Raw genomic sequence first — 72,089 nt, forward strand, 5'->3', positions numbered from 1 at the left:
GGGCCTAATGGGAAGGTGGAATCAGAATTAGTAGGAAAATGATATTGGGAAATCTAATGGGATAACAGGCAGATAAATCCCCAGACACTGATAAACTTCATCTCAAAGTTCCTTAGGAAGTGGCTGTAGAAATAGCAGATTCACAAGTGGTTTTCCTCCAAATTCTATAGACTCAGTTTTTATGGATTGGAGGATCACTACTGTAACCCTAATATGTAAGAAGGGAGTGAGAAAGAAAACAGGCAATTTGCATAAAATTGTTGGTTGGAAAAAATACGTTCGAGTCCACTATAAAAGATGGAATAACAGAGTACTTGGAAGATAGTGTCAAGATCAGACAGAGTCAACAGAGCCTTTTTTCATGCTGTAGACTCTGTGTTGGGTGTGAATTCCCTCCATGCCACTCACCATCCTGACTTGGAAATGTATTGTTACACCTTCAGTGTTGCTGGGTCAAAATCGTAAATTCTCTCTCTGACAGCATTATGTGTCCACCTACCATTCATGGACGACAGTGGGTCATGGAGACAGATCACTGCCACCTTCTTAATGACAGTTAAACACAGCCAGCAATGCCCACAGGATGTTTTTTTTAAAAAGACTACCAAGGACAAGTGGGAATGTGGAATTGAAGCCTAAATAGATCAACTTTGACCTTTTTGAGGCTCGAGAGGCAGAATGGATAACTGATTCCTAATTTGTGTTCTCTACTCCTATTAAAATGCATCATCTCACCAGGAATGATGTATTCCCTGTAATTTAGAAGGATGACAGCTGATGTGATTAAAACTTTTCAAATGTTAATTGAAGCTGGTCAGGGTGTAGAGAGGAACTAATCCACTGGGTGAGTGAAGTGGGAGCTCAAACACCCTCCTCACCCACAGTAATCAGACAAGACCTGAGCTTCTTTGTCCTGCGGTTTATTCAAACGTAGGAATGAGGAACAAGTGTGGGTCACTCGCCCTTCGAGCCTGCTCTGTGGCTCAATAAAATCACTGATTTAATTTCAACCTCAGTTCTATGTACCTGCATATCTCAGAATATCTTTCATTGTCTTGGTCAGCAAGAATCTGTCTCTGCCTTTTAAAAAAAAATAGATGCTGCATCCACTGCCTTTTGACGAAGGGAATCACAAAGATTCTCAGCCGTCTGAGAGAAAAGAAATGTTCCTCACTATTTCAAATGGACTCACCCTGACCTTAAAACAATGACCCTCAGTTCTAGATCCTGCCACAAGGGGGACCACGTTTTCACCATGCATCTGGTCAGGTCCCCTCAAGATCTTTCATGTTTCAATTTAGTCTCCTCTTTCTTTTCCAAACTCCAGAGAATACAGGCCGAGCCTGTATTTTCCTCTAGATGTTCCTTTAAGGCAATCCACTCATTCCAGGTATTAGCCCATTGAATCTGCCCTGAAATGTTTCATAACAACCTTCTTTAAGTCGGGTGACCAGAACTGAACACAGTACTCCAAATACAAATCCCACCAGTGCAAAAGGGGAATTAATTATCGAAAGGAGGACCATGAATTCCCACCTGCTTACACGAATGCATTTTCAGCAAGCTTCGGTCATTTACACGTATCCAGTTACAGACTGACACAGGTTATGGTCAGGTCATTGTACGGTTTGTATTGTTACACCGACAGCATTGTTGTGGTCTCACTCAAACCTCCCACTCTGGCTCTGCGCAAATAATGATTGGCTCTGCAGCCAGTTCTCACAGCCTGATTTGTCCTGTATTTTTCATCTTCTGTTCTTTCAAAGATATCAAATGATCCAAGTGGAATAGCTCAGCAGGACTGACAACATCTGTGAAGGAAAGAAGAGTTAATGTTCTGAGTTTGGTGACACTTCCTCTGAACTTGAGAAAGGATCATCAGACCTGAAACATTAACCTGTTTTTTTCATTCACAGATGTTGCCAGACCTGCTGAGCTTTACCAGCAAATTATTTTTCATTCCTGATTTACAGCATCTGCAGTTTTTAATGATCCAGGTGACAGTCCAGCAGCTTTCATTCTACTTTTAACTGTTGTAAATTTATTTTTCCAGGGAATTGGAAAGGGAGCATTTACTGACAGGCTGCTCAACTCAAACACTGGCTCAAGAACTGCCAGGAACACTTAATTCTCAGGAGCTTTGAACATGGAAGGAATAAGTGTCATTCACAATGAAGAGAAACCATACATGTGGTCTGTGTGGACAAGCCTTCGGTCAACTGTCTGGCCTGTCAGTACGTAAATGCAGTCAAAACTGAGTGACAACCATAACATCAAACAGCTCTTGCTTTATAATATCATGGTCATGAATCTCAGTTTGAGTTAAGCAAGGGCCACTCATCTCCTCTCCTCCCTACATTCTTAGTGCAAACATGGACCAAACAGCTGAATTCCAAATGTGAGAGGGACTATCCACTATCCTGAGGCTCCATTTGACAGAGCATTGTATTAAGAAATCATGACAAAGCTAAATTCAATAGGAACCAGAGAATATTATTCTTCCTTGGATAGCTGGTTTTGAAAACATTGTGTCTTCAGACCTTAGTAAATCGAAACAAGGTGAATTTATTCAAACTTGTACCAGATACACGTGGAAGAAGTCTGTAAGTTTAGCTCGGAGACACTACACCTTTTACAGCTCAAAACAGCATATTAAGGCATTTTCATGTAAGAATGGTTGCATGTGACATTGATATAAAATAAATTATACGTCACTTTCTACAAAAACAGGATGCTGTTCAGTTTCTGACAAAGTTCTGAGTCCTCCAATTTCAACAGGACTTCCACTTCCACATTACCTTCAGAGCTTCTCTATCCCACCATCAGCTCACAGCTGGGTGAGTAATACTTACATGACTATCTTAAGCTGCACAGATAGTTTCAGAGCCCGAAGTAACTGTTGATGGTTCACTGTTATGGACCTGCAGTTAAACTGTCGGAGCAACAATAACTCTGACGTGATATGGTTGTATTTGACAGTTACCTTGTGCTGCACTGCTTGGACAAGTTTATTTTCTACTTGTTCTGTGTTTTAATGTTCTGCTCCTTTTCCTTCTCTGTTTCCAATGTACATTCTCCTACCCTCCTTCTCCCTACTTCACCCTGGTTTGATAATACTGAATACAGAAGGGGAGGCTTGTGATTGTAGGAAGGCAATTGTCTCAGCTGCAGGAGTTCCTCAGGATCAGGTTCGAGTCCCAACCACCTTCAGCTGTTTCATCAATGACCTTCCCTGCGCCATAAGGTCAGAAGTGGGAATGTTTGCTGCTGCTTGCACAGTACGTTAGCACCGTTTGTGGCTCCTTGGATACTGAAGCAGTAGATATGTAAATACAGTGAGACTGGACAACATTGAAGTGAGCTTGCCATGTGACAAAGAACATTTGCACCAACAAGTACCTACAGAGAATGACCAAATCTGAGAAATGAGAATCTAACCACAGCCAAGTTACATTCACTGGGTGTATCTTTATGGAATTCCCCATTATCATCATCAGGGGGCTAATATTGATGAGAAACTGAATTGGAGCTACCAGCTGAATAATGTGCCTGCAAAATACGTCTACCCCTCACAACCACCTGATCTTCCTGTTCAACCACGTTCAGGGATTTGTGAATGTTCATTCCAAGGTCTGTTTGTCCCTCTACACCATTCACTATTCCTCACCTTCATAGTTCAGTCTCCCTAAATTCATTCTCACTCATTCTTGTGGGTTCAATTCCTTTCACCATTTTATCTTTCCACATGATTGATAACTCCCTGCAGTCCACGGTTTTCTTCGTCATGGTCAACTACATGATTATTTATTCTAAATTATGGCCTCTACAACTAGGTTTTAATGATGGTTATAGATCAGAAAGCATTGGAACTCCACTGGATTAAAAACTGAAAGGACTGCAATTGCTGTAAATCAGAAACAAATAAGAAAACAGAAATTACTGGAAAAGGTCAGTAGAACTGGCAGCATCTGTGGAGAGAAATCGAAGGTAAAATTTCAGGCTGAGTAACCCTCAGAATTCCACTGGAAACAGGTGTCCAGATATGGTTCCTTCTTCGGTGGGGATTCGCAGCAGCTATAACAGCAGAGTATAACTACATGTGAATTTGTGGGTGTCTCCGGATTTTATTTTTTGAATAATCCCTTCCCACACATGGGACTGGTGAACAACCTCTCCCCAGTATACCTGAGTAAATCAGTTTCCACCTCAGTGGGTAATTGAATCCTTCCCTCAGTCTGCACAGTTCCCTGGTTTCTCTGTGCTGTGAGTGTCCTTGTCTCTGTCCAGATTGGGCGATCAGGTGAATTCAGTGCAGAGAAAACGCCCATTTTCCCTGTTGTGAATGTGTTTTTATTCTTCCTTATTCTCCTGTTGGACGTGGGTATTGCTGGTCAGGACAGCATTTGTTGTTCATCCGTAATTTACCTTGAACTGATGTCAGAGGGCAGTTAGGGGTCAACCATGTTGTTGTGGGCCTCAAGTCACTTGTATGCCAGACCAGGCAAGGACTTCCCTTCCAAAGGGACATGAATGAATGGGATTTCAGGAAATTAAAGTCATGGTCTCTGTTCCTGAAATTCAGGTTTACGTTCCAGATTTTATTCATTGAATTTAAACTCCAGCAGCTGCTGTGTCTCAGTCCTCAGGGATTACTTGGATGTACTCACCACTGCACTGCTATCTCTCCGCTGTATTGCCTTACTGTAGAGAATAACTTTCACTACTCAGATCATCACAGGGTGACAGAGTACAGGAGAAGGCCATTTGGACCATCACACCAGTGTTGGTTCCTTTGAGAAAGGGATTGACTGAAAGGAAAAAGTACCAGCTGGTGCATGTTTGTAACATTTACAGTGTGTGTCCATGTCAGGATAAATGCGTTTTAAATGTAGATTGAAGTGGTTACTGAGAGCAAGAAGCTGATGTAGAGACAATGTGAGCAAAATTAACTTAGCTGCCAGCAAACATCAATTTGTTGGTGTAAAAGCAGAGAATGTTTTCAATCCAGTGACCATCTGGATAATGGGCCCAGCATGCTCCCTGTACACCACACCCTGCCAGGTAACTCAACTGGAACACATTGTTACTTCCTTCTTGCTTTCGTATGGAAGTACACATACTGGTTTACCTTCCTGCCTACACAATTCCACATGACACACACACACGCACACCAATGTATGATTCACGTACACACAATGTCAAAGGGGACAAGCAGACCAGCAACTCACTCGGGGTGCAGACTCATGATTTGACTGATAAACCAACAGTTACATCCCTCATTCTAAAGATGGGTCTCTGAACCGGGAACGTTAACCCGGCTTTCCCTCTGCAGATGCTGTCAGACTTCCTGAGTTTCACCAGCAATTTCCATTTTTGTTATATTTCTCATTGTTATTTATCTGTGGGTGATAACTTTCCCCGGATTGTGAACAATGACATTCAAATTCATCTGAAGGCGATCATCATTCCCCACTCTCTCTTCATCATCCTTTTCTCAACCTTCTGCCTTCCATAGTCACACCCCACACCGTTGTAGGTTTTTTCAATTCCTCTCCCTAATGGTGTCAAACACATGAAAATTGAACTGGTTCCGATGAAAAGGTCATGGATATGAAATAAGAATCAAGTTTTAAGAGACACAGAGATAGACATACAAAGAGTGAATTTAACAGGCAGGGGCAGTCTCTTGGGGGATGGGAGAGCAATCTCTAAGATGGTTGATAATTGAGACATTTCCCTGGGACAGTTCAATATCCAACAAGAAGAAGCTAGTCTTTTTTACAAATTCTGTTTTAAGCAACATTGCTCTGTGATATTTCCCACAGCCCAAGGACCCAATAATCCCTGTTCCATGTCAATAAAAGCAGCTCTGGGTGAGGTTCAAGCTCCCAGCCTCGGCATTTCACGCACCTCCGTACCATCATAGAAGGACCGCACGCTCACCGATTGTGTGACAGGAACCACAGAGTAGCCCTATGCTCTCATTATTATTCCCCATTTCCCGTTGTATCTTCGTGGTTGGGCCACTGAGTTTCTCTGATTCCAGGCCTGGGAACTGGGATTATCTGGTCTTCTGCAGCAGTACCTTGTGTGAGGGAATTTTGGTGAGGTTGCCGATGTTAAACAGACAACAAAAGGAGGACACAGTATACCCTCACCACTGGCCACACTGTCGTACATCAAGAATATATTGGAAATGACAACAAGACCCCTCAGACCACTCAGAGTCATGGTGGTGGACACGCCCATAGCCACTCAATGACAAACACTTACAAGAATCAAAGAGCCCATTCCCACAACATGCAGAACCAATGCGGTTTACAAAATACCATGCAATTACGACTGTAAACATTACGTTGGGCAGACAGGAATGAAACGAGATGTCGGAATTCAAAAACTTCAACTAGCAGCAAAATGGAATGACAAACTCTCCTTAATATCGAGACACTCAGACAATGAAGGCCATCAGTTCAACTGGGACAAGGTAACCATAGTCGCTCAAGCCAAACATAGACATGCACGGGAATTCCTAGCGGCATTGTTCTCCACCCGTCATGCAATCAGCAAACATAAAGAATTGGACCCCTATACAAACCCACACAAATCAAAACCAGAAATGACACTACTCACCATAACAGATCAAACAGTATAAATTCCAAGTGGAGTAGAAAAACATTGCTTCAACGGAGGCTGTACTGATGATGTCCCTAGCATGGTGATGAGCCATCTGAGCAAGAACAAGCCAGCTCGGCGACCAAGTCAACAACCCACCCTCAAACTGAGCTATAGATCTTTGCCAAAACTTTGAGCCGAGTTCAGTGTGAGAGCTGAAGACCAGTTTTCCTGTTTACCCTGGTGCACAGATCACTCCGGATCAATCACCCACATTGACAATCATTTGTGTGTTGCCCTTTCCATGTCACACCTTGGTTCAGCTTTCTGAGGGGTTCCATGCAATTTTCATTTTGCACATTTTACTGCGGAGAGTTTTGCAGCCTCATTTCAAGACCATTGATGTTACAAACAGGAAGAGACCATTCAGACCATCAACTCTGCTCTGCCATTCAATGTGCTCTTGTCTGATCTGCACTTTATTGCCTTTCCTCATAAACCTTGATACCTTTATTGCTTAAAGTTCTGTTAATCTCAACCTTAAATATACTTATTGGCCCAGCCACAACACACCTCTGCTATATAGAATTCCACTGATTCACAACTGTCTGAGAGAATAATTTCGTCCTCATCTCTGGTTTAAATATGAAACCCCACTCTGATATGAGGTATTCCAGTCCTAGACTGTCCTAGAAGGGAACCAACCTTTCTGCAACCAACCCGTTAATTCTCCAAAAAACCTGCATGTTTCAAAAAGGAGCAAGGTTTTTGTTTTGCAGTACAGTGTTTGAGCAGACGAAGGAAATGAATTTCAGAGCTTCAGTGTGTTAGAAAAGGATTTGCAGATCAGAAACTTGCTTAGATACAGCAAGATCTAAGCATGCCACTTGATTCTTTAATCATTCAGCACTGGATACTCTTGGTCTTTGAATGTCAGTATTGAGTCAAATAAAAGTAACGTTAAGTTCCTTCCTTTCATCTCCCAGTAACTATTGTCCAATATCTTAAATCTCTGTTTCTAATAACTTTAAGATCAGTGAAGAGGAACAGCTGCTCTTTACCTACCCGATCTAAATCTATCATAAACCGAGACACCTTTGTCAAAGATCACCTCAGTCTCCATTGCGTTGTGCAGAAAAACTTCAGTTTCTCCAACCTGACCTTACAACTAATATCCCTCAGTTCCTGAATCATTCTGATCAATCTCCTTTCAATCACTCCACAGACCCTCACATCCTTTGTGCACACCACCTGTTTGTGCAGACCCGAATGCTCTGTGTTCAAGTGGGTGATGTTATCACACACGGGCAATTGCTCAGTGACATCACCCCAATTCATGGGCATTTCATGAACTGTGGGTTTCCTCTGACCCCAGTGGTTCTGATATCTTTTGAGCTGCAGACTCCAGCATTTGATTTTAAAGTTGAAGACAATGAATTTATTTCAGTATTTTTAACCAGTATTGTACACATTTTGTGTCAGAGATAATGGGAACTGCAGATGCTGGAGAATCCGAGATAACAAAGTGTGGAGCTGGATGAACACAGCAGGGCAAGCAGCAGCTTAGGAGCACAAATCCTGATGTTTCGGGCCTAGTCCCTTCATCAGAAAAGGGGAATGGGGAGAGGCTTTGGAAATAAACAGGGAGAGGCGGATCAAAGACGGATAGAGGAGAAGATAGGTGGAGCGGTGAAGGCAGCCGAAAAACTGCTCGATGTCCAAACATGAGTGGTATTCGTTGATGTGTGTGTGGAGGGGGATAAAGGTGAGCCCCTGACTGAGGACTGACCATTTGACCTCAGTCAGTGGGAGGTCTAGGGGTGATGGTGAAAACTCGGCAGGGCTCAGCGTGGCTGTCTCCTCTAGGGCTGCTGGCTGTGGAGGCTGTGGGCTTTTTGGCCTGCTGTATTCATCCAGCTCCACGCTTTGTTATCTCATGTACATATTTTACTTCACATGCTGTTGTCAGTTATCTGACTCTGGTGTTGGTGTGATGTAAATCAAGTCCCACTAACTTGAGGATTTTGCAGATGTGACAAAGAAGATTGATGAAGTCAGAGAGGGTAAACATTGTTTGATGCACTTTAGAAAGGTGTTTGAAAAGGTTCCTCATGGTAGACTGGTTAGATCACATGGAATCCAGTGGAAGCTACTGGTTTGGATCCAAGACTGGCTTGAAGGTAGGAGGCACAGAGTGACGGTAGAGTGTTATATATTGGACTGGAGACCTGTGACCTGTGGTGTGTCACAAGAATCAGTGCTGAGACACTGCTTATCCATAATTTTATATAAATGATTTAGATGGAAGCATAGGAGGGATGGTTAGTAAGTTTGCAGATGGCCCCAAAATTCATGTTGTTGTGGACAGTGAGGAATGTTATCTCAGAGTACAACGCGACCTTGATCAGATGGGCCAATGGGCCAAGGAGTGGCAGATAGAGTTTAGATAAATGTGAGGTGTTGCAAATTCATAAGGCAAACTAGGGCAGGACTTATGAGTTAATGGTAAGGCCTTGGGGAGTGTCACCAAACAGAGCCATTGGGGTGCAGATGCATAGTTCCTTGAAAGCGGAGTCACAGTTAGATAGGGTGGTGAAGAAGGCATTTGGCATGCTTGCTTTTATCGATCAATGTATTGAGCATAGGAGTTTGTACGTTCCGATGCAGATGTACAGAACATTGCAACTTTCAGAATACTGCACTCAGTTATAATATCCCTGCTACAGGAAAGTTGTTAAACTGAAAGGTTTCAGAACAAAAAAAAAGATTTACAAGGATGGTGCATGGATTGAATGGTTCGAGCTACTGGGAAAGGAGGCTGAATAGGCCGGGGCTGATTCCCTGGAATGCCATAGGCTGAGGCATGACCTTACAGAGGTTTATAAAATCATGAGGGGCTTGGATGGGGTGAATTACCAATATCTTTTCCTCAGGGAAAGGAATCCAAACCTGACAGCATAGGTTTAAGTTGAGAGGCGCAAGATTTATAAGGGACCTGAGGGGCAGTTTTACATGTACAGAATGCCGCATGTATGGAGGAGGTGGTACAATCCCAGCTCTTAAACACCATCAGGATTGGTAAATGAATAGGAAGGGGACAGAGGGGTACAGGCCAAATGCTGGCAAATGGGACTGAAATAATTTAGGATATCTGGTCCGAATAAACAAGTTACAGCAATCAGAGATAATGGGAACTGCAGATGCTGGAGAAACCAAGATAATAAAGTCTGAAGCTGGATGAACACAGCAGGCCGAGCAGCATCTCAGGAGCACAAAAAGCTGACGTTTCGACCCTTCATCAGAGAGGGGGATGGGGTGAGGGATCTGGAACAAGTAGGGAGAGAGGGGGAGGCAGACCGAAGATGGAGAGAAAAGAAGATAAGTGGAGAGGAGAGTATAGGTGGGGAGGTAGGGAGGGTATAGGTCAGTCCAGGGAAGACAGACAGGTCAAGGAGGTGGGATGAGGTTAGTAGGTAGGAAATGGAGGTGCGGCTTGGAGTGGGAGGAAGGGATGGGGGAGAAGAAGAACAGGTTAGGGAGGAAGAGACAGGCTGGGCTGGTTTTGGGATGCAGTGAGGGGAGGGGATAGGTCCGCCCAGTGAAGAAAGACAGGTCAAGGAGGTGGGATGAGGTTAGTAGGTAGGAAATGGAGGTGCAGCTTGGGGTGGGAGGAAGGGATGGGTGAGAGGAAGAACAGGTTAGGGAGGCAGAGACACGCTAGGCTGGTTTTGGGATGCAGTGAGGGGAGCGGATGAGCTGGGCTGGTTGCAGTGAGGGGAGGGGATGAGCCCAGCTCATCCCCAGCCCCCACTGCATCTCCAAACCAGCCCAGCCTGTCTCTGCCTCCCTAACCTGTTCTTCTTCTCAACCATCCCTTCCTCCCACCCCAAGCCGCACCTCCATCTCCTACCTACTAACCTCTCTGATGAAGGGTCTAGGCCCGAAACGTCAGCTTTTGTGCTCCTGAGATGCTGCTTGGCCTGCTGTGTTCATCCAGCCTCACATTTTATTATCTTGGAATTCTCCAGCATCTGCAGTTCCCATTATCTCTGATACTAACCTCATCCCACCTCCTTGACCTGCCTGTCTTCCCTGGACTGACCTATCCCCTCCCTACCTCCCCACCTATACTCTCCTCTCCACCCATCTTTTCTCTCCATCTTTGGTCCGCCTCCCCCTCTCTCCCTACTTGTTCCAGATCCCTCACTCCATCCCCCTCTCTGATGAAGGGTCTAGGCCCGAAACGTCAGCTTTTGTGCTCCTGAGATGCTACTTGGCCTGTTGTGTTCATCCAGCTTCACATTTTATTAAGTTGCAGCAATCAGTCTGTTTCCATCCTTTATATCTCTGCAGCTTTCGGATCTTAATTTGCAATTCTAAATTACCAGATTGTAATTGGAATGTTTGGAGTCGAAGCCAAACCATTCGTGACTTATTCAATGTACTGAACTTAATATCCACCATCCATGAAGGGATGCGAGTGATGTTAGGGATGTTGGAGTGGCTTGGGAACATGAGTTCAATATATTCCAGATAAGATGGATTAGTCTAAGAAATTATGTTTATAACTGTGACCCAGTACTTCCTGACAGTGATATTACGTGATCAGAAATAGAATTTGTTTCAAGTATTTGCTTCAATTTGAATTGGGAAGAGGCAGGCATTTTTTGCATTGCTAACAGCTCAGTTTGTTTAGTGCACAGAATAGAACAGCACAAAATCAGACCCTTTCAGCAACTGCAGGCACATTGACACTGCAGGCAGTTGCACATTCTAAAGAAACAGATGGGATGGGATGGGTTTGGAGGGAGGGGGTGGTGATTTGCCTTTTTTGCAATGAAGAGTCATATTTACCGAGGGAGATAGAACCAATGTCTTCAGCCAGTGGTTCCTGCCGCCTGTACACTGCCTGAGAGGGCACTGGAAGCAGAATCATTTGTGACCCTCAGGTGAGAGTGGAATGATGAGAGATTTATAGGGCATCGGTAAGACCGTGGTGGGTGGGACTGGTGAAGTCTGCTGATGCAGACAGTGACAGGCTGAAGCACCTTCCTCTGCGCTGGGACATTCTTTGGGTGTGCGGTTCTGTACTGATTGTTGCTGCAATCTTACTGACCCTCTGCTAGTCACGGAGCTGGTTGATGAGGCTTGGTAGTGACATGCCCCACCTCATCTGATTGGTACATTTCCAATTATCTACATTCATTGCAAAGAGATTTTTATAGAAAAGTTCTTGAAAAAGTACTGGTGTAAACCGACTATCGGTTTTCCCCCGTTAGGAAACCCAGGAGTACGGGAACAACAGTAAAAACTGTCAGCAGTAATTTACAAGTCTTTGCACTCAGTCAGGCTGATGGAAAATATGGAAGGTAACTGGGACCTAAGGTAGTCCAGTATTACAATCTTATTGCTTCTTGGTCTTCTTTTGCTAAGATCAAGGGTGTGGTTATACCTGTTCTTATCATTGTGGACTGAGTGAGTGAGTCAGTGAGAAGGAAGTTGTCCGGTTGATTATGCACCCTTGCACTGGTGCATCTTAATGCTGGCTTTGGCCTTATGCTGGTTCAGGGGAGCAGCAAACCTGCAGTGATGGCTGCGGTGAGTGCTTGTGCCCCAGGTCAGGGGATCTGGAACACCATCCGTGTTTCCGTAAAGGAGGTGGATGAAGGTGCGCATGTGGACCGCACCTTCTGTGTGAAAATGGTCCTGTTGGACTGTGGTAATAAAATGTGAGGCTGGATGAACACAGCAGGCCAAGCAGCATCTCAGGAGCACAAAAGCTGACGTTTCGGGCCTAGACCCTTCATCAGATCGAGGCCCGAACCGTCAGCTTTTGTGCTCCTGAGATGCTGCTTGGCCTGCTGTGTTCATCCAGCCTCACATTTTATTATCTTGGATTCTCCAGCATCTGCAGTTCCTATTATCTCTCCTGTTGGACTGTTGTGGGTTTGCTGCTGCGGACATTTACTGCCTGCAGGATTTCCCTGGAGGAGGTTTTTACGATGTAACCTTCAGGAGCGCCAAGCTTTGTGAGTGCTTCCTGGAGGTTTACAAGGAGAAAGGAGGTGAGGGGCCCCCTCTCTGCATTGACCGCTCTCCCACTGTTCATTATGCCTGCGCAGAGGAGCTGTATGGTGACTGTACACATGTACAACACGCATGAGCCAGCAGCTGATGTCCTGACCTTCCTTGAAAGGTACGTGAGGTTAGAAGGGGACCTAACCAACATCCTGGAGCCCTTCGGGATCTGGACAAGTAAGAGGCAGGTCAGGGTGATGCTGAGGATGGGCATGGACGGGAACATCATTCACCCCCAGCCAGCATCACGATTGGTGGAAGCAAGGACTACCTGACCTGCGCAGGGCAACCCAAAGTCTGCCATGCCTGTGGTAGGTCAGGTCACGTGGCGGCCGACTGCAAAGTCACCATCTGATGGAACTGCAAGGAGGAGGGACCCCTTGCAAAGGATTGCACAAAGGAAAAAAAGCTGCAACCTTTGTAGGGAAGTGGGCTACATCTGCAGGCCGTGACGGTGGCAGGGGACTACCTACGCCCAGGTCACTAGCAGCGGCAATGCGGGGCAAGCCCCCCCCGCGCCCCCATAGGAGAGGCAGGCACCAGGCCCATGCAAGGACCTTTGTACTACTATGTAGGAGGGACCAGCCCCGCAGGATGGAACCGAGGCCAGCAAAGCACCCCTGCAGGCTCCGCTTTCTCCCCCCGACAACCCGGAGTCGATGGAGGAGGCGACAGGTGACCCAGGGGAGTGGACGACGATCCGGAAGCCGAGGAGGAAGGCATGCTGGAGGTTGGCCGTCCTGCAGCAGCTTCCACCCCTGCTGGCTACGTCTAGGCCAGTCATTCTAGGTGGAGACTTCAACTGCATCATCGATGCAGATGGAAGATCTAGTGTGGGGACACTGGGTGGGGAGAGTAAACTGGACGCCACGTCCAGATTCCTGCTGGGCACGGTGAAGGACGCCAAGCTGCTTGACGTCTTCAGCACCCCTGCAGACGGAGCGCAGCGGAGATACACCTGGTCGGGGCCAGACGGGTCTATCCGCTCAAGGATAGACTTCCTGTTTGTGTCATGAGCGTTCTCGGTCTGGTCCACTGGCGTCGAGACGGTGTTCTTCTCTGACCACTGCCTCCTGCTGGCCGACTGTCAATTACAGGACGACCAGCCAGCCGGCAAGGGGACGTGCAACATCAACACAACTCTGTTGACCACAGAGAACGTCGAGGAGCTTAAGAGGGAGTACGCAGGTTGGAGAACCGTGAAACCCCTCTTTGAGTCTCCAGGCGACTGGTGGGAGAAGGTGGAGGAGAACATCAAGAGGTTCTTTGTGCTCAAGGGTGTTTGGAAGGCGAGAGAAAGGCGGGGAAAGCTGTCGCGACTCCAGAAAAAGACGCAGAACCTGCTCCTTCTGCAGTCGATGAGGGTCGATGTCACGGAGGACATCCGCAAGGTGAGGGGCCAGCAAGCCTCCCCCTTTGCCACGGAGGCCTCCAGGATAATCTTCTGGTCCAGGGTCGGCTCAGTGGAGCAGGACGAGATGTGCTTGCTGCTCTACACCAACATCGTTAGCACAGTCTGAATCAACGGGTGGGAATCGGACAGTTTTCCCATCAGATCTGGAGTCAGGCAGGGCTGCCCGCTCTCTCCTGCCTTGTTCGTGTGCTATGTGGAGCCCTTCGCCGCATCCATCAGGAAGGCCGTGAGCGTGAAGGGCGTGACTATCCCAGGTAGTGGAGGCCTTCAGGTCAAGACCTCCCTGTACATGAACCATGTCGCCGTATTCTGCACCAATCGTAGGTCGGTGAGTAGGCTATTGGACATCTGCGGCCAAAGTCAATAGGGGTAAGAGTGAGGCCATGTTCTTCGGGAACTGGGACGACCGCTCCTTCATCCCTTTCACCGTCAGGACAGACTACCTGAAGGTGCTGGGTGTTTGGTATGGTGGAGCTGGGGCGTGCACTCAGAATTGGGAGGAGTGTATCCCCAAACTGAAGCAGAAGCTGGGCAGGTGGACGTTCCGGTCCCTCTCCATCACGGGTAAGATCCAGGTTGTCAGGTGTGAGGGGCTTTCGGTACTGTTGTATGTGGCGCAGGCCTGGCCTATTCCATGGACCTGCGCTGCTGTGGTCACCCGGGCCATTTTCCACTCCATTTGGGGGTCCGGGTCCTCAGGGACACCATGTACAAAGACCTGTAAAATAGGGAGAAAGGGCATTCCGAATGCCACCCTCACCCTGATGGCTACCTTTGTGTGCGGCTGCATCAAGCTGTGCATAGATCCTCAGTACGCAAACACCAAGTGTCACTACTTACCGAGGTTCTACCTGTCCCCAGTGTTGTGAAGGATGGACCTGGCATCATTGCCACAGAACACTCCGAGTAGTTGGACCGTCCTGTACCACCTGTCGGTCGTGGAGAAATTTTTGAAAGGAAACGCCTTTGACCACAAGGCCGTCTGGCAATGGTCAGCACATCGTATCCTCGAGACCCTTCGGGAAAAGGAGAGGGTGGATCCCGTCATGTGGTTCCCCACGCAGACTGCCAAAGTCATTTGGCAGAATGTCTCATCGCCAGAACTTTCAAACAAGCACAAGGACATTGCTTGGCTGGCGGTGAGAGGGGCTCTGCCAGTGAGATCCTTTATGCACGCCCGGAATCTCTGCACCATTGCGCACTGCCCTCGAGGTGGCTGCGGGGGGGGACGAGACTGTCTATCACCTCCTTCTGAGGTGTGCCTATGCACAGGAGGTCTGGAGGGGTTGCAGTGGTATTTGTCGAGGTTCATCCCGAGCAGCTCCGTGACGCGGGACTCCATGCTCTACGGGCTGTTTCCCGGGACGCACATCGAGACCAACATCAACTGCGCCTGGAGGACCATCAATGCGGTGAAAGGCGCTCTTTGGTTTGCCTGCAACTTGCTGGTCTGCCAGCTGAAAGAACTGACCACGAACGACTGTTGCACACTGGCGCACTCTAAGGTCCAGGACTACGTGCTGAGTGACACACTAAAGCTCGGGGCAGCCGCCGCCAAGGCGCGGTGGGGAAAGACCACTGTATGAAACCCCTCGTCCAGAATAGAAACAAGGGCCCTATCTGGTAACTGAGCCCAGCTGGCGCCTCCCCCAACTGGTCAGGGGGCCAACGGGGACTGTGCGGGGTGAAGACTGCCGGTGTATTTTCTTTGCTTTGTTTTTTTTTCCCCTTTAGTTGGTGGACGTACACCCTGGGTAACCCAGAGCAGCTTGCATGACTGGGTAGGTGTATGAATGTGTTTTTTTTTTGTACATCTTATGAATAAAGTATATTTTTTCAAATTAAAAAAATGTTCTTATCAGCTTTAGTATCTGATATGTTCTTTACTTAAGGACCCTATATTAAACCAATTTTTGGAACAGGAGCTTGCTCTGTCCTCTCCAAGCATCATCCTGGTATTGCAGTATTTGCAGGAATGGTGCAGTCTCGTTAAACCAATTTTAAAACAGCCTGATCAAAAACTGAAGAAGGGTGTCTAGGCCTGAGGCATCGCACTTCCTGCTCCTTTGCTGCTTGGCCTGCTGTGTTCATCCAGCTCCGGACCTTGTAATCTACAGCAGTTCAGCACTCTGGAACTATAACAGCCCTTCAGCCCAACAAGTCCTCATCAAACCTCAGAGCATCCCAGCCAGACCTATACCCCACCTAATCGACCTCTCCCTTAACACTACAGGCAATTTAACATGGCTAATCCACCTAGCCTGCACATCTTTTGGACTGCGGGAGCACTCTGAGGAAACCCACACAGACACAGAGAGAATGTGCAAACTCCACACAGGCAGTCACCTAAGGCTGGAATCAAACACGTGTCCTGGTGCAGTGAGGCAGCAGCGCTAAACACAGAGCCACCATGCAGCCAAAGTCCTTTCTCTCAGCACTCTCACCCAACTTTCTCCAAATGTGCTTTTTCCAAGGTAACCGTTCATCTCTCCTTTTCTGCATGCTCAGCACTTGCTCTGAATGTTCGTGCCTCATCCGTGGTGCATGTCGCATCTTCCCACCAACACCATCCCTGAAGAGTCACACATGGCATCAGAAGTAAAAGAAAATTGCCTGCCAATACTACCTCATTACAAATAGTATTTCAGAAAAAAACAAAAGATGAAGTGATCGAAGTATTCACTAGTTTTGCCTCTGATGATGATGACTTGGGATGTATTGAACTAGAGATTTTGGAAACACTGTGAGCCAGGAAAGGATATGGCATATACAATGCACGTTTTTCATTTGAGTGCAACAGCACCCAATCAAACTTGTGCTTTATTTCTCTCAAGTCAAGGCCTGTGAGTTTAATCAGATTATCAATTCGCTGACATGGGACACAACTGTAAATGACCAAGCCAATTCTCACATTAGCCAGACGTGGAGATATTTGCAAATCTAGCAAGATGAGCCAGAAGTTAGATAAAAATGCTACATCAAGATGCAGAATTGCCTGTCCGCAAAGTACATGCTTTCTGTAAGAACTCTGCAAGCTGTTTAGCACCTGAGACGTGTTCTGCCACAATATCTCTGCCTTTCCCTGGCATTTTTGCACTTTGACGTCTCAACTAGAACTTAATGTTTCACAGTGCTCCTGTCTTGCCTGGTTGTTTATCACAGGCGTAAGCCAGGCAGCTGTTCACTGTTATTACCAGCAGTCATTTAACGGCTGGTTAGCAGCTGTGGCAACAAACACGTGTTTTGACCAAATGCTCACGTCTCAAAGTCTCAGGGAAACAGTTCTCAGTCAGGGCAAGGGAGACAGGATTAAGTCAGGAGATCCTGACACAGCATTTCCATTGAATCATTCAATATCAGCCATTTGGGGCAAGCAGGATCAGAGGATCTGTATCACTACAGTACAGAGAGGTGGCCACACTCACTACTAATTGCATTCTCAAAATGCTCCAGGAGATTGGTTGAGCCTGAATTATGATCATCAAGCCAAGCTGACTCTGTCCATTCCTGCCATTGGGGGTCAGTTTGATGAAATTCTCAAAGGTGTTCAGGAGTTTGGGAGGTGCATAGCTCCCTGAAATAGCAACACAAGTGGATAAGACGGTGAAGAATTTCACTTTCACGGTGCACAGCATCAGGATCTGGTCAGCTTTGATATCTGGCTCATAAGTGAGATGAGGTTTTTTTTTCAAACATATCAGAGCATGCATTGTTCCTACAAGAACAACTGTGGTTCCATTCATGCATTTTTTTTTTGTTTCAACCATGAAATGGCCACAACATGATCAAAAGTGAAAGTAGCCATCAACCAGTTTGAACTGTCGGTGGTGAAATAAATTAAGACAGAGATAAATGTATTTGCAGATTTTTTAAATTTTTTTAAAAAAAATATCATTCATGGGATCTTGATATTACTGGATAAGAATGGCAGTTTCCTTCCCTAAAGGACACAGGTTTTTCCAACAATGGCAATGGATTCACGGTCATCATTAGATTCTTATTACCAGATTTTTTTAAAAAACTCAAATTCCACCATCTGGAATGGTGGGATTCAAACCTAGGTCAAAAGACCATTATCTCGGTCTCTGTGGAGTAAAGTACAGCAGACTAAATAGAAAATAAACCAAGACATTGTGTGATATCTAGTGTATATGTATTCATCATGAAATCCATCACTGCTGTGGACAACAGGTAAAGATTTGAAGAGACTGCATTCTCCACCCCCCGCGAACAGAGTCACAACGGACACCAGGTTTCATAGCCGATCGGGAAAATGCAATCGGGGATATAGTACTGGACTCCTCCCAATCTTTTGTTTCGACTTAAAACTTTCATTTTGTGGGCAAAACTCAAAAGGAAACATTACGATTGTTTCCAAATCAACAAACACCTATTAAAAGTTGAAACGTGTCTGTGGAGAGCAACAGGATCCGTAATTGTAAAAGGTGTGCAGACATAACTAATAAATAAAGGGCCATCGAGATCATCATAGAATTCCTACAGTGTGGAAGATGGCCATTCAGTCCACTGAGTCCACACAAACCCTCCAAAGGGCATCCCATCCAGTCTCACACCCCACTCTGTCCTTGCATTCTGCACACAAGATACTAAGGGTAATTTAGCATAGTCAATCGACCTAATTTGCACATTTATGGACTGTGGGAGGAAACCGACGCAGACAGGGTCTGGGTAAGACACTTCATAGGTTCAGTGTGGACTTGATGGGCCAAGTCATCTGCTTCCACACTGGAGGGATTCTATGATCTCCAGAAACAAGCCCAAAAATACCTGGTTTGGAGACAGCTAACAGCAGAATAAAAAAAAACCCAAGAGTTACTCAAATTTGCTGCTACTTAACTAGTCCTGATGAACCAGGAAATCCCTTTTCACATACTGTGCTGGTGGATAGTCTTTAGTCAGTGTGAATGTGTCGTGACGTGACTATTTCCAAGCTCCACCTGACAGATATACAACTGTTATTAACATTTTATTCACAATACCAGCACCTTTAATTGAGCTGGGATTAGTAACAGCAGTACAAACAGCCCAAAACTATGGTTCATTTGATCGTGAGAGTGATAGCAAAATGCTTCAACCGTGGTTCTTTGTGACTGTTTGGACGACTGAGTGAATGCTTTCCCACACTCAGCTCACGAATGCTCTCTCCCAAGAGTGAATTTGCTGGTGTGTCAGAGGGGAATTCGAGTCAGAAAAACTTTCCCACACACAACAGGCCAATGGTCTCTCTCCAGTGTCAATTTGCTGGTGTATCAGCAGGTGAGTTGTCTGAGTGAATTGTTTCCCACATTCCAAGCAAGTGAATGGTTTCTATCCAGTGAGAGCTCCCTGGTGTTTAAGCAGGTTAGATGACTGAGTGAATCCCATACCACAATCAGAGCAGGTGAATGGTTTCTCTCCAGTGTGACTCTGGTGGTCAGTTTCTAGGTGGGATGGATGAAGAAGTTCCTTCTTGCAATCTGCCCATTTCCACAGTCTCTCCCCAGAGTCACTGCGCTGGTGTTAGAACATTTCAGATGAATCTTCACAGACTCTTTTACACACAAACCATTTGTATTTCTCCAAAGTGTGAGTGCTGCTTTCTCCTTCAATGTTCAAAATCCTGAGATAATTGGGTTGTGATAAACAAAGTGACTGTCAGACCTGGATGTGGAACAGTTTGAATTCTCTAACTGCAGACTAAGCTATCACACAGAAAGTAAGTGCAATGAGTGAGAAACCAGAAGAGAAAACAGACTGTGAAACTGAGAAATCCTCTGGACATTTGTGGAGCGACACTTGGAAAACATGTTGGATTATCATTAGAACAAATCCATTCATAAATATCCTCCAGGTAAGGTATTCAGTCAGTCAGTGTTTACACAAAATTACCGAAAGAGAGGTGGGAGAGCCAGGGAGGAAGGACAGGCATTGTATAAATCTGTAACTCAGTCTTTCAGAGGGATTGAAAGGTTAAGAACAGTGCAGAAGTAAAATTGTGGAAATCTGAAATGAAAACAAAAATGCTTAGTCCGAGTTGTACAGCATGGAACAATCCCAGTTGTCCATGCTGACCAGATATCCTAAATTAATCTAATCCCATTTGCAAGCATTTGACCCATATTCCTCTAAACATTCCCTATTCACATACAACATTAAAAGATATCTGAGGGATAAGATTTATGACCATCTGGAAGAGCATGGCTTGATCAAATACAGTCAACACGGCTTTGTGAGGGGTAGGTCATGCCTTACAAACCTTATCGAGTTTTTTGAGGATGTGACTAGAAAAGTTGATGAGGGTCGAGCTGTGGATGTGGTGTATATGGACTTCAGTAAGGCATTTGATAAGGTTCCCCATGGTAGGCTCATTCAGAAGGTCAGGAGGAATGGGATACAGGGGAACTTAGCTGCTTGGATACAGAATTGGCTGGCCAACAGAAGACAGCGAGTGGTAGTAGAAGGAAAATATTCTGCCTGGAAGTCAGTGGTGAGTGGAGTTCCACAGGGCTCTGTCCTTGGGCCTCTACTGTTTGTCATTTTTATTAATGACTTGGACGAGGGAATTGAAGGATGGGTCAGCAAGTTTGCAGACGACACAAAGGTCGGAGGTGTCGTTGACAGTGTAGAGGGCTGTTGTAGGCTGCAGCGGGACATTGACAGGATGCAGAGATGGGCTGAGAGGTGGCAGATGGAGTTCAACCTGGATAAATGCGAGGTGATGCATTTTGGAAGGTCGAATTTGAAAGCTGAGTACAGGACTAAGGATAGGATTCTTGGCAGCGTGGAGGAACAGAGGGATCTTGGTGTGCAGATACATAGATCCCTTAAAATGGCCACCCAAGTGGACAGGGTTGTTAAGAAAGCATATGGTGTTTTGGCTTTCATTAACAGGGGGATTGAGTTTAAGAGTCGTGAGATCTTGTTGCAGCTCTATAAAACTTTGGTTAGACCGCACTTGGAATACTGCGTCCAGTTCTGGGTGCCCTATTATAGGAAAGATGTGGATGCTTTGGAGAGGGTTCAGAGGAGGTTTCCCAGGATGCTGCCTGGACTGGAGGGCTTATCTTATGAAGAGAGGTTGACTGAGCTCGGTCTCTTTTCATTGGAGAAAAGGAGGAGGAGAGGGGACCTAATTGAGGTATACAAGATAATGAGAGGCATAGATAGAGTTGATAGCCAGAGACTATTTCCCAGGGCAGAAATGGCTAGCACGAGGGGTCATAGTTTTAAGCTGGTTGGTGGAAAGTATCGAGGGGATGTCAGAGGCAGGTTCTTTACGCAGAGAGTTGTGAGAGCATGGAATGCGTTGCCAGCAGCAGTTGTGGAAGCAAGGTCATTGGGGTCATTTAAGAGACTGCTGGACATGTATATGGTCACAGAAATTTGAGGGTGCATACATGAGGATCAATGGTCGGCACAACATTGTGGGCTGAAGGGCCTGTTCTGTGCTGTACTGTTCTATGTTCTATGTTCTATATCTGGATGGGTAATTGACGAGCTTCCGCCAGTTCCTCTGGCAGCTCATTCTACACAGGCACCATCCGCTTTCCCTTTTAAAACTTTCCCTGTCAGCTTAAACCAGTGTTTAGTTCTCATCTCCCCTACCCTGGGAAAACAACCTTAGTTATTCACACTCTGCCCACCATAATTTTATTAGCTTTTAGAAGGTCACCTCTCAATGCTCTAGGGAAAATAGCCCTAGCATATTCAGCGTCTCCCCACAGCTTGAAACTTCCAACATCCTCGTAAATCTTTTCTGCACCCTGCCAAGTTTAACAGCATCATTCCTATTGCAGGGAGACCAGAACCGTACACAGTATTCCAAAAGCAGCATAATCGATGCCTTGTTCAGCCTATAACATGACCTCCCAACTCCTACATTCAATGCACTGACCAATAAATGCAGCACAGCAAATATCATCTTCACTACCTTCTGTACCCGCCATCCACCTTCAAGGAACTGTGCACCAACATCCCAAGGAGTCTCTGTTGCATAACAGTCCCCAGGACCTCATTATTAAGTGTTTAAGCCCTGCCCTGATTTTCATTACCACAATGCAATAGCTCGCATTTATTCAAACTAAACTGATTTCTGGCACTCCTCGGCCCATTGACCCATCTGATTAAATTCCCATTGTACTTGGAGGTAAACTTCTTTGCTGTCTACTACAACAACAATATCAGAGTCATCTGCACACTTACTAACCATTCCTCCAATATTCATTCCACATGATTTGTGTCAATGACAAAAAAGCAGTGGAACCAGCACCAATCCTTACAGCACACTGCTGTTCATAGTCCTCTAGACCGAAAATAGACCCCACCCCCCCACCCCCACCATGATCTTGTCTCGTGCCTTCAAACCAACCTTGTTTCAACTAGCTAACTCTGCCTGGATTCCATTTGATCGAAGCTTGCTAACCAGTCTATCATGTGGAGCTTTGGCAAATGCCTTGCTGAAGCCAGATAGACAATGTCCACTGCTTTGCCTTCAGCAATCTTTGTCACTTCAAAAAAAAACTTCAATATTGTTCGTGAGACAAGATTTCCCACTCACAAAGCCATGTTGACTATCCCTAAGCAGTCCTTGCTTTTCCAAACGCATACAAATCCTGTCCCTCAGAATCCCCGCCAACAATTTACCCACCACTGACATCAGGCTCAGGGGTCGATAGCTCCCCGGCCTTTCCTTACCACCTTTCTTAAAGAACGGCAAGACATTAGCCAGGCAGTCTTCTGGCACCTCAACAGTGTCTATCAGTGATAGAAATATCTCAGCACACGGCCCAGCAATTATTTCCCTAGCCTCTCCCAGAGTTTGTGGATAACACCTGATCAGATGCCAGGGACCTATGTACTACCTTTATGCATCTTAAGATGTCCACCTCCTAATCCTGTGTAATATGGACACTTTCATTATTTATGTTTCCAAGTTCTCTCATTTCCATATCCTTCTCTGCAGTAAATACTAATGTGAAATATTCATTTCCTATCTCAGCCTGCAGTTCCACACTGATAGTCTTGTTGATTTTAAAGGGGCCCTATTTTCTCCCTTGTTGCTTTTTTGCCCCAAATGTAGTTTCAGAATCTCTTGGGACTCCCCTTAACCCTATTTGCCAAAGATGGCTCATGTCTGCTTTACACCCTCTCAATTTCCCTTGAGTGTGCTCCTCCTGCCCTTTTCCGTCGAGGGACTGACAATTCCTGCTGTCAATACCCGACATGTGCTGCCTTCTTTTTCTTGACCAGATCCTCAATTTCTCCAGTCAATGAGTATCCCCTACATTTACCAGCCTTGCCCTTCACATGAACAGGAATATGCTGTTTCTGGACTCTCCTTATTTTACTTTTGAAGGCTTCCCACCTTCCAAGCATCCCATTAACAGAGAATTATCTCTCCTGATCATCTTTTGGAAGTTCTTGCCCAATAGGGTCAAAGATAGCCTTACTCCAATTTAGAACTTGGAAATTTATATTAAATATATACATTCTATAATTAAACTGATCCCATCTGCCTGCATGTGACAGATATCCCTCTAAACCTTTCTTACACATGTAATTATTCAATCTTTTTTTAAACAATGCAATTGTACTTGCATCCACCACCTCCTCTGAAAGTTTGTTCCACACATGAACCACTCTAAAAGAAAAATTGTATTTCATGTCTTTTTTTTTAAATATGTATTCCTCCTCTCACCTTACACATATGTCCCCTTGTCTTGAAATCCCCCAGCCTCGGGGAAACCCCTTGCTATTCACATAATCTGTGCCCTCATGATTTTATAAGCCTCTGTAAGGTTACCCCTTAACCTCCTTTACTCCAGTGAGAAAAGCCCTAGTTTTGGCCATCTATTTTGAACATCAAGCCCTCCATTCCTGGCAACATCCCAGCGAGTCTTTTCTGACTTGTCTCCAGTTTAATAATAGTGTCCTTCTTGTAACAGGGCGACCAGAACCGCACACAATACCAAAAATGAAGCCTCACCAATGTCCTGTACAACCTCAACATAACACCGCAACTCCTATACTCAAAGTTCTGAGCAATGAAGGCAAGTGTGCGAAACAACTTATGAACCACCCTGTCTACATAAACTTCGAAGAATTATGTCCCTGAATCTCAGCATTTGCGTTAAGTGTGTCAGTCCTATCCTTGTTCATTTTACCAAAATACAATATCTCACATTTATTCAAAATGAACTTCATCCTCCACTGCTCAACCCATTGAGCCAATTGATCATCTTAGGAAACCTTAACTAACCACTATACCAACACTTCTAGTATCATCTGCAAGCTTATTAGTTTTGTCCCTTAAATTCTCATCCAAATCATTTATATTAATGAGAAACAAAGAAATGGACCATTTACCGATTGCTGCGGAACACGCTGGTTACAGAACTCCACTCTGAAAAATCCTCCAGCACCATGGTCTCTCCTACAACTAAGCCAATTCTGCTTCCAATTAGCAAGGTCTTCCTGAATCACATGTGATCTAACTTTACTCATCAGTCTACCATGTGGAACCCTGTCAAAGACTTCACTCTCACTCTGGGAGGTGCTGCAAATCTGACCCAAGTCCTCTGCCAGTTGTCCACCGCCCGCTTGATCATGCCTTGAAAAGTTAAATCTCTTCTGAGAATAACTGCTAAATCTGCATCCAGCTGCCATTCAGCACTGTTCCAGGTCATGGGAACTTGCTGAATCAAGTAATCTTCACATTTTCACCCTGCATCGTTTGCCAACTATCTGAATTTTGTATTCTGCGTTTACCAAACATTGCCACAATGTTAATAATTTTTCTCTCTCTGCAAGCTAATATCCTGGAAACAAGTCTACTACTCAACAAAATCATTGCTAATCAGCCCCAAGGAGAATTACCTCAGCTTCTTCAAGCTCTCTCCAAACCAGAAACCCATCATAATTTTAATTTACTTATGGGATATCTGGGCAGCAAAGACCACTAATATTGATTGCCCATTTGTATTTGATTTGGAGAAAGTGTTGTTGAACCACTTCCTATAACTGCTGCACTCCATGTGCTGTAAGTACTCCACTGTGCTGTCTAGACGATTATCTGCCCTGAAGCCTCACCACCCTCACTATCACAGGAATCATACCTCAAACCTCACTACCCTCCCTACCATGAGCATGACCCTCAAGCTCACTACTTGCACTATTGCAGCCATCACCTCGAGCCTCACCACCCTCCACATTGCTGAAATCCCTCTCCAGCCTCACAACCTGCCTATCGTTGGAATCCCCCTCTAGCCTCAGAACTCTCACCATCTCTGTAGATTGCTCAGTCTCACAGATCTCACCTCTGTAATCTCCTCCAGTTTCAAGTTGAGAGGGGAAAGTTTAAGGGGGCTATGTGCGGCAAGTTCTTTACACAGTGGGTGGTGGGTGCCTGGAACGTATTGCCATTGGAGGTGTTAGAGGTGGGCATGATAGCAACATTTAAGATGTATCTAGACAGATACATGAATGGGCAGGGAGCAGAGGGATACAGATCATTGGAAAATAGGGGTCAGGTTTGGATAGAGGATCTGGCACAGGCTTAGAGGGCCAAAGGGCCTGTTCCTGTGCTGTAATTTTTCTTCTTTGTTCAACACCCTCCTGTTTCTGTAAATTCCTCCAGCCCATATAAACTTCCTCAGCTCTAATTGTCTTTACCCTCACAAACCTCCCTTTGTTTGACATCTAATCCAGCCTCACAAGGATTGTGAGGCTGGATTAGATGTCAAACAAAGGGAGGTTTGTGGGGGTAATCTCCTCCAACCTCACACTTTTCCCTATTTTTGAAATCTTCTCCAGTCTCAGAACCCTTCCTGTCTAATATACCCCAGCCTCACAAATCTCAAATGATATGTGCTTTCCTCGAATACAATCCTTCTGATGATATCCCATTTTTATTCGTCCACTTGATGACGGCACTTTCAATTTCCTGGGCTTCAGGCTCCAGAATTTCGTGGTAAACCGCTTTACTTCTAAACCTCACTTTTCTCTCAAAAAGACTGACCAATCACGTGTCATTTATTCTAATATCTCATTTTCGGAAAGGGCTTGAAATATTGCTGGGCATCTTCCTATGTGAAGTGTCTCAGAGGTCTACAGTACAGAAAAAGGCTCTGAGGCCCATCCAGCCTGTGCCAGTTAAAAACCACCACCTAACTATTCTAATCTAAAAATTTTCCAGCACTTGGCCCATAGACTTGACTGTGTTGGCATCACAAGTGTACATCTATATATGCCTTAAACGCTATGAGGATCTCTGTGCCTACCACCCTCAGAGACAGTGATGTTCAGTGCCATTGTCACAGCATGATGACATCACAGACAGGAACAGAGACGAGCTGAGTCTGTGCAAACCAAAGGTCCCCCACACACTGTGAAGGACGGGATGGTCCCTGACAGGGGGCAGAGGAGAATTAACAGAATGGTTTGTAGGAAGAGGGTTTTTAGTTGCATGGTTAGGGTTGTTTTTAAAACATTATTCTTTCGTGTGACTTGGGGGTTGCTGGTACATACAGAATATCCATCTACAATAGATGGACTCTCCTTCTCAACCTCTCCCCTCGCCTGGGGTGTGGTAATCTTCAGGTTAAACCAGCCCTATGGTCAGGTAGGACAATGGTGACTTTACCTTTGACACAGAGATGCCACTGTGCCTCAGTGGTGTAGAGGGGAATGTTGTTTGTGGTGGGTGGGACACCACTCTGACAGTGCTTCATCTGGAGAACGTTCACTTTCTTTAATATTGTTGGGGCTGCACTGATGCAGGGAAGTGGAAAATGTTCCAACACATTCCAGATGAGTGCCTTATTGATAAGAAACAGTTATAGCGGAATCAGGTATTTGGAGAAACTGAGACTGTTCTCCTTGTAACAAAGTATTTTGAGGGGATCTTTGATAGAGGTGTTTACAAAAGATATACTACATTAGGATGATAAATCATACACTCAACAACTGATCACAAAAAGGATTACAGGACATATACTGAAAGTTTTAGGGACAATCTATTGAGAGAATGGGGTGATTTAAAAGAGAAATTTTACACAGCAAATGGGAATGAGCAGGGACACAATACTCAACACAATGTGAATATCCAGGTCCTGATGAATTGAGTAATTCTGTCAGAGTTTGGTGTTACAATTATGGAGACTTCCACCTTAAAGTCCACTTGTAATATCCTGTAACACAAATTCATAAAATCCAATTCAGTCTGGACAGAAATTCACACCATCCCCTCCTCCTGGCCGAGGATAACTGTGCATTGTCCCTGCTACACATTATCCTTTGTGGGGGTCAGCAGTTGATTCAGGGGGAAATCTATTTTGGCTTCTAGGAGTGTCCACCTTGGGACTTCATGTCACTAAACGGATCAGCAGGTGTTTGACACATGGCAAAGAATGCCCAAGAATTAGTGAGATGCAGACAGCAAGATTTGCTTCCTTTTCTTTCCTCCTTTTTCTTTCCTTCTGTGCTGCTGCACTGCCACAATGAGACATTAGCTTTTCCAGCCCAAAGCAACTTGATGAACAAGCTGTCTCGATTCTGAGCACCGGACGGTAAGCTTCTGCTGGTCATTCGAAAGAATGCCCCTTAAAACGATAGCAGTTACGTACATGTCATCTTGCCCAGTGCTCCTAACAAAAAAAAAGTTAGAAGAATAAGGGAGCATCTCATAAAAAAGGATAGCCGTCAAGTTCCATGAGGGTTACAGTTTATGGAGAAATATTGATAATGGGCAACAAGTTGGAAAATGGAGTACAACTGTGGGAAAATGTGAAGTTGTTCATTTGAGGAGACGACCAAAGAATACAGTGTTATTTAAAAGCTAAAAACTGTGGAAAACTGCATCACATAGGGACTCAGGAATAATTGTGCAGGAAACACGAAGCAAGCACACAGTTGCAACAGGAAATCCGGGAGGGTAATGGGATGTTATCCCTTATGTCAAGGTGTTTGTAGTATAAGAGTTTGGAGTCCATGTCTTAGGACAAATGTACAAATTGCTGGTAGGGCCACATCTGGAGGAATGTGAGCAGCTTTTTTGGTCGACTTATTCAAGCAAATATATCACTTAACTGGAGGCATTTCAGAGAAGATGGACTAGGATGATCATTGGTTTGCAGGGATTATCTTTTAAGCTAAGACTAAATAGGTCTGGAAACTACTGACTAGATTATTGAAGACAGGTGATGTAATTAAAAATATAGGATTCTTCAGGGAGTTTGCAGGTTAATGCTGAGGGGATATTTCCGATCGTGGGAACAGATTCTTGATCAGGCAGAGAATAGAGAGTTCTCTTTTGGGATTGTCATGTTGAAGGCAACACAGACATGGGTAAGGGGTTTCCATTACAAGTGAGCTAGAGCGAGGTGAGAGAAGGAGCATTTCAGAGATTGAAATTTCTGACATTTGTGATTGAGAAGATGTATGGTAAGATGTTCATCTTGAGGCCAGATATGACAGCATTATTGAGAAGGGTGCAGTTCAGCCTCAGACAGTTCCCAGCAACAGGGATGGATTCAGTACAGTAGTAAGGAAAAATAATTTGTAATAAAGAACTGAAGAAAATGTGTTTAACGATCACAAAATGTTATTGGAGGAAATTTCAGCTATTCAAGTAGTGGAAACACGATAAGCAGTGTTATAATTGAGTAACAGTGGAGCAAAGGAGAGTGATAGAGGGGTGTTAGATCTGAACATTGTAGAATATATGCGAAACCCAACACAGTACTTGTGGAAGATCTCACCTCCTGGCAGAATGTCGGTGAGAAACAGGATGGGCCAAGGATAGATCCTTGAGGGACATCAACTACATGGGTTTCAGACAGGAAAGAGAGAGAGAGAGAGTGGAGATGGAGTGGGAGTTTTCCAATGACAGTGAGGTCAAATATTGGTTTTAAACAGAAAGGGTGAGAAGGACATAGCCAGACATGAGAAGCAGACAGAACAAGTGAATATCTGTGAAGTGGCAAAGGGGAAGAGGCAAGGAGGAGGAGGAGGAGAAATAAGAGAGAGATGGAATGTTTGGAGTTTAGGAGAATAGGGAAAGGTTTAGGATAAGTTCTGGTAAGGCTTGACGAGACTGGAGAAAGATGCAAATTTAGGACCAAAATGAGGAGCAACATGCCAGGCAATTTGGTTTGCTGGGCTCGTGGAAGAGAGAGAAGCAGCGGAGGCAGCTGATTAAGATTGAGACAATCCAGTGGCACAAACTCCATGTGTCTCCCTCACTTGTTGTTGAAGGGGAGGATGGAGGAGACAGGATGATGGACAGTGTTTTGCAAAGAAACAAAGCCTGCGTTGGTGATATTTAAAAATGAGTGAACAAACCTGATGAATTTAACTTTTATCCAGAATACTAAAATGGACAACAGAAGTCTGGGCTCAAACCCCATCTCAGCAAATGGTGGAATTTGAATTCAATTAAAAACTGGAATTAAGAATCAACTGGTTGCCATGGAACCATTGCTAATGGCAGAAAAAAGGTCTAATGTCATTCAGGGAAAGAAATTTGCCAACCTCAGCAAGCCACTCAGTTGCAAATCACTGCAAAGTCGAAACAAAGCAATGAAACTGGGCGGACCGCTTGGCATTGATCAAGGCACTAGGAAAGACAACTGCAGAATCAGCCTTATCGACCCCACAAACTCCTGCTTACTAATATCTGGGGGCTAGTGGCAAAATTTGGAGAGGTGACTCAAAGACTAGTCAAGAAACAGCATCATATGCATGGAATCATGCCTTACAAACAATGCCACACGTCACCATCACTGTCCTTAGTGATGTCCTGTCCCAGGAGCAGGATAGACACGGCAGACGTGGCAGCACAGTGCTATTCCGACCGGATTATTTGACCTGGGAGTACTCGACTTTGACTCTGATGCCTGGAAGTCTCATGGCTCCTGCTGATTACCATGTACCATCCTCCCTCGGTTGATAAATCGGCAGCAGTATTATCACTAGATTATTAATCCAGAGACCCAGCCAACATTCTGGGGACCTGGGTTCACATCCTGCCATGGCAGATGGTGGAATTTGAATGAAAGAATGGTCTGGAATTAAAAGTCTAATGATGACCATGAAACCATTGCCAATTAATCAGGAAAGACCCGTCTGGATCACTTATGTCTTTTTGGGAAGGAATTCTGTCATTCTTACCTGGTCTGGATGACATGCGACTCCAAACCTACAGCGATGTGGTTGACTGTGAACTGCCTTCTGGGCAATAAACACTGGTCCAGCCAGCGATTTCCATATCCCAAGAGTGAATTTTAATTTTAAAAAATCTCATCCATGTTGAACAGTACAAGGAGGAAGCACGGAGAGTGTGAATAGCACTAAATGTACTCAATGCCCACCTTCAGGAGTAGTTTGCAGGAGGATTACCAATCAGGCTGGCCGGGTCCTAAAGGACAAAGCTGCCTCGCTGGGACTGCAGCAGGTGGTGACACACCAAACGGGGAAAACAGTGATCTCATAGTCACCAATTTCCCAGCTGCAGAGGCATCTGTCCATGACAGGATTGATAACAGCGACCGCCACACAGTCCTGTGGAGACAAAGCCTCATCTTAAACTTGAGAATACCCCCCATTGTATTGGGTGGCAAGAACTTCCGCTGAAAGGGATAGACTTGGAACAGACACAGGAACTCAAAACCAAATATCTATGAGGCTTTGTGAGAGAGACTATAACAGTAGCAGACAATCTGTAACCTCATGGCCCAGCATATCCTACAGTCAGCCATTGCCATTGATCCAGGGGACAAACACTGGTTGAATGAAGAGTGTAGGAGGGCATGCCAAGAACAGCACAAGGCGTACTTAAAAATAATGTGCTAACCTGGTAAGACTACCAAACAGGACTATCTGCATGCCAAATAGCATAAGCAGCAAGAGTTAGAGCGAAGCCACCTCATAACCAATAGATCAGATGTAAGCTCTGCAGATCTGCCACACCCAGTCATGAATGGCGATGGGCAATTCAACAACTCACTGGAGGAAGCATGCCAAAAATCCCCATCCTTACTGACAGAGGAGCCAAACCTATCTATGCAAAAGATAAGACTGCAGCAATCTTCAGCAAGAACCGCCAAATGGATGATCCATCTCAGCCTTTTCCAGAGGTCCCCAACATCAGAGATACGAGTTTTCATCCAGTTTGATTCATTTCAAATAATTATTAATAAATGGACGAATTGTGCAAAGGTTATGGGCCCTGACAACACTCTGGCAACAGTACCGATGACTAGTGCTCTAGAGCTTGCTAGCTTCCAAGCCAAACTGTTTCAGTCCTGCTACAGCGCTGGCATCTATTGACAATTTGGAAAACTGCCCAGGTCTGTTCAGCACAAAAACACAGCAAATCCAATCCGACCAATTTCCCCTCAAGCAGTCTACTCTCTATCATCAGTAAAGTGATGGAATGTGTTGTCATCAGCAGTATTCAGCAGCACTTACTCAGCAGTAACCTGCTCAGTGACACCCAGTTTGGGTCACAGCAGGCACTTGGTTCCTGATCTTATTACAGACTTGATCCGCAAATTCACAAACAGCTGAATTCCTGAGGTGAGGTGAGGGTAAACAGCAGAGCCCTGCACAAAAACCACTTATTTCCACTGCAGTGGAAATGATCTGACAGTGACACCTTCGTTTCAGCTCATCTGCTGAACCTTTCATATATTCCTGTGTTACCTCTAGACTTAACTATCCAAGCTCACTGCCAGTCGGCCTCCCACATTCAACGTCCCTGTAACCTCAAGAATATTTAAAATTCTGCTGCACACAAGTTCATTTGTACCAAGACCTGTTCACCATCACTGCTGTACTCCCTGACCCACAAAGGCTCCTATTTATAAGCAACAATTTAAAATTCCCATCCTTGATTTCATTCCTAGCTGTGATGAGCCCTATCTCCCTGCACCACACAACCTTCGAGACTTGGACAACTCATTTAGTTTCAGACTTAAGTGTGTTTAATCATTGCTTCACTACTGGGGGCTGTTTCTACAGTTACCAGGCAACACGGTCTGGAATTCCCATGATAAACCGCTTAGGTTTGCTTTCCTTCTTCAAGATAGTCAGGAAAACGTGCAAATATGGTTACTTTTTGGTCACCTGACCTAATAATGGCCTTACGTCAAAAGTTTATTGATAATATTTTTGTGAAATTATAAAAGATGATAAAAATACAAATAGTTTGTTGATTTGGACATACACCATCAGCTCTTCAGTATTGCTAGATGAATGATCTGTAACTTCTCAAATGGCCGCATTGTGGGAGCACCTTCATCATACAAACTGCAGCAGGACACGAAGGTTAAACTTCTCCACAGGCAACAGGGCTTTGGCAATGATCGCTAGTATCTGTGGAAGGAGAAACAGAGTACATATTGCAGAAGTGCAAAATGAATGACACAGAATATAAATGCTGTAGAATTTGGTGGCCTGAAATGGAAGAAAAATGAACTCTCTTTCTGGGAAATATTTCCTGGCTGTGAAAGATACCATTCAAAAATTAATCTGGTAAGAGAGCAGCACACGGTTGGGGGTGGATGGTGGTGGAAAATTTACTTCCAAAAAGGTATAAGGAAGTAACAGTAAAATACTACAGAGATTAAATTTACCCATAAGAGACTGAAGAGATTAGACACCGACAAAGGTGATCAGGGAGCACACAAGCGAGTAAGAGCAGTGCGAGCTGCTATTATCCCACACTCTGGGAAAGAAATCCAGAAGAAACAAACACTTGGATAAGAGATAATGGCAACTGCAGATGCTGGAGAATCCGAGACAACAAGATGTGGAGCTGGATGAACACAGCAGGCCAAGGAGCAGGATAGGTGACCTTTCAGACCTGGACCCTTCATTAGAAATGGGGGAGGGAAAGAGGATTCTGAACGAAATAAGGATCGAAGATGGAGAGGCAAGATAAGTGGAGAGGAGACAGACAAGTTAAAGAGGCGGGCATGGAGCAGGTAAAGGTGAGTGTCGGTGGGTAGGTAGGGAGGAGATAGGTCAGTCCAGGGAAGACGAACAGGTCAAGGGGGTGGGATGAGGTTAGTAGGCAGGAAATGGGGATGCAGCTTGAGGTGGAAGGAGGAGATAGGAGAGAGGAAGAGCAGGTTAGGGAGGCAGGGACGAGCTGGGCTAGTTTTGGGATACGGTTGGGGGAGGGGAGATTTTGAAGCTTGTGAAATCCACATTGACACTATTGGGCTGCAGGATTCCCAGGCGGAATATGAATTGCTGTTCCTGTAACCTTCGGCTGGCATCGTTGTGGCACTGCAGGAGGCCCAGGATGGACACGTCGTCTGAGCAGTGGGACGGGGAGTTGAAATGTTTCGCGACTGGAGGTGCAGTAGTTTGTTGCGAACCGAGCGTAGGTGTTCTGCAAAGCTGTCCCCAAGCCTCCGCTTGGTCTCCCCGATGTAGAGGAGGCCACAACAGGTACAGGGATGCAGTATACCACATGAGCAGATGTGCCGTTGAACATCTGCTTGATGTGAAAAGTCTTCTTGGGGCCTGGGATGGGGATGAGGGAGGTGGTGTGGGGGCAAGTGCAGCACTTCCTACAGGTGCAGGTGAAAGTGCCAGGTGTGGTGGGGCTGGAGGGGAGTGTGGAGCCACGGAGAGAGTGGTCCCTCCGGAAAACAGGCAAGGGTGGGGAGGGGAAAATGTCTTTGGTGTTGGGGTCGGATTGCCGATGGCGGAAATGTCAGAGGATGATACGTTGTATCCGGCGATTGGTGGGGTGGTACGTGAGGATGAGAGAGATTCTTTTTCGGTTGTTATTGCAGGGATGGTTTGCGAGGGAGGAGTTGTGGAAAAATGCAGGAGACACGGTCAAGGGCATTCTGGATCACTGCCGGGGGGGGGGGGGGGGGGGGGGGGGGGGGCAGGAGCAGCGTTGCGGTCCTCGACAAGGAAGGACATCAGATGTACGGGAGTGGAATCCCGGGAGCAGATGCGGCGGAAGTGAATGAATTGGGAATAGCAGATGGCATTTTTTGAGGGCGGTGGGTGGGAGGAGGTGTATTCTAGGTAGCTGAGAGAGTCGGTGGGCTTGAAATGGATATTGGTTTCCAGACGGTTGCCCAAGATGGAAACAGAGGTCCAGGAAGGTGAGAAAGGTGTCAGGAGATGGCCCAGGTGAACTTAATGTTGGGGTGGTAGGTGTTGGTGAAGTGCATGAACTGTTTGATCTCCTCACGGGAGCACGAGGCAGCGCCAATACAGTCATCCATGTACCGGAGGAAGAGGTGGGGTTCAGGGCCAGTGGATGCACGGAAGAGGGATTGTTCCGACAAAGAGGCAGGCATAGCTTGGGCCCATGCGGGTACCCATGGCCACCCACTTTGTCTGTAGGATGTGGGAGGATTTGATAGGGAAGTTGTTGACGGTGAGGACGAGTTCACCTAAGCGCATAAGGGGGTCAGTGGAGGGGAACTGGTCAGACCTGCAGGACAGGAAATAGCATAGGGCTTTTCGGCCATCTGTATGGGGAATGCAGGTGCTAATGTGGTATACTGCATCCGCTGTACCCATTGTGGCCTCCTCTACATCACGGAAACCAAGCAGAGGCTTGGGGACCACTTTACTGAACACCGACACTCAGTTCGCAAGAAACAACTGCTCATCCCCACCTCCCGAACCTGTTCTTCCTCTCACCTATCCCCTCCTCTCATCTCAAGCTGCACCCCCATTTTCTACCTGCTAACCTCATCCCACCCCTTTGACCTGTTGGTCCTCCCTAGACTGACCTATCCCCTCCCTACCTCCGCACCTACACTCACCTTTACCTGCTCCATCCCCACCTCTAACTTGTTTGTCTCCTCTCCACCTGCCTCCCACTCTCTATTTATTTTGGAATCCCTTTCCCCTCCCCCATTTCTGAAGGGTGTAGGCCCGAAAACGCCAGCTTTCCTGCTCCTCTGAGGCTGCCAGTCCTGCTGTGTTCGTCCAGCCCCACACCTTGTTCTCTCACTTTCTACCAGAGGCGGCTGCGCGTGCGCCCAGCTTCACCCGGCCCTTTCAAAGTTTCAAAGCTGCCGCGCATGCGCCCCGCTGATCATTGCCCCCCCAATGGAGATGGTGGCGGTCACACGGGCCTATCAATATCTGAGGCATTGATTTGTTTTCTGCGAACGTGAGTCTGGGAGTTTCAAATGTGTGTTTTCCGATGTGCGCGAAGTGTTTGTAAAACTTCCAAACCCATACGAACATCACTGCCCGTGATAATGGGAACTGCAGATACTGGAGGATCCAAGATAAAAAAAATCACTTCCCTCCCACTTTCTGCCATTTTGCTTTCTTTAACGTGTCCTGCTCTTACCTCAATTGCATAAATCTTGGTCTCAGCGAAGGATCTAGGCCGGAAACGTCAGCTTTCCTGCTCCTCTGATGCTGCTTGACCTGCTGTGTTCATCTGGCTGCACACCGTGTTATATCCGATGCTCCAGCATCTGCCGTTCCAGTTGTCTCAGCGACTCCAGACCGCTCTCGTGGATGATCACGTGGTTTTCACTAATACCGCCCTCCCTTCATTCCGATTGGGCGACATCCGTCCGGTCATGCACGGCACCCCTGTGCTCCTATTGGTGCGCACTGACATCAATCAGCCAGACTTCACTGCGAGCTGGAGCATGCTCAGTGCTTCGTGTTGGCATTGTGAGAAGCTCATGATCGTCGTCACAATGTTGCATTTTGAGACAAATCAGACTGAGAACTGGATGAGAAAGATTGTTACATTAGCGACCCTGGGGTTTTAATAAGTCGCTCTGAGGAAGGGGCACTGCACCCGAAAAGTTATCTCTGTCTTTTTACCTTCACAGATGCTGCCAGACCTGCTGAGCTTTTCCAGCAACTTTGTTTTTGTTCCTGATTTACAACATCCCAGTTCTTTTGTTATTTTTTAATAAGTCGCGATTGAAAAGGCTTCCTGCAGCTCAAAGCTAAAGATACTCTTGATACCACTCTGTCAGCGAATAGAGAAATGGCGGTGAAATAAGGGTAATAAATACAGGTATAACAGTCCTCAGGTAAGATGTAAAGAGAGTAATTATGAACATGAAGAACATCACTTGGTTACGTGAGGTGAGTGTTGTTCATATGAGCTGTGATTGGGCAGAGCGGAAGGTTAATCAAAAAAGAACAAGCATAAAAGAGATTCTCAAGAAAGGTCTGTGCAATGGAAAGCAACGAGAATCAGAAGATAAAAGCCCAAGACAGAAGAAAAAGTTTGAAGACCGAGGCTGCAAAAACTCCAATATGTTGTATCACTGCTTTACTGCCTAGTTATTGACTTAAGCAGTATAATCCACATTCAACTGTAAGTAGCTGTCTGAGTTTGTCACTGTAGTTTACTTCATAACAGATAAACTCCACACTTTGTTTCAATAAAGCTGACAGTTGGTTCACAAATTAGTTCTGTTGCCAAGTCCGTTCCTGTTTGAAAAGGGGTATAGATCGCATTTAAATAGACAATGAAAAATATCAATCCAGGCTCTGAGCAAAATTCTACTCCCTCGCCACTGACTCCATCCCTGCCCCTGGTAACTGGCAGGTAACACACTGGTCACATTCATGGTGCAATATTTCATCCCAAGATGAGCTTCCAACCCACATTACTCACCCCCACACTCATTATCACAAAGTCCACATACAATTTCAACCTCAACAGCATCTCAGTTCATCTGCTGCTGAAACTCTCATCCATTCCTTTGCTACCTCTCGACTTAACTCCCCAAACACACTCCCGGCCGGCTTCTTAATTCTACTTCCCTGAAATCTTGAAATGATCCAAAAATCTGCTGCCCGTGTGTTTATTCTCACCGATTTTAACATCTTCAAGTTTTGCCATCCTGTGCTCACTAACATAAACATTTTCTGAGTGGCAAAGCACCAAGGTTTTGAAAATCATATCCTTATTTTGAAATTTTGTCGTCACACCTCGTTCCTTTGATAGTCCGTCCAGCTGCAAACCCCTCTGAGATATATCTGAAGAAGGGTCACTGGACACAAAACAATAATGTTGCTCTCTCTCTCCACAAGCACTGCCAGATAAGCTGAGTTTGTCATCAATTTCCACTTGTGTTACTACGTTCAAGCATCTACTGTTCTTTTGCTTTTTCCTTCAAGACATTTGTTCTCCCTGACTTCCAACCTCCAGTAGATTTCTGGTTTTACCTCTCCCACCTTTTTCATGTTTTCAGTTTCCAAGACCATAAGTTCTTGAATTTACTCCCTAAACATCCCGGTTTTCAAAGTCCCTTTGTTCGTTCAGGATATTCCTTGAAACCTACTTCTTTGGCCAGTTTTGGGTCACTTGTCCTAATAAGTGCTTGGTATCAAATATTGTTTTGTCACAACATTGTGTAATATGTCAGATCATTGGATTGAATCAAAAATGTGAAAACATTTAAATTGTTCTTTTGGAAAACATCACTGTTCTTTCACGATCATTTGGTAACTCCTTACCGAACATCGTTGCAAGTGCAACTTCACTGCATGACTTGCACTGGTTCAGAAACACCAAACAACAAATTCTCCAGATGTAACTGAGGATTCGCAATAGTTACTGATACCTTTGGGGAGTGATCCAAAGTTCATGTATCAGGATATGGTGAATGAATAGACAAGAGACAATAGGTGCTGGAGCAGGCCATTCGGCCCTTCGAGCCAGCACCACCATTCATTACGATCATGGCTGATCATCCACAATCAGTATCCTGTTCCTGCCTTATCCCCACAAGCCTTGATTCCACTATCTTTAAGAGCTCTATCTATCTCTTTCTTGGAAGTATCCAGAGAGTTGGCCTCCACTGCCTTCTGGGCAGTGCATTCCATATATCCACCACTCTCTGGGTGAAGAAGTTTTTCCTCACCTCAGCTCTAAATGACCTATCCCTTATTTTTAAACTGTGTCTTCTGGTTCTGGACTGACCCATCAGCAGAAACATGCTTCCTGCCTCCACAGTGTCCAATCCCTTAATAATCTTATAGGTCTCAATCAGATCCCCTCTCATCCTTCTAAACTCAAGTGTATACAAGCCCAGTCGCTCCAATCTTTCAACATATGATAGTCCCGCCATTGCAGGAATAGACCTCGTGAACCTACGATGCACCCCCTCAATATCCAGAATGCCCTTCCTCAAATTTGGAGACCAAAACAGCACACAATACTCCAGGTATAGTCTCACCAGGGCCCTGTACAGCTGCAGAAGGACTTCTTTGCTCCTGTACTCATTTCCTCTTGTTATTAAGGCCAGCATGCTATAAGCTTTCTTCACTGCTTGCTGTGCCTGCATGCTTGCTTTGATTGACTGATGTACAAGAACACCTAGATCTCGTTGTACTTCCCCTTTACCGAAATTGACTCCATTGAGGTCGTAATCTGCCTTCCTGTTCTTGCCACCAAAGTGTATAACCACACATTTATCCACATTAAACTGCATCTGCCACGCATCCGTCCACTTACCTAGCTTGTCCAACTCACCCTGTATTCTCATAACATCCTCCTCACATTTCACACTGCCACCCAATTTTGTGTCATCAGCAAATTTGCTAATATTACTTCTAATGCCTTCGTCTATATCATTAATATATATCGTAAACAGCTGTGGTCCCAGCACTGAACCTTGTGGCACCCCACTGGTCACTGCCTGCCATTCTGAAAGGGACCCGTTTATCACTACACTTTGCTTCATGTCAGCCAGCCAATTTTCAATCCAGCTCAGTACTTTGCCCCCAATACCATGTGCCCTAATTTTGTTCACCAATCTCCTATGCGGGACTTTATCAAAGGCTTTCTGAAAGTCCAGGTACACTCTATCCACTGGTTCTCCCTTATCCATCTTCATATGGACATGATGCAGAACTTGTTGGGTAATATAAGCTCAGAAACAGAACAGCGATGGCTTCCTTCTGACTCGAGAGGGTCTAACATTACTTTTTAATTGAAAAATGCTCAGGTTCATTTATAGTTCTTCATGGAGAATGAATTGTTGAACTTATTCAGCTGCATGTGTACAATAAATTTCTTCAGATGTGAGTTCAAAGAAATTCAAAACTATTCCTCATCCTCCCACCGACTTTCTCTCACTGTTAAGGTGCCTACTCATGGACCTAGGGGATCCAGGTACATGATTATTTGAAGTTTACATCCCATTTAGACAGTGGTTAAACAGTCTTTTGGCACGGCAGCCTTCATTGCTCGATTGTTTCAGTTTCGGAGTTGGGAAGTCATATTGAGGTTGCGCAGGATGTTGATGAGACCTCTTCTGGAATACAGTGTGCGGTTTCTGTCGCACAATTACAGGACGCATATTATGAAGCTGGCGAGTGTTAAGAAGAAGTTTACCAGGATGTTGCCTGGTATGGAAGCTTTGATTTATAAAGAAAGGTTGGATAGACATTGACTTTTCTCGCTGGTGCTTAGGAGGTTGAGAGGCGGCCTGTTAGTAGTTCATAAAATAATGAGACATGTAGATAGTATGAATTGTGGTTATCATTTCCCAAGGATGGGAGATTTCAAGACTAGGGGATGTTTTTAAGTTGCGAGGAGATAATTTAATAAAAATGGATATGTGAGGCAGAACTTTGCAATGACTGTGAATAAAACAATGGCAAGTTCTAGCAGAGAAACAGGTGGCAAAGAAACAGGTGACAGTGAAGCAGGCATGTGAGGGCTAATGTGTTTCGTTTGCCAGTGACATTCACCGCTTCACAAAGTGGGGAACATTGAAGTGCAGCAGGGACGGTGATTATTTTGCAGGATATTCACCTTGCAAATGGTTTTTCCGCCAGTATCCCTGATTAGATCACAATCGACAGGATGAAAGCTGCAGCAAGATGTGTGGAGCCAGTGGAGTAATTGATACGGCATCTGAATTTGAATTGGAAGATTGGAATATTGTATTCTCTCTCACTCGACTGAAGTTGACAGCTTTTCTACCCTTGCAAATTGACAGACGCTTCCGAAGAGGAATGTCTGGCCAACGCTGTTTTTGTCAGGTTCCCAGCAGTGGAAGTGATTGGATCGCTGGCTTTTGGAAATTGAAAATTGAAATTGAAAGGTAAATGAGTAACATGAGTGTGGGGCTACTTCAGCTCACTGTCTATTTCATATCCCACCTCATGGCAACGGTACCCATTGTCAGGAGAAACCGCTTGTGTTCCACATAAAGCTGCCTTTTGTGGGGAAACCAGCAGGAGAAGCGGGTAGAACAGTGTGTGTATAATATTACAAAGACTGACACTGAGACACATATTAAACAGTAAATTTAACAAGTAAAGTTGTAAACTTGCTCACCCAGCTGGCTTGTTTTCATTCAGACTTTTCGTCACCATGCGACGTAACTTCATGAGTGAGACTTCCGAAGAAGCGATGTTGTTCTCCTCCACTTGGAATTTATACTGCCCCGTCTGTTCCGGCAACTTCTGTCATTGTGCATTCTGTTCTGTGTGGGTTGCATATGGGGTCCAATTCTATATGTTTGCCGACTGCATTATGGATTGAGAACCATGCCTCTAGGAATTCCCATATGTGTCTGTGTTTGGATTGCACTTCTACGGTTATGTTGTCCCAGTTAAACTGATGGCCTTCATTATCCGGGTGTACTGATATTAGGGAAAGTTTGTCATGTCATTTTGCTGCCAGATGATGTTCATGCATACTGATGGCTAGTTTCCTTTCTGTCTGTCTGATATAATGTTTGTGGCAATCGTTGCACGGTATTTTGTAAACAATGTCAGTTCTGCATGTCGTGGGTATGGTGTCTTTAATCCTTGAGAATGTTTGTCGTAGCATGGCTTTGGGCTTGTGTGCTACCGTAATTCCTAGTGGTTGTAGAAGTTGTCAGTTCTGATATGTTCCTGATGTGTGGCAGTGTGTCCAGTGTGTTCGGGCATAATGTGTCCTCTTCGTGTTGCTGTTTAGTCAGTACCTGCGGATGAAATTGCAGGGATAGCCATTCAAAGCGAACATTTTGTATTGGTGTTCTTCCTCTTTCTGCATAGTTCTGGGTCATTGCAATGAGTGGTGGCCCGTTTAAATAGTGTCCTGACACAGCTTAGTTTGTGCACCACTGACCTGAGTTAGTTGCCAAATTAAAAGTATCCGAGCCCCTCGAGGCACTGACCCGAGTTGTGATGTGCAAAGGACAACACACGAAGGAGGATCCTTGTGTGATTGATCCAATGTGATCTGTATACCAGGGTAAACAGTGAAGACTAGTCTTCAGCACCTATATTGAGCCTGGCTCCACTTGGCCTCCAGTCACCTCTCACAAACTACCATTGCCCTTCACTTTTCCTGACCTCCCCTCTGTTCTTGTTTTAAACTTATTGCACGCCAGGCAGTTTCAGCTGGCATTGCTGCTGTGGAACTGTAACATGGAGTGAATCGATTTTGACTGACCAGTGACATAATTCTGCTTCTAAAGATCAGTCAATATTTTGTATTTATTACTGTAAATGATAACCATTAACAGGCTAAGACAGTGATGGCACTGAATTGTCATCACTGGACTAGCAGGAAAGATCTGTTTACGTCACTCAGGACACGATTTGATTCAGCCTGGCATTCTCCCGTCCTTCTGCATGTGATGCCGCTCTGCTGTGTTTTGGTTTTGTTACGTCTTGATTATAATCATCTCCAGTTGTCTAATACTTTGTCATTTCTAATACATGAGACTCCTTTCCGGCATCTGCATTTCTGGCTCCATAGCTCAGTGGTTAGAGCACTGGTCTTGTAAACCAGGGGCCGTGAGTTCAAGTCTCACTGGGGCCTTTGGTAATTTTTCTACATCTTCTGCTTCCAAGATCGAAAGGTGCCCTGAAAAGATTATCTGAAATTATGACTATATCATTTCCTCCACAGGCCAGAAATGTCCATGAAATTCCACGTTCCTGTTCGCTCTTCCACGTGTTTGAGGCGGACCATTCGGAATGGCAGGAAGCAGCTGGTGCGAGTGATGTTTGGTCGGAAGAGCGAGGTGAAGCAGTATAAACTGCAGAGTGGCAGATGAACAACGGGGGAGGAGCACAAATCCGGGGCAGCCACCGAATGCTCCCTTTTGTTGCTGTGAACAGGTTCCTGGTTACAAAGACAACACTCACTCTGAATCGGCCAGAATCAGCCCAGTGAGAGTTTCCTTCAGTCTAAAAGGACAATGACAGCACATACAAAGGAAAATTACCACCCACACTCCCCCCCTCCCCCCCCCCGCACCCCCAAGCATCTCACCATTCTGAGTTGGAAACAAACCATTGTTTCTTCAGTGTACCTGGGTCTAAATCCTGGAATTTCTTCCCTGATGGCAAAGGGGCTCTACTTACATGCCAAGAAGCTCATGAAAGTGTCTCATCACCTCTATCTGTGGAGTAATGAGGTATGAGCAATGAAATTTCAGATTAAGATTGTGATTTCACAAGAAGTGCAATTGTCTTTTGCCAGTTTTACTTTTCCAAAACAAAGTCTGGGACATTCATTGTGGAGACACAGAAAGAGTCTTATTCCACCCACTGCAGAGACATCCATGTCACAAGAAGCCAGCTCTCCTGAACCCAGAGCCACCTCCCTTCGAGCCTTTCCACTTCTTGTCTGTTCCCAAGTATCCGATCGTGCCAGAGCCGAGATTCTACTTGTATTCCTGATCTTTACACTGAATTCTGACTATTTCGATATCTCAGATCAGCTAATGACACCGAGAGCATCAGAATCAATCTCCCCGTGCCTTAAAGAAGGGAAAGGTGCCTTGCCTTATTCTGCTCAATCAGAAAGTTGATCCTTTGCTTTCCCTTGAGTCTGAATCACAAAGTGTGATGAAAGATTTACGAAGCTGGAGACTGGGTTCGCTGTTTTGTTTCCTTTCCACATTTCCACCGACCAGCTGGCAACTTTGGAGCCGCTTATAATGTTGGGGGTGGGTAGTGATGGGGTTTGGTAGTTTGATTAAGCTGATAGCAAGAATTTCTTTCAATTGACTAAGGTCAGTAAACAGATACTTTCATTTAAGGACAGTTGAAAGAGACAAAGTTGCATTGACATAGCGCTTATCATCCCCACTGAAGAAGCCAGTTTACTGTGAGCAGACATGGTTTAAAACTTGACTCATTTTCCTCCGAATGTGATATAAAGTCAGAAGTCACACGATATCAGGTCACAGACGAACAGGTTTATCTGAAATCAGGAGCTTTCAGAGTGTGGCTCCTTCCTCAGGCGAAGTGGATGCATGGAATATATTCACAGCAAAGACGCTTTCGATCATAATCCGAAATTGATTTCATAAAGAGCCACCTTCATGTTCTACCAAACATTAAAAATGAAACACATGTCAAAGGCAATAAAGCCTCACACAGGATTCAAACCTGCAACTTTTTGCACTGACGACATCAAGCTGAAGTGCCAATCAGACCACGAGACTAAGGACCCAGTCTGATGAAGTCCCACTTAACAATAAATCAGATGCCACTCACGCAGTGGTAGTGTCCCTACCTCAGTCCGATCATGTTGATTGGACAATTATTCCCCATTGCTTCAGGCAGTGAAAACCGCAAAGAACATCTTCTCGTTCTGTCTCCCTGTTCCTGGGACGGTTCTATTTGTCCCTTCCGCTGGGACAGGGTTCTCTCCGTTGGCAGATGCATCAAATAATTTCCCTCCATGGGCAGGTAGTGCTGGAAGATGGTATATGCTCTACCGCTCCCTTTCAAGCACTGGAAGAGGGATGGAGCAGAGCTGTGGAATCAGGCTTGTGCAGCAAGTAATAAATAACAATTTGAACTTCTGTCGAATGACATTTATCAGAGACGGACAGAAGCTTGGAGAGCTGCTGCAAAAGAGAGAAGACAAAACTGGAGATTAGTCCCTTCAACAACTTAAAATGGGATCTTTCTTTGCAGCCTGTTTGGTGTTCAAAATTTGTCTGCACACAACAACCCTGCAAATAACACCTTTGCAATGCGGGAGTCTTTTCCTTTGCTGCATCCAGAGCAGGAGTTAATGTCTGACACCAACAGTCCCAGATTAACAGAACCTGAGTGAAACACTCACTCACTGATGGACGTCCCCAACGGCCCTGAGTTGCGGGGCTGCAAACAGTACAATGCAGAAGGGAGAGTTCAAAATGAGCCATTGTTTCTCTCCCACCGCTCCCTCTCAGAGACAGGGAAAGTGATGTCATCAATCCATGGCCATTCAGCCCATCAAGCCACAGTGTCCCAAAACCACTTGTATTTCTCAGTGATATATCTCCCTAATGGTGGTGTCTGCACCATAATGCTCACAGAACCCCTACAAAGTGGAAACAGATCCTGCATCCCAACAAGTCCACACTGCACCTCAAAGCATCCCACCAACCCCACTCCTCCCATAACCCACGCATCGCCAAACACTACGGGGAATTTAGCCCGGCCTGTCCACTGAACCTGCACATCTCTGGACTGTGGGAGGAAACAAGAACAACTACAGGAAGCCGGAAGAATTTGCAAACTCCACATAGACAATCTCCCGAGGGCAGAATTGAAGCAGGGTCTGTGGCACTGTGAGGCAGCAGTGCTAACCACTGAACCATTGTGCCTTCCCATGCTCTCTCACACTGCTGATCCTCCAAATATTCACATCTGAAACGGCATGGGGTATTACTGGCAGAAATGAAAAAAAAAGCTGCACTTGATGTGCTTCAACTTCCTCAGTTTATTCCCATCTCAGATAAGAGGTTTTACAGTTCAGTTTAGGGCAGACAACAGAGAAAGCAGAAGACCTTCATAAGTATGTCACCTCCCCTCTGCAAGCTTGGCCAGTGTATCAATATGAGATATTTATTTCAGGCACATGAAGCTATGGGAAACAGAGAACTGATCAAAACACAGGATGCGGGACAGAGCGCAATATGCCTGTAGCAAAAGGCAGAGAATGGTTTCGAGTTTTCGATCTCTGGAGTATGGGCCCAGCATGCTCCCGCTGCATCACTCTGTTGCTCTAGCTCATGACTTTTTCAACAAGTATTTAGCTTTTCAACTGTTGTGTGGCATGTACCTTAAAGAATGATGTCAAAAGATCTTCACTGTTGTTCTGTAATCTTCTGTGGCTTAGGCATGTCACCTTTGTGTAAGTATTACCTTTGTCTAAGTTCCCACATTCTGTTGGTCGAGCTGTCATTCCACTCAGAATCACAAAATTTGTCAAAATGCAGACGGAGACCATGTAGCTCGCCTTCGCTGTGGGTGCCTCGGGTCTCCACAATAAGTACATGAGTGTCTGTTTTAATATCATTCTCCTGCCTTCTACCTGTAACTCTGCACATTGTGGCTTTTCACAGAACCATCAAATTCCATTTTGTGTGGCATGAATCTGCCTCTTTGTTGCAGTCAGGCAGGGATTTACAGGTCCACTTAGTCGTTGTATAAAAATGTGCTATGTCATGTAATTCTTACTTCTTTTCGTCATGACTTTACACCTCTGCCTAATTGATCTCGATCTTTACAGGCATGTGAGCATTTTTATCCTGGGAGTTCTCCTGTTCATACCATTCACAACTTGGAAAGCTTTACTCAGACCAGTTTACTGTTCTCCAAGAAGAACTATGTCAACTTTCCAATCTATCTTTCTTGATGACATTCTTCACACGCGTCAGTGTTCACGCAAACCTGTTCAGCACTGTCTCCAGTCACTTTGCCTCACAGCTTCCTGAACTTTCACACATACATAATTAAGGGTAGAATTCATTCTGATGATTGGCCTTGGACCTAACTGTCAACTTTTCTCCTTCTCCTCTGCTGCCTGACCTGCTGCATTCCTCCAGTTCCACACTGCAACAATTCTGTCTCCAGTGTTTGCAGTTCGTGCGATCTCCAGAATCATTCAGATTGCGGAGCACACATTCGGAAACACTCTTGTGCTTTGAACAAGTGTTTCTCTGTGCTGGGTTCACAATGACGTTAGAGCAGCTTCGTTTCTCACAAAGCTGGTTGAGTGATTCAGTGAATGTCAAGAGAAGAAATCTGGGCTCGTCCGGGATTTGAACCCGGGATCTCTCGCATGTCAGTGGCATATTAGACCGAAAGCGAGAATCATACCCCTAGACCAACGAGCCATCCAACAGAGGAACACCTCTTTCAGAGTGAGGTACATCCCACTTTGTTCAGGGAATTCAAAGCAGCAAAGACTTTCAAGAATATTTTGTTCTCAATCTGTCTCCCTGCTCCTGAGACGGTGCTGTTTGCCTGTTCTCCTGGCACCGGGTTCTCTCTATTGAGGGATTATTATACAATTTGTTTCCAATTGGATCACAGAAAGTTTTGAAAGATTTGTGAAGCAGGAGATTCTGTTGCTGTTTTGTTTTATTTCCATGTTACCACCTTCCAAGTGAATTTTGTTTCTAAAGTTTTGTTGCAATCTTCAGGCTTCATCATGCCTGGGGCTGAGGGAATTCAGATTTGTGGAGATATTCAAAAGGCCAGGATTGTTCTGTTTCAAGCAAAGAGGGTCAAATGGAGATTTCATGGTAGTAGACAATGAGAAACTGTTTCCACAGGTGAGGCTCAGTAAACAGGTAAATAGGATTTTAAAACATGAAGCATAAAGAAAACTGCACTTAGAGAGGACTTTTCACCACCAGTGATGGTGTCTGTTGACTATAGGTAGGGCTTGTTTAAAACTTGCTTCCTTCTTCCCCGTGCACAATGTATTCACTGCAAACACTCTCAGGGATCTCAGTCTGAAATTGATCTCATTGAAATCAGACCTCATCATTTTGATGTGTTTTGAGCTGCTTCCCATAAGTCCATGCAAATGAAATAAATATCTCATATTGATGCATGGGCCAAGTTTACGCAAATGAGGTGACACGTGCCTGAAGGTCTGAATGGCCTCCTCATGTTCTGTCTCGGCCTGCGATGATCTGATTTGTTAAACCTGTTCTCTGAGATCGCAGGAATAAAGTACTGAATTTGAAAAACATCAGCTGTAGTGTTTTACATGCAAAGGACACCCTGCAGTAATTCCCCATGCTGTTTAAGGAAGCAGTGTCCTTCAGGTGAAATGAGAAGTTGTGAGTGACCAAAGGATCGGAGACAGCATCACGTCACAGATACAGTTCACCGTTATTAGGACAGATATTACCGATTGTGGATAACCACGGAGAGAGACAAGTGACAGAGAATCTCCGTGCACTCGATGGGCCAAACGTCTTCTTCCTGTACGGGAATGACGCCATGGGTTTATGACGTCAGTCTCTGTCGCTGTGATGTGGCGATGCCGGTGAAAAGTGTCACTTAACCTGATGGAGGAGCGGCGCTGTGAAAGTTTGTGATTTCACATAAACCTGTTGGACTAGAACTTGGTGTCGTGTGACTTCTGATTTTGTTCACTGTCTCTGTGACAGAGCAGGCGAGGGAGACACAATGGCTCATTTTTAACCCTCCCTTGAACTGCCTGCAGCTCCGCAGCTCAGGGACGTTGGGGATGACTCTCAGTGAGTGAGTGTTTCACTTGGATTCTCTAAATTAGGAACTGTTGGTGTCAGATATTAACTCCTGCCCGGTCATAACAAAGAAACTGACATCCGCATTGCAAAAGACTTTCTGCAAGATTGCTGTATGAAGTCGAATCCTGAAAACCAAACATGCTGCAAAGAAATGTCCTGTATTAAGTTTCTAAAGGGAATAGTCTCCAGTGTCAACTTCTCTCTTTTCTAGCAGCTCTGTATCTTTCTCTTTGTCTCTGATTAATGTCACTTGATGGAAGTTTCCAATCGTGGTTTATAATTTCATGTCGTCTGATTCTGCCTCTTCTGCTTTTCACCTTTCCTGTGTTCAAGAAGGAGCCGCAAAACATATACCATTCCCAAGCACTGCCTGTCCGTGGGGGGAAATGGTTTGATCCATCTGCCATTGAAGGCAGCCCGGTGCTCGGGGAAAGGAGCAAACAGCAGCAGCCTGGGAGCAGGGGCAGAATGGGAAAAAGCCGTTCATTGTTGCTTTCACTGCCTGAACTGAGATTTTTTTTTAAATGTAAGCAGCTTGTTCAAAGATGCTATTACTCACCTCTGGAGCAGATAGAACTTGAAAGCTGTCTCCAACATCCAAAGGTCATTCATTGTATGACAGTCAACTAGATTACGGCAGAAAGCTGATGCTCGATGAAACTGTTCATTGGTGTAGAGGTGTGAGGGTCGTTGATGAGGATTTCAGAGGTCCCACGTTTAAATCCCACTTGAGCCCTTGTTATCTGCAGCAGTGTCCTCTCTTCGCTGTTTGACATCTTCTCGCGAAAATCTTTGGGAGTGTGTGAATGTGGTTCATTATGAAATCTAAGACCGTTTGAGATGCCAATGGGCCTTTGCAGTGTCAGTCTCACTTTCGGAGAAGAGGGAATCGAACTGTTACTGCGCCTGGTCAGTGGAAAGAATTTCTCACTATCAGCTCAACCAAACTACCCAATGCCAACCATAACATGAAAAACAACACAAAATCTGTTAGTTGGGAGGCGAAACATGGGAATCAAAACCTGTGCCACAGTGTTGAGGGGGCCAAACCCTAACCACTGGGCCACCAGGGAAAGCATTGTGGCCCTTGCCATCTTTTCTCAATGGCACTGCTTTAGCCTTTTCAGCCTATTGTTCATTTTGGCTGCAGGTCAGTCTCTCTCCCTCTTGGAGGATTTAATCGTATAGAAAAAGACCATTTGTCCATCTTGTCAGTGTGTGTGTTCAGATCTTTTCTAGTCCCAGTTTCCAGTGTTTCTCCCACTGCTTTTGGTTTTCTTAATTTGAGAGTGCAAATTTCAATGAGATTATCCCTGGAATCAACGAATGGGACTGAAGTTTGAGATGATAAAAATATGCTAAAGCACCTTGAAGTAATCATCCTCATGTTAAGCCACAGAGGGAGATACAAAGATATATCCTCCGAGAGTGACAGAGGCCTTTGGATTAAAAGTGCTCTGTATCCTCAACGTACACACGGTTCCCTGGCAAAAGGCAGCTTTATGTGGAACACAAGCAGTTACTCTGACAATGGGAGCCTTTGCCATGAGCTGAGATATGAAATGGACAGTGAGTTGAAATAGTCCCACACTGAAGTTGCTCATGGTCAACTTTCAATGTCCAAAATGCAGCTATCCAATCACTTCAGCTGCTTGGAATCCAACAAAAAAAATTGCAAAAAGAAAAAATCTTTGGAAGCAACTGTCTTTTTGCAAATGTGGGAAAGCTGTCAATGTCATTCCAGAGGGGGAAGATACAACATTTCCATTTTCTAATCCAAAGTCAGATGCATTACCAATTACACCCACTGCTCCACACATGTTGCTGCATCTTTCATCCTGTCCACATGTGATTTTAACAGGGACATCCGCGGAAAGAGCATTCGCAGAATGAATAACCAACTAAGTTAGTTGCTGTCACTGCTTCACTTCAATGTTCTCCACTTGGTGAAGCGGTGAATTTCACTGGCAAATGACACATTTGAGATGTCGCATGCCAGCATCACTGTCACCCGTTTCTCTGCCACATGTTTCACTGCTACAACTTGCCATCGTTTTATTCACAGTCATTGTGATGCTCTGCCTCTCGTATCTTTGTTTTATATTATCTCCTCACAACTTATAAATGACTTCTAGTCTTCACATGCCCCATACCAGCGAAAAGAAAATTACCATTATTAGTGTCTACACGTCTCGTTATTTTATAAACTTCTGTCAGGTCGCCTCTCAACCTCCGAAGGACTCGAGAAAATAGTCACAGTCTGTCCAATCCTTATTTATAACTCAAACCTTCCACACAGGTAACATCTTGGTAGCCTTCTTGTTAATACTCACCAGCTTAAAAATATGGCTCCTACAACTGTGTGACCGAAACTGCGCACTGTATTCCAGAAGAGGCCTCACCAACGTCCTGTGCAACTTCCGTGACTTCCCAACTCCCAAATTCAAATGACTAAGCAAAGAAGGTAAGTGCGCCAAAAGCCTGTTTAACCACCCTGTCTAAGTGTGCAGTAAACTTCAAAGGTTTCTGTACCTGCACCCCTCGGTCCCCAAACAGGCACCTTAACAGTGAGACAAAGGCTGTGGGGAGGTGGAAAATAGTTTCAAATTTCTTTGACTTCACGTGCAATGAAATTTATTGTACACGTGCAGCTGAATAAGTTCGGCAGTTCATTCTCCGTGAAGCATTATAAATGGAATATATTTTCAATTCAATAGTAAAGTTAGACCCTTTCGATTCGGAAGGGAACTGTCGTGCTTCCCGTTTTACACTGATGCCTGAAAGATTTAACCACATCCCGATGATTTGAGGTACATTTCATACTTTCTGAGCTCCATCCAAGAAATCCACATACAAGGGTCTGTCTTTTTTTTTGCATTTTGAACCCTCCCTTCCTCTCAGCAGCTCTGTATTTAAATCTGATAACATTTCTAACTAAAGTAGAACGTAACATTCGAACGGCTGAATTCGATAAATCTGATTCCATTTATAGTATTTCACTGACCTGTGCGAGTTTGCAGCAAAGTGAATAAATTGAAATGATCTTCACAGCCCTTTTCCCCCCAATTTAACTCAGTGCAGTCACCCATGTGAGAAATGTCTTTGAGCTGAAAAAAATCACCTTCTTTTCTCTCTCCGAAGATATTCCTTCACATTGTGAATATTTGCAGGTTGTCTGTCAATCGTTGAGTCATTTCACAATGCACAGAACTTTTTTTTGCAAACTTTGGCAGAATTGACTTTCTTCAATACCCTCTTGAAACATGACAAACTGAAGTTGCTCCAAGTGAGGCTTGAACTCAAAGCCTCAGCATTGGCAGACACCTCTATACTGCCAAATAAGTACTACATGCTGACCGATTGTGCCACTGGAGCAGAGCACATCCATGTAGCTCCATATTTTGGATTATACCTTAATGGTTGGCAAATTGCCTGAGGGCTGGGATATGAAATCTTCACTCGTGGGCTCCGAAGATGTTCGAGGAACTTGATTAATTACACAGTGCAAAACTGCATTGAAATGTACATTTTCAAGATTTTCCTCGACTGTCCCCTGAGCCCTTGATGTTTTTGCTCTGCAGAAATCTGTCAATTGCATTCTTGGACAGACTCAATAACTGACCTCCACAGTCTCTGGGGCACCGACTTTCAAAGCTTCAGCTCACCCTGAATTCTCTCCCCTCAGTCTGCTGTTTGGGGTATGCCCCTGTTGTGGGAAATTAACTTCATTGTGTACCTCGTGTTGCTCCCGGCATGTCCTCTGGCACTGCATCCTTTTTACACTCGCTCAAGTGTTGCCCTGATTGTGCCATGGCTCCGTGTCACAAGGCTCAGGAAAGGAACACAGAGCAATGCCCAGCAAGATACATTTTGTGGGTAAAAAACAGTTATTCGGCTTTCTGCGTTATTCAGTCTATTTGCGAGTTTTGCATCATTTAGAATTTTGAAACTGTGCACCTTGTACACCTGTGTGGTTCATTAATATCTATCCTGAGGAGAGGTTGTTGCCAATACTGACTCCTGGGAACAGCACAGTCCACTCTCCTTGAGTCAGTAAAACAATTCCTCACAGATAACATTACATCCCCATGGCAAGGGGCCTTTAGAGCAGATTCCCGACAGTGTGGAAACAGGCACTTTGGCCCAACAAGTCCACACTGACCCTTGAAGGATCCCTCCCAGACCCATTTCCCCTACCACCCACACCCCCCTGAACACTACAGGCAATTTAGCATGGCCAATCCACCTAGTCTGCACATCTTCAGACTGTGGGCGGAAACTGGACCACCTGAAGGAAACCCACACAGACACGGGGAGGATGTGCAAATGCCGCACAGACAGTTTCCCTAAGGCTGGAATCAAACCTGCGTCCCTGGTGCTGTGAAGCTGCAGTGCTAACCACTGAGCCACCATGCTGCCCTCACATGCCCTTTCATGCCATGACACTCTTCATAGAATTTGATTCAGCAACAAGTCACCAACTTCGTTTGCAAAATTCACACAACCGACAGGTCACACACTACACCCGCCATCATCAACTTTCACCAGGACTTCATTCAAGGACACGTTCCAATGCTTTCGTGAAGAGTGAATGCATAAGAACGTAACACAAAGGTAACTTGAATTTCACATCTAAAATTGTAAATGAAGAAGAGGCCAGAACTGGGTTTAGAATATCATGTTTAGTTCCACAGCTAGAACTCCAGCCCGACAGTTGAGAAATCTACCCCTGAATCCCCAACATTTACATGGCAACTTGTTCCATGTGCCCAGTTGGAAACCTATGTGAAGGAGCATGCTGTCTGGTAGAGCGTCGATAAGCATCCTCCATTATCTGACCTAAAACTGCAACAGGAGCTGTCCATTCCAGTTGTGAGAGCAGCAGGGTAAATGTGAGAGACTTGATACTCAGTGTTCTCGATTCATTCTCATCATCATGACAGCAACGTTTAAGAGGCATTTAGACAGACACGTGAAAGGCAAGGTAGTAGAGAAATACGCAACCATTGGCAGGCAGGTGGGATCAGTTCAGTTCAGAATAGCGTTCGGCACAGACCTACGTTACACTGTTTTATGTTCCACGTTATTGTTGACAATTCTCTGCTTGAAACAACACCGAAAGATGGAAACATAGGAACAGGAAGAGGTCATTCAACCTGGCTCCGCTGACTCGCCATTCTTTAACATCATGACGGATCTAAAACTTTGATGATTTTTCCGACCTTATCCTTAGAACTCCCGTTGAGAATTTGACAGTTATATATCTCTAAATATATTGAAGGCGATAAATTGCATGAATAACGTGAATGCTATGTTGGATTTCCTGATAATTATGCGGGTTTGTTGGATGAGCAGACGTTTCTAGTAGATTTCTTCTCTGAAAATTTGCGTGAAATGGCGAAGTTTCTCTTTCATTCGATGTATGTTCATTGGAAGACACGTCGGAAATCATAATGGGAGGGAAAATCATGTTCCTTCCCATTATCCCATGTCAACGCCCTAATTCAATTATCCAGTGATACACAGAAGGCAGATCCTACACGTATTGACAGAATGTAAAAAGCAATCAGAAATGTCAAAAATGTGCTAATGCAATGGGATTGCTTTGTGTCCAAGAGGTGAAAAGCTCTCTCGTCCGAGTCAACTTCACGTCACTTGTTGAGGACTGAATAAGGGAGAAGGTGTTTCACTGGAGCTCACGAGCCTCTCTTTCATATTCGTCCTTGTTTAGCTTTCCTTGATCCTTTGCAAAAGAAAGAAAAGAAAATGGAAACAACATTACTTAGTAACCTGGCTTGTCCTTTCTGCAGTTTCAAATCCAACGTGGCTTCGACTCAAGAGCATACTTTCGTATTCGTTTCTGTACAAAAGCGCAAGTCAAAAGGTTCAAGCAAGTGTGAGAATTCGAAAACGACAAACCAAGTTGTGAGGTTGTTTGAACCTCGGTGCAGGCATAAGCTGCCATCTGCCTTGTCTTTCCTCTTCACAGTCAATTTTCCCGCATAGCTTTCCAGTCAGGGACCCGAACAAATGTCAGACGGCAGCCAGCTGATTCGGGCACCTGTGTTTGAAAACAAGGAAAAGAAACGCAATAACTTTTACGAAATTCCAAGCTGCTTATTTAGAGACGCACAAAAGGTAGTTTATGAACACATTGACAGATCGTAAAAGGCGATCAGAGATGTCAAAGAAATGCTAACAGCATGCGATTGTTTTTTGTTCAAGAAGCAATAAGTTTTCACGCCTGAGCCACCATCACTTCACATCCTGGTGACTGATGAAACTAGATGTTGCTTCACTTGAGCTTCATGTGGCTTGCTTTCCTATCTCTCCTGGTTTAGACTTTCTTGTTCCTCCTTGATATAAAGAAAAAAATGAATGGATGCTCTATCAATTGTTAGCTTGTCTTGCATTTCCTCAGTTTCAATGCCAGCGTGTCTTTGACTTGAGAGCACACGTTAATGCTCGTGATTCTGCGAGAGCAAGTGTCATGAGGTTGGTCTGAGCTTGTAAATCCCTTCACTCCTGTTGTGGACTGAACAAGTCGCTATTGTGTTCGCTGCTAAGAAATGCAAACATGTTTCTCTACTCCAAAATGTGACTGAGAGCTTTTGGTTTAGTTTCATGCACTTTGAGACATGGCAGATTCTGACGGAACTAGGACATACAGAGACTACTTTGAGATGTACTTGACAGAGAGGAATTCGCAGTGCACTGCGACGTGGGACAATTAGGCTTTTCCTTCACTTTGGGCTGGAGCGCTTTTGCACGAAAAGCAAAGGTGACACTACTCCACTACAGAAAGGATTAGGGCACGCTAAATGCACTCTAAAAGCGGTGACCACCTCCGCACATTCATGGCCAGGAAGGAGCGAAATTTAACAAAGATTCACACTGCAATGAAATAGAATGATCCTCCCGACCACAACAAAAGCAGATATGGGCGACTTCATTTAGAGAAAGGTTGGCTGATGAGAACAACAAACGAGAAAGCTCACTCCACGTCCATCCAGGAACCAATCGCTGTAAAAGAGGAACACCACTATTTCCGCCCGGCTTTGAACCGGGAACCTTTCGCGCTGAAGTGCATGTGATAACCACTACACTAGAGGAACACAGCCCCGGCTTTGCCCTGCACTCTGGCCTTCCTACAGCATTCAAATTTGCAGCTGTTCAACGCTTCACGTCTCTTTTTACGAACAGATCAAAGTAGTCCAGCATTATTGGCACTATTGAAAAATAAAAGATATCATGTAAACCTGCCCAGAAAATATTCACATGGACGTTGCCGGGGTTGCAGGTTTCGGACCGTACGGCGATGCTGAATAGGTTGGGGCAGTTTTCCCTGGAGGGTCGGGGGCTGAGGGACGACCTGGCGGAAGTTTATAAAAGCATCAGGCATATAGGCAGGATGAGTAGTCAAGGTCTTTATCACACGGTGGGCGAGTCAAAACCTGGAGGGTGTACAATTAAAGTGAGGGGCAGCAATTTAAAAGCGACCTGAGGGCCATTTTTTCTTGCCCAGAAAGTGGTGCATGTATGCATTAAACTGCCAGATGAATTGGTGGAGCCTGGTAAAATTACAACATTTCCAAGGGATCCAAATGTGTGTGTGAATCGGGAGGGTTTAGAGGGATATTGACCAAATGCTGGCAAATGGAGCTGCGTTAATTTAGGATATCTGGTCGATATTGGCGAGGTAGACCGAAGGTTGTCTGCTCTCTCCATTTCCATAATGAAACTGATCCTGTTACGCGATGAAAATGAGGAGCAGATGTTCTGTGCTCACCTGCATTGTGCATTGATTAGAAACAAAACCTTGCCTTCTGTTACTTTCAACTGAAACACAGGTCTTCCCTACCCAGCTTCAGCAGAACAGCCAACCATAATGGCAGCGGTGGGATTCGAACCCACGCCTCCGAGGAGACTGGAACCTGACTCCAGCGCCTTAGACCGCTCGGCCACACGACCACCCATACAGGAGGGACAAATATGATTCTTTCTGATGTTGTTACTGCAAAACAACAAAAGCAAAGGCACAAGGAAAGACTTCAAGGATCCCTGTCTTGTTCATCCATTTTCTTAGCTGCCGGGCAGTGCCTAACTAAAACGTTCTTTTCCCACAAGATGCTGACAACAGCTCGATCAAATCAAAAATCAACAGAAAGCTGAGAGCACCTTGTGACACTCAATTAGGCAACAAATGTAATGTGCCTGGGAGAAAATATGAACCGCACGGCATTTCTGGAATTTAGACTTTCACGATGGTGAATGATTTCACCCTTTGTTCGAAACTGAACAACTCTGGCGTCAACACATAATGTGAAAACCACCGGGCTACTGGGGAAATGCACCAAGCTGAGCAGATCGTGCACCAGTTCACACCGTGCAGCATACTTAGACTTACACACCAGTTTTGCAGTGTAAGTGGCTGAAAGATAACCCTCTGCCTGAAAAACTGAGCCAGCATTAGAATTCAAGAACGACAAATCACATTGGGAGGCTATTCGAACCTCGGTGCAGCTACGAGCTGCCATCTTGCTTGCCTTTCTCCTTACCCCAACGTTTCTCTGTGCAGCTGTCCAATCCTGGACATGAACTAATTTCAGGTGACAGCCAGCTGATTTGGAAACCGGAGTGGGAGACAAGGAACAGCAACTGAGTAAAATTTACAAAATTCAACGGTGCTTATTTAGAGTTTCACAAAAGGCAGTTTCTGAATGTAAAATATGATCAGAGATGTCACGGTGATACTCACAGCATGCAATTGCTTTTCGTTCAAGAAGTGAAAAGCTCTCGTGCCTGAGTTACCAGCATTTCACATCCTGCTGAATGATTAAGTCAGGGTTAGGGTTGGTGTTCTCTTACTGTTGCTAGTTTCCTTCCCGTTTGTCCAACGTAGTGTTTCTCACAGACTCTGCAGGGGATTTTGTAGATGACATTGGTCCTGTCCATGGTGGGGAGTAGGTCTTTAGTTCGGGTGGTCACTTGTAGGTTTGATGTGGGTTTGTGTGCCACCCTGATGCCCAGTGGCCTTAGATGTCTTGTGGTGAGTTCTGACGTGTTCCTGATGTAGGGTAGTGTGATGAGTGTGTCGGGGGCGTGTAGAATCTTTCTGATGCTGTTCCTGTAGGCATCTCCTGACCCAGTTCTTTGGATATTCATTATCATTGAACAACTGGCTACAAAAAGACACGAACAATGCTCACTCATCTCAATCCACATGGACAAGTAGAACCGCCACTTCAGCTGGGACAACACCAAGATCCTGGGGCAGGCAAAGACGAGAATTCCTGGAAGCATGGCACTGCACGAAGCAGGCTATTAACAAACACATTAACTCAACCCCATATACATTCCACGATGGAGGAAACCCGGAAGTGAGGCAATCCATCGGAACAGACCCAAGAGTTTAAAAACCGGGTGGGAAAACACACCGACACTTCATCAGAAGCTGCACTGAGGATGTTACCAAGCACGGTAATGAAACGTCTGCAGAACAACAAACCAGCTCGGTGAGCCATCCAACCTCAACATAGTCATCATTAGATTCTTAATTCGAGGTATGTTCTCCAATTCAAATGTGACCATCTGCTGTGGCAGGATTTGAACCTGGATCCCCAGTGAGTCCGATTGCAACCAGGAAAAAAAAACACAGATACAAACACATATGCAGACATATGTCAACGTGACCATTGTATCATTTGAGACTCAAGAGGGACAGACAGAGAGAAAGCAGGGAAGGGAGGTAACCCCGTTTCAATGGATTCACCCCCAAAACAACAGATAGCCCACTGGAAAGAGCCACAGGCACAAAGACACAGCCATTACAGACACACATTGAGACAGAAGCACACAGACACAGAGACACACACTGAGACAAACATCTGCATACAGACACTGACACACATACGCACACATACAAACGCTGATACAGAGAGGGAGAAAGGGATGGAACCAGTTGGAGAGAGAAAGTAGAAGTTTACTGCTCCTTCTCAATTGCCCCCTTTTGTTCAAAGTAATGCATTGGTTCCCTCTGCTGGCCGCCGCACGCTAATACAGAGGGGAAGGTAGCGCGTGAAAACCATCACGGGTTCAGTCAGAGGGAGCGAGCAGCTCACGGCAGCGTCAACAGACGCAGGCGCACACACACAGATTCACGCTGTGCTGGTGTAGAGAGGATTCTAATTATGCTGAAGCTCCTCAGAGTAAAACATGCTCATGTTCAGAAATGTATGTGTTCCCTCGGCAAATGTGGAAATGTTTTGACTTTGGACAGTTTTCCTGACATTATACACATTAAATAGAGTCTTTCTTCTGCAACTGTATCTAGACACGTTTACGTGAGCCGTTTTGTAAGAAGACATGGTTAATTTTATTGCACTTTCGGCAATTTGTATTGTTTTGTAATCTACTCTCTCAGATCCTAATTGGGAAAAGTATTCACAAGTGAAGGGTATGAGACCAGCAGTGGGCTTGTTCATCTCTCCTTCTGCTCATATTTAAGGGGCAACATCGATCGGCCAAGACTGCTCTGTGTGTACAAAGACATTGTTTAAAGCACGAAACAACTGCAAACTAGGATGCCTTCCTTAAAGATGTTACCCTCGTCCCTCGAAAAAAAAACTCAGTTCATCCCTCACCCACTGCAACCTCTTGTATCCATCTTCTATCTGCTTCCCCCGTCTCCCTATTTATTTCAGAATCAATTTCCCCTCCCCCATTTCTGAAGAAGTGTCCCGACCCGAAATGTCAAGTTTTCCCTCTCCGCTGGTGCTGCTTGACCTGCTGCGTTCATCGGCTTCACATCGTGTTACCTCAGGTTTTCCGACATCAGCAGTTCCTACTATCTCTGCAACAGGATTCACAGGCCCCGTTGTTTTCTCCAAAAAAAATTCTGCCACTTGTGTAGAGGCGTCCGCCAGAGGGTGATATTGTATCACTTTAAACACGAGAGGGAGGGTGAGACTTTGATTCATCACTTTTTAATTAATTACTTCATTCATTCATTCACTTCAACTTCCGTCCACTAAGTCCCACCGAAGATAAAGATAAGCATACAGACACAAACACACAGAGACACACGTATGCGCACACATCAACATGACCGTTGTATCACTTTAAACACAAGAGGTACAGACTGAGAGACAGTGGGATGGTGGCTAGCCCTATTTTCAAATGATACATCCCAAAACAACAGACAGCCTGCTGCACTGAGACGCACACAAATATAGGATACACAAACCCGTATAAACTAACACACACATACACACACACTCACTCACTCAATCAAAGAGTGACAAAGTGATACACATGCATACACACAGAGACAGAGACACACACAGATACATTGCTACACACACACATATATACATAGACACAGAGACATACAGATAGAGAGACAGACATAAAAGCAGATACTGACACACACCCTGATAAACAGAAACACACACATACAGACCCACAGAAACACATACACAAACAGCCATGCTGGCATAGACACACACAGGCACACTGACACACATATACACAGAGAGACATACACATGCAGACAGATACTGGCACACACAGACAAACACACGGCAACACAAGCTTGCAGATACACAGAGACAAATATCCAGAGGCACACACATACACATATAGAAAGATAGTCACATGCAGATACACTGATCCACATGCATACATACTCAATGACACACACACACAGACAAACTAACAAACACAGAGACAGTCACACTGACCCACCTATGCACATAGAAACATAGAAATGCAGACATACTGACACACATATACACACAGACAAATGCATGCATGCAGACTCACTGACACATAGACAGATGCACAGAAATATAAACCCGCATAAGAAACATCTGGCACATACATACAAACACACAGCCAGACAGAAATACAGCCCACAGATACAAAATTTGTGCATGAATTGACACTGCCCTGAGTTCAACCATCTTTAACACAGTTTCTGTCAATCAGATAAATCCCAGCTTTTTCTGGTGAAGTTTCAATGAGAAAGTGGGACAAATCCTCTGATGCTGCCTGACATGCTGTGCTCCTCCAGCTCCACTCCGTGTTATTTCTGACCCCAGCATCGACAGTTCTTATTATCTCTGAGTGAATAAAAGGGTGATGTAGCTGGTTTATCTCTCTATGTATATCAGGTCTGCGGCCAATTTGTGTGTGTGCGTGTGTGTATGTATGTGTGTGTGCGTCTGTGTGAGTGTGTGCTCATGCATGAATGAGTGTGAGAGACACAGAGTGAATGTGTGAGGGGGGTGCGGAGGGTCAGGCAGGAGTCGTTAGACTGAAATTTTGAGTTGCTGCTTTCTCTCACACCTCCTCCCACCCCGCTTTCCCCTTTAATCTAACAAGGAAGCCTCTTGGTTTACTCTGTACCAGGTGGCAGGGCAGAGAGCGGGGGGAGGGCGGGGTTGGGGGGGTTATTGCAGGTAGTGAGAGCTGGGAACATGCTGGATGTACTGGGATTTGGAAAGACAGAGGGGTTTGAGTGACAGACCTGGGGCTTAATAAACCAGGTCTTGGCAGCCATAAATAAGTGAGGAGCTGGGGAAGCACAGCAGGCCTGGCAGCATCAGAGGAGCAGGAAGGTTGACCCTTCTTCAGAAGCGGGTGAGGGGGAAGGGAGCTGGGAAATAAACAGAGCGGGGAGGGCTGGGGCTGGGGAAGGGAGGTGGGATGATGATAGGTGAGAGCAGGTGGGCAGTGGTGGGGATTGGTCAGTGAGGTGGGAGGTGCAGATAGGTGGGAGAGAAGATGGACAGGTTGTGTCAGGTCAAGGAGGCAGGGATGAGAGGGAGGGTTGGTCATGGGATGAGGCTGGGGGTGGGGAGATTTTGAAACTGTTTAAGCCCATTTTGAGACCATTGGGTTGTAAGCTACTAACGCAGAATGTGACATGCTGCTCCTCCAGTTTCTGGGTGGCAAAGTTGTGAAACTGGAGGGGGCCCGTGGTGGACATGTCATCCAGGGTGTGGGAGGGGGAGTCAAAATGGTTTGCGACTGAAAAGTGTTGTTGTTTATCGCAAACAGAGAGCATGTACTAAACAAAGTGGTCTTGAGACTCCCCATGGCCTCATCAATGTAGAAGAGGCTACATTGGGATCAACGGATGCAATAGAACACATTGACGTATGTGCAGGTGAGTCTCCATCTAATCTGAAAGGGTTTTTTGGTTCCTTGGATGTGGGTGAGGGGGAGGTGTAGGGGCAGGTGTAGCACTTCCTGTGGTTGCAGGGAAAGGTGCCAGTGTTGGTGAGGCTGGTGGGAGTGTGGAGCGGACGAGGGAGTTGTGGAGAGCGTGGTCCCTGCAAAAGGCAGACAGGGTTGCAGAGGGACATATATCTTTGGTTGTGTGGTTGGTTTGCAGGTGGCAGATTTGGTGGAGAATGATACATTGGATGCTGAAGTTATTGAGGCGATATGTGAGGACAAGGGGGATTCTGTCTTTGTTATTGTTCAGGGGAGGGGATGTGAGGGCAGACATGCAGGAAACGCAAGAGATGCAGTCAAGAGCATTTTCGACCACTGAAGGGGCAAAGGTTCAGTCCTTGCAATAAGAGGGCATCTGGGATGTTATGCAGTGGAATGCCTCGTCTGGGGAGCAGATGCGGTGGAGGTGGTAGAATTGGGAATACAGGATCACATTCTTGTGAGAAGCTTCATATCAGGAGCTGTAGTCTAGCTTGAGTTTACCTAGCTCTCATCTACTGTCCAGGTGCTCCCCACGTATGTCTCGGACACCACCCACGCCCTCCACCTCCTCCAACACTTCCTGTTCCCTGGCCCTCATCATCTCATCCTACCCATGGACGTCCAATCCCTGTACACTTACATTCCCCACATGATTCATCTAAAAGCCCTCCGCTTCTTCCTCTACCACAGGCCCAACCAGTCCCCCTCCACCCACACACTGACACTGACATACATTACCTGCACCTCTGATGCAGCCTGGCGTGCTATGCTCCTCCAGCTCCACACTGTGTTTTCTCTGACATTGGCAGTTGGTACTATCTCGGATGAGAAATTGCGAGTGTGTTTGTGCCATTGGCCCATTGGGAACACTTCTTGAAAGCAGCATCACCACAGATTGCAGCAAGTTTGCTGCTCGCAGTCACCTCTTACATTGGATTTCATTCCAAACATCGCTGTTGACCGTTGGTGGATAAAAATCCCAGTCTATTCATGGAATAAAATCCTTACCATTCCAGAAATATTGTATGGCCTTTCTGCATTCTCTGTTACTCTTTCCTCTTTTTATTAGGAAAGAATACGCTTTGTTGTTTCGAAACGTGGCCGTCTTGTGCTCTTGGCAAACATGGTAGGCAGAAAGAGGAAAATGTCCTTTGATGTTTTGTAAACCAGCTTTCTTTTATTTCTGAGCTCAATTATAATGCAAAGCCAGAAAACTGATCTACATGGGTAGTTTTGGACAGTAACAAAGTGTTCAGCAGTTCAGACAAGTGGCACTCATTGAGGCACGCAGAAGAACACAGACACTGAGGTTTAAAATCCCTCGGGTTTGAGAAACAGCCAGAAATCACAGGGAACACTTACGAACCTGGCAGTATTAAAGGCAGCAAACTTCCTCGAACGGCACTGAGAAAATGAAAGTGGGGTTGCTTTAGCCATTAACAGGACAGACCTGTGCTTCAGCAAAGCGACAGCAGAGCAGATTGGATTCGGTAGGATTACAACCTGCACCGGGGGGGGGGGGGGGGGTAACCCCAAGGGCTTTCAAATCCATCACCTTAATCACTCGCCCACAAATACGTGATTCAGCGAGCATGGTCTCTTGCATTGGATTTTGTTGGCGAATATCGCAGTTGTGAGGATGCAGATGGATACCTCAGTTGTTTGCGGGATGAAAATCATACCCATTTGTGAATTGTTTCATGACCTGAAGGCTTGTGTCTTGCATTTTCATCGCTTTCTTGAATCAAAACAGATTTGTTGTTTCTAACCATGAGCCTCTCACATGCTGGGGGAATTGAAATGAAAATGTAACAAATGAAAGCAAAACAATATCACGGCCTGGTTAAGGGGATCCTGCAGTTTGCAAACTTCCTCAAAAATACCACGAGAAATTGCAATGTGTTTGTGTCATTAGCACCTTGCGGGCACTCGTTTTATGAAAGCAGCAGTACTACAGATTTCAGGATTCAAACCTACACATGAGCGAACCCAGTGGATTCCCAATCCATCAGTTATCCACTCACATGGTTACCTTCAAGTTTTCTGCTCGCAATCGCCTCTTGCCTTTGATTTCATCTGCAAATATCGTTGTTGAGGGTTGACGGACGAAAATCCCAGTCAATTCTGGTCAGAAAATCCTTTCCTTTCTGGAATTATTGCATGGCCTTTCTGTATTTTCTATCACCTTTTCCTCTCTTCATTGGAAAAGAATCACTTTCGTTGGACCTGAACATGGCCATCTTACATTCTCGGTGAAGATGGTAACTAATGTATATTTGAAATATTGCAGTTCGAAATAGTGAAGCCCCTGTAATGTTCAACTTTGCAGCCATTCAGTCGTTCAACTGTGATTTTTGGGAAATGGATAAATTTTGATCCAGACAATTTGCAGCCATGAACGTTTAACATAGGAGGCAACGAAACACTGAACTGAACATCCTACCGATTGTGTGCACATCTATTAGATTCTCAAGTGTAGAAATATCTTGAACACTCCCAGTGCCACGAGCTAGTGAGGGGAGGAATGTGATGCAGTTGCTGAACACATGCGGCTGATAAATGGGAGGCTGGGTGTTTCGGGCACAGCCAGAAACAAAACCAAGACTTTGTTATTGCCAGCCAGCATTCTCTGGCTCTCGCTTGTCAGATTTTCGATACATGGACATGTCTCCCAAATATTTCCAGCTAAACTGACAATAATCCAACTGCCCCATGGTCACTGGTATTATAATAATCCCGTCATTCTATTCTTGTTTTATCCCTCACTCCTTTATATTCACTTTCAGCAACTTCCTCAGAAATAACCCTGTCCCCGACCATCTTCACAGACAACTGATCAATCTGCAAACACCCTTTGCTCTACTTGTACCTGCTGTCCCCAAGGATATATCCTTAGATTTTCCAATTTCTCATCAACATACTGCCACTGATGGAATCCTCTAAAAGCACTGTTAGTTTTCCCACACCCACTGACAGTAACCAGATCTGCAACAACACCCTCCCTTTCCATTACCCCAGTCCAGGAATATACTCCATTTTAACGTTAGCAAATCAAAGCCATTGTCTTCAATTGCTGCTGAAAAATCCATTCCCCAATTTCCAAGTTCCCTCCGATCCAGGCAACTGTCTAAAGCTCAAGAGTGACCACATGGAAAGTGATTCAATCTGAGAGAGAATCCGACACTACTGTCTGACCCAGCAGTAACCTGCACAGCTCCCGCCTTTGCTGCCTGCTTTCATGTATTGCTGGGGATCAGAGATCATTCTAACAAAAATAAACAAACAATGAAATTTGCATCTGACCATGGAGAAACCTATGGGTGGCAAGTAATAGCACAGGACTTTTTAAAGTGTAATTTTACTGTTTTTTCTTCGGCTAATCAACAGTGAGTAGAGTTCCTTTTAAAAATATTGTTATAGAGATCTGTCACTTGTTTAAATTTTAAAAAATATGAAAATTTACATACTAAACCAGCCTGCAGCAGTGTTTGTTTTTTTTTTCAAAGCAGAAAGTTGTTTTCTGGGTCTGTACATCGTTAAGATGCAAAAATGGCCTTCCATAGAGTAACGTATTCTTCTTGTCAGATGTGGGAGATTGGGAAGAGTTTCAATGTTACTGATGTTTATGTCTGCAGAAAGTGTGCTTGGTTCTTAAACCTATCGGATCACATGGACAGGCTGGAGTGGCACTGAGAGGCAATGAGGAATTTGCAGGAGCGAGGGGATATGATATATAGCAGTTGCAGGGAGGGAGATAAACCAAAGATGCAGTCAGGTAGTTGGGTGACCTCCAGGAAAGTGAGGCAGAGACAGGTAGTGCAGGAGTCTCCTGTGGCTATCACTATCTTGCAGCACTGACAGATAGGTTCCTGATGCAAAGACTGCCTATAATGTGACACTAGTTTCCAGGCCACAGAATGTGATGGGGTCTGTCTAGGCAGAGGCACAGACATACATTTCTGCAGCTGACAGTGAGACATCAGAATGGTGTGTTGCCTCCTTGGTCCCAAAATCATGCATATCTTGGAGAGGGTGCAGAATATTCTCACAGGTGAGAGGGATCAGCAGTGGGTCATTTCACACATGAGAATTAAAGACATAGGAACAGAAATGGACAGGATTCTGGGGAGATAATATAGGAATTTGGGCAGGATTTTAATAATTAGATCCTCAAGTTTAGAAATATCTCGAACACTCCCAGTGCTACGAGCTGGTGAGGGGAGGAATAGGAAGAAAGAGCAGATGAATACGTGGCTGAGGAGCTTGCGCAGGGGAAAAGAGTTCACATTTTTGGATCATTGGAATACCTTCTGGAGTAAAAGTGACCTGTAAAAGAAGGATGGATTGCACCGGAATTTGAAGGGGACTAATGTACTGCCAGGGAGATTTGCTCGAGATGCTCAGGAAGATTTAAACCAGTCACGGGCAGAATGGTTTTGGGAACCAGGGAGATAGAGAAGAAGGAGATCAGTCTGAGGCTGGTACAGTTGGGAAAAACAATAAGTCAAACAGACAGGGCAGGCATGAACAAAGTAGATTATTTCAATGAAAAAGGCCTAACAGGTAAGGCAGATGAACTCGGAGCATGGTTCGGAAAATGAGACTGGGAGATCACAGCAATTGGAGACATGTGGCTCAGAGATGGACAGGAATGGTAGCTTAATATTCCAAGGTAGAGATGCTAAAGGAAGGATCACAGTGGGGGTGGGGGGAGGAACAAGAGAAAAGGGGGAGTGACATTTTTGATGAAGGATAACATTACAGCTGTATTTAGGGAGGTTTTTCCAGAGAGGACATTCAGGGAAGTTATGTGGATGGAACTGACAGATATGAAAGGGATGATTACCTACCTGCAACTGAAGTATAGACCCCCAAACAGTCAGTGGGAAAGTGAGAAACAAAGTTGTAAGAAAATTGCAGTTATCTTCAAGAATAATAGTTGGTTATGGAAGGGGGTATTTAACGTTCCAAACACAGACTGGAGCTGTCATCGTGTTAAGGGCTTGGATGCAGAGTAATTGGTTAAGCCCATACAAAAAAAAATCTGATTCAGTATGTGGATGTACGTTCAAGAGATGTTGCAAAGCTTGACCTACTCTTGTGAAATAAGGCAGGGCAGGTGACTGAGGTGTCAGCAGGGGAGCATTTTGGTGTCAGTGACCATATTCTATGAGGTCTAAAGTAGTGATGGAAAAGGATAGACCGGATCTAAAAGTGAAAGTATTGAATTGGAGGAAGGCTAATTTTGATAGTATTAGGCAATAACTTTCAATTTTTTTGTGGGGGAGGATGTTCGAGGGTAAAGGGGCGGCTGGAGAATGTGTGGTCTTCAATAATGAGATGACGAGAGTTCAGTTACAATATGTTCCTGTTTGTGTGAAAGGCAAGGCTGGTAGGTGTAGGAAGTGCTGGGTGACGAGAGAAATTGAGGTTTTGGCCAAGAATAAGAAGGAAGCATATGTCAGGTATAGACAGTAGAATCAAGTGGTTTCTGAGCAGAGTATAAAGGCAGTAGGAGTGTATGTAAGTGGGAATTCAGAAGAGCAAAAAGGGGACATGAGACAGCTTTGGAAAGTAGGGTTGTGGAGAATTCAAAGGGTTTCCACAAATATTTTAAGGTCAAAAGGGTAACTGGGGAAAGAATGGGTCTCCTTAAAGATAAGCAAGGCCACCAATGTGTGGAACAGCAGGAGATAGGGGAGATATTAAGTGAGAATTTTCCATCAGTGTTTACTATGGAGAAGGATATAGGAGATATAGAACATGGGGAAATAATGAAATATCTTATAAAATGTCCATACGACAAAGAAGGAAGTGGATAAATCCCCGGGACCTCATCAAGTCTACCCTCGAAGTCTATGGGAAGCTAAGGAAGTGATTGCTTTGCCCCTTGCTGAGATAACTGTATCATCGATAAGTACAGGAAAGGTGCCAGATGGCTGGAGGTTGGCCAATATGGTCCTACTGTTTAAGAAATGTGATAAGAAAATGTCAGGGAACAATAGACCAGCGAGCCTGACAATCAGTGGTGGTAAAGTTGTTGGAAGGATTCCTGAGGAACAGGGTTTTAATGGATTTAGAAAGGCAAGGGCTAAACAGGGTTAGCCAACATGGCATTGTGCATGGGAAATCTTTGACCGTTTTTTGGAATAAGTAACAAAGAGGATTGATGAAGATAGAACAGTGGACATGATCAATATGGGCTTCAGTAAGGAGTTTGACAAGGTACCTCATGGTAGACTGGTTAGCAAGGTGAGATCACATGGTATAGGTGGAGAATTAACTATTTAGATACAGAGTTGCTCAAGGATAGAAGAAGGGGTGGTGGAGGAGGTTTGTTTTTCAGACTGGGCTGTGACCAGCAGCATGGCACAAGGATCGGTGGTGGGTCCACAGCTTTTAGTCACGTATATAAATGATCTGCAGGTGAACTTAGGAATTATGGTTAGTAAGTTTACAGATGACATCAAAACTGGCAGTTTAGTGGATAACGGTGACGGTAAAAAGGTGACGTCAGAGTACAAGGAAATCATTCTCAGATGGGTCAACAGGCCAAGGTGTGGCAGCTGAAGATTAATTTTGATAAATATGAGAATCTACATTTTGGAAAGGCAAATCAGACAAGGACTTACACCCTGAATGGTAAGGTCCTGGGGAGTGCTGTTGAACAAAGAGTCCTTGGAGTACAGGCTCATCTTTCCTTGGAAGAGGAGTCACAGTAGATAAGATAGTGAAAAAGACATTTGGTATGCTAGTTTTGGTCACTGCATTGAGTATATCAGTTGGGAGGTCATGTCGTGGCTGTACAGGACGTTGATTATGCCACTATTGGAAGACTGTGTGTAATTCCGGGCTTCCTCCTCTAGAAAGGATGTTGTGAATCTTGAAAGCGTTCACAAAAGATCTGCAAGGCTGATGCCAGGGTTTGAGGCTTTGAGCTAGAAAATAAGGCTGAATCAACTGAGGCTATTTTCCCTGGAAGCTGACGGGCGAACTTATAGAAGTGTTTTAAATCACAAGGTCATGGATAGGATAAAAAAAAGGCCTTTTCCCCAGGCTGTGGGAGTCCAAAGCTAGAGGACATAGGTTTAAGATGAGAAGGGAAAGATTTAAAAGGGAACTAAGGAGTACCTTTCTCACACAGAGGGAGGTACATGAACAGAATGAGCTGCCAGAGGAAGTGATGGAGGCTGGTACAATTGGATGGGGATATGAATAAGGAGAGTTTAGAGGAATATAGGCCAAATATGAGACTAGGTTTATTTAGGATTTCTGGTCGGCATGGCCAAGTTGGACTGAAGTGTTTGTGTCCATGCTGTATATCTCTATGACTCGATTTTGTTAACGATCTTCCTCTTGTATGTGACCGAAGATTCGTTTGTGATCATATCTCACACTATCCCTGATATGAGATACGGTTCAGAGTGCATTCTCTCTCTCAGACACCGAGGACCCATCTTTTATGTCCCATTGATTTAGAGAATAGAGGGGTTAGTGCATCAAGCTATAACCTGCAATTAGCTTACCCCTATCTGAGTGATGCGAGGAACAGAGGGGTGAATATATCTCATGCTGTATCTTTCCATGGCCCAGCCTCTCCCTATCCTTATGTTGTGAGGAATGAGGTACCTATCCAGTTTGTTGTATTTATGCAAGTAGTCTTCATTTAACCTGAGCCAGGGACTGATCACAGTGAAAGCACATTCCAAAGTTGAAGAACCTTGTGCATCAGATCAAGGACAGAGGGGCAAAATGCAAATACTGTTCTCACATGTTACTGAGATTAAACTTGGCTTCAAATATTAGTCACTGTCATTACTCATGAACTCACTGGTATTTCAGCATGTTGAATTTCACAGTGAAACTCTTCCCACAATCAGTTCAGGTGAACGGCCCCTTCCCCTGTGTGAGATCATTGCTATACAGTGAGTTGGGATGACCAGTTGAACCCAGCCCCACAGTGAGGCCACCTGAACAGTTTCTCATCAGTGTGAACACATTGATGGCTCACCAGGTCAGCAGAGATTTTGTAGCACGTCCCAGAGCCTGAGCATTTATTGTGTCTCTCCTCTGTGTGAACCTGTTGGTATTTCAGCAGGTTGGATTTCTAAGTGAATGCCTTCCCACATTGTCAGCAGGTGAATGGTCTCTCCACCGTGCGAATCCACTGGTGATTATGGAGGGCACATGATTGTCTGAACCCCAACCCCACAGTGAGAGCATCTGAAGGGCCTCTCGTTACTGCGAACATATTGATGGAATGTCAGGGTCCCAGAGCTTTTATGGCACTTGGCCTGGGCATTTATAAGGTCTCTCCTCTGTTTCAACGTGCTGGTGACTCAGCAGAATTGCTTTTTGAGAAAATGTCTTCCCACATCCTGAACAGGTGAGTGGCCTCTCCCCAGTGTGAATCCACTGGTGCTCAATGAGGGTGGATAGTTGCTTGAAACCAGACTCACAGTGAGAGCACATGAAGCCTGCCTGTCTTCGTGAATACATTGATGGGATATCAGTGCCCTGAGCTTTTAATGCACTTTCCACATTCTGGGCATTTAAAAAGTTTCTCCTCTGTGTGAACTTGCTGGTGTTTCAGCAGGTTGGATGATTGAGTGAATCCTTTCCCACAGTTGGAACAGATGAATGGCCTCTCACCAGTGCGGCTGTAGTTATGTTCTAACAGGGCGGCTGATCTGCTGGAGCCTTGTCCACACGCAAATGACGTGTACGATTTCTCCCTGCTGTGAATGGTGCTTTTTCCTTCTATGTTCAAAATCCAGTGCTATCCAGGATACAATAAATTGGCAACTCTATCAGATCCGGAAATGATATTTGGTTTTAAGTCTCCTCTTTGCAAATCATTCCCTTCTAATATGCTGTGAAACTGGTTGAAAAAAAGACAAAAAAAGAAAGCAAGTGAAAAGACAGAAGATAGAGAAGAAAACGACACTATGTAGGAGCAGAAGTAAGTAATTCAGCCCATCGAGTTTGCTCTCAGTATTCAATGAGATCGGAGGTGATATGATAATCCTTATCACCACTTTCCTACCTTATCCCCCAACACTTGATTCCGTTTTTGATGAAAATACCTTATCTCAGCTTTGGATATACTGAGCAGCCAGCCTGTTCAGCCATCTGCAGTAATGAATTCCATAGATTCAGTATACCCCAAGAGAAGGAATTGCTCCACATCTCAGTCTGATAAGATGATTCCTTACTCTGATCCTCGACTGTCAAAAAAGGAGGGCCAATCTCTGAGTCTATCCTGTCAAGCTCAATTGAATCTTTTGTCTTTCAGTCAGATAAAGTCTCATTCTTCTAAGCTGCAATGGGTACAGGAGTAATCTGCTCAATCTCATCTCCTGAGAAAATTCCCCCCATGTCCTGGATCAGTCGTGTTAAAATTCCCTGAACTGCCATTCGCAAAGTATGGGGACTCAAACCATTCACAGCATTCCAGGTGTGATCTGACTAGTGTCATATACCGTTTTAATAAGCCAACCCCATTCCCTTTAAAAAAAGATCAACAGACTATTTACCTTCCAGATTACCCCAAGCCTGGATGGTTGTTTTTTTGTCTTTTAAGAACAACGTCCCACAATTCTCTCTGTAATGCAGCTTTCTGCAGTGTTTTTCCCGTGAAAATAACAGTCACCTCCCCTAGTTTTGTGTAGGCTAGATTAGATTAGATTCCCTGCAGTGTGCGAACAGGCCCTTCAGCCCAACAAGTCCACACCCCGCCTTGGAACATCCCACCCAGACCCATCGCCCTATAACCCCTGAACACTATGGGCAATTTAGCATGGCCGATCCATCTAGACTGCACATCTTTGGACTGTGGGAGGAAACCGGAGCACCTGGAGGAAACCCATGCAGACACGGGGAGAATGTGCAAACTCCGCACAGACAGTCGCCCGAGGCTGGAATCAAACCTGGGTCCCTGGCGCAGTGAGGCTGCAGTACCAATCACTGAGCCACCGTGCCAAAATACATAAACCTCAATTCTCCCACATTATATTCCACCCATTGAGTTTTTATCTGCTTGCTAATCCTTTTTCTATCCCTCTGTAGTTTCGTTGTATCATCCTCACTTCTTGCCTCCATCAATTTGGTGTTTCCTGCGAACGTGGCCACAATACGTTCACTTCTGTCTTCCAGGTGATGAGTATATATTGTAAACAATTGTGGGCCCAGCAATGATTCCTCTGTGGGAACACACCAGTTACAATATGCCATCATGAAACTGCCCTCTTTGATTCGACTCTCTGTCTTCAATTCATGATCCAATCCTTGAAAAATATCCTTGACTAATAGATATCCCCAACAGCGTGGGTTCTTGTGTTGTTACTGTATGAAGTAGTCTCATATACAATACCTTACCAAACGCTGTTTGGAAATTCAAATATATTTCATCTGTTGGTTTCCCTCTTCTTTACCTTGCATGTTTCTGCCTGAAAATAATTTAATAACCATGTCAGCTATGATTTCCACTTCGTGAAATCATGCTGGCTCTTCTTAATGCTTTCATGTATTTCTGAATGCTGTGTTATTCCAACTTTAACAGACTCTAAAATTTCTCAATGAAAGACCAGGTTGTGAAATTGAGTTGAAGTTGTAGGTCTGGGCACTCAGAAAATGGGATTATGAAAGCTACCAATTGTCATAAAGGCCCAAATGGTGCACCTGTGTCCTTCCACAAGGCAACCTGCCACCCGGTCTGGTCATAGAGGATCTGGCCTGAATTGGATGGCTAGGGTTGATGGATTGGTTAAAGAGAGAGGTCTGGAAGGAGGACATGGTGAATGAGAGGGGTACGATCGACCAACAGGTACTATAACTTTAGCTAAAGCCCCCAAACCAGCCATTTCCAAAACCATTTAGGACAAGACTTACGTGACCATTGTTAACTCAAAGCTCTTTCTAAGTCACACAATGCCCCGACATCCAGTGCAGGATAAATAGAAACTTCCTCTAATTCAGTTGAGAACCTGGGAGCATATTCTGTGCAAGAAAAATGTTAGGAATCACTTCTGTACAAAAACGGTGGTAAAGGGGTGGTAAAGGTTCGGAACTATCTTCCATAAATGGCCGTTGATGCCAAACACTCAGTTGTTAGTTTAAATCTGAAACAGATAAACTTCTGTTCCGCAAAAGTATTCCAGGATGTGTTCCAAAGGAGTTAGGTCTTTGTAACCTCGAGGTTGAATGGCCTTAAAACACTCCTGACCCTCCTTGAACTTTCAACTTCCCTGTGATCCTGAGCTTATCCA

The 72,089-nt window shown here is 45.0% G+C and overlaps 1 long non-coding RNA gene, 3 other non-coding genes and 1 pseudogene across 4 annotated transcripts; 2 read left to right on the top strand and 3 right to left on the bottom strand.

The window, feature by feature from the left end:
• Positions 1-15,932: 15,932 nt before the first annotated feature.
• LOC132210279 (U2 spliceosomal RNA) lies at positions 15,933-16,093 on the top strand (annotated as a pseudogene).
• Positions 16,094-18,990: 2,897 nt separating this feature from the next.
• Positions 18,991-35,621, bottom strand: LOC132210241 (uncharacterized). Its single transcript, XR_009446468.1, has 3 exons — positions 35,445-35,621; positions 32,328-32,476; positions 18,991-20,107 (listed from the first exon to the last, which is right to left on the bottom strand). It is a non-coding gene; the product is annotated as an uncharacterized LOC132210241 (long non-coding RNA).
• Positions 35,622-41,827: 6,206 nt separating this feature from the next.
• trnat-ugu (transfer RNA threonine (anticodon UGU)) lies at positions 41,828-41,900 on the top strand. The gene has a single exon. It is a non-coding gene; the product is annotated as a tRNA-Thr (tRNA).
• A 4,216-nt stretch (positions 41,901-46,116) lies between these two features.
• trnar-ucg (transfer RNA arginine (anticodon UCG)) lies at positions 46,117-46,206 on the bottom strand. The gene is given in 2 exon segments: positions 46,117-46,152; positions 46,171-46,206. It is a non-coding gene; the product is annotated as a tRNA-Arg (tRNA).
• A 9,281-nt stretch (positions 46,207-55,487) lies between these two features.
• Positions 55,488-55,569, bottom strand: trnal-cag (transfer RNA leucine (anticodon CAG)). Its single transcript has one exon. It is a non-coding gene; the product is annotated as a tRNA-Leu (tRNA).
• Positions 55,570-72,089: the final 16,520 nt, after the last annotated feature.

The sequence above is a fragment of the Stegostoma tigrinum genome, chromosome 11, assembly GCF_030684315.1.
Source record: "Stegostoma tigrinum isolate sSteTig4 chromosome 11, sSteTig4.hap1, whole genome shotgun sequence".
Taxonomy (NCBI): Eukaryota; Metazoa; Chordata; class Chondrichthyes; order Orectolobiformes; family Stegostomatidae; genus Stegostoma; species Stegostoma tigrinum.